The 55887-nt window shown below is 40.4% G+C and overlaps 2 protein-coding genes across 2 annotated transcripts; both read left to right on the top strand.

The window, feature by feature from the left end:
* Positions 1 to 650: 650 nt before the first annotated feature.
* LOC139729068 (mucin-5B-like) lies at positions 651 to 35252 on the top strand. Its single transcript, XM_071639995.1, has 31 exons — positions 651 to 926; positions 2580 to 2635; positions 4346 to 4441; positions 5001 to 5190; positions 5781 to 6130; positions 6921 to 7069; positions 7852 to 8029; positions 8626 to 8872; positions 9994 to 10040; positions 10804 to 11117; positions 11723 to 11867; positions 12490 to 12657; positions 13468 to 13635; positions 14139 to 14382; positions 15154 to 15441; positions 16521 to 16567; positions 17309 to 17509; positions 18087 to 18271; positions 18800 to 18907; positions 19565 to 19850; positions 20180 to 20446; positions 21067 to 21302; positions 22383 to 22587; positions 23370 to 23699; positions 25003 to 25176; positions 26217 to 26255; positions 29733 to 30167; positions 30865 to 31293; positions 31938 to 32372; positions 34378 to 34839; positions 35179 to 35252. The coding sequence occupies exons 1-31, from the start codon at positions 850 to 852 to the stop codon at positions 35250 to 35252; spliced, it is 6630 nt and encodes a 2209-aa protein (XP_071496096.1). The 5' UTR covers positions 651 to 849.
* A 1172-nt stretch (positions 35253 to 36424) lies between these two features.
* On the top strand, positions 36425 to 55404 carry LOC139729100 (uncharacterized). The gene is made up of 18 exons (XM_071640023.1): positions 36425 to 36866; positions 37548 to 37982; positions 38454 to 38888; positions 39572 to 40003; positions 40688 to 41119; positions 41783 to 42214; positions 42878 to 43309; positions 43973 to 44404; positions 45068 to 45499; positions 46163 to 46594; positions 47258 to 47689; positions 48353 to 48784; positions 49448 to 49879; positions 50543 to 50974; positions 51638 to 52069; positions 52733 to 53164; positions 53828 to 54259; positions 54923 to 55404. The coding sequence occupies exons 1-18, from the start codon at positions 36425 to 36427 to the stop codon at positions 55387 to 55389; spliced, it is 7827 nt and encodes a 2608-aa protein (XP_071496124.1). The 3' UTR covers positions 55390 to 55404.
* Positions 55405 to 55887: the final 483 nt, after the last annotated feature.

Genomic DNA, 55887 nt, shown 5'->3' with positions numbered 1-55887 from the left:
TATCACACAGTTATGATAAGATTGATAATCTCCAATTTAACGTCAGCAAGACTTAAAAGAAAAAAAAATTGGACATGTTTATAGCGGTTTGTTTGCATGGGCTTCATTTCAGCTTTCGGCTTGTGACAGTTCAAAGGGGGGTTGATTGATCAAAACTGTTATTTTTCTTTGACTCTGTTTAACTTTGAAAGTGTTTCCATCACGGCTTACATCCATTACTTTTTTGGTTTGTTTTTCTCTCACACTATGCCTACTTTGGTCTGTTTAGGAAATGTATGATCTATTGTGTTTACTCACAAAAGATGCCAAAGCTAAAATCAACTTCGGATCTGTCAAAACTGTCCGATTAATTGATCTATAAAGGACAAAAGGAGCCATTAAACTTTAATTTCTGTGTTTATAATACGGAACTGGATTGATGTTCATTACAATAATCATAATTGCGAGTAATATCTAACAGACTGCACGACCCATATCAATATCTGTCCCTGAGGAATATGATTGGAATATTGTCATCACGCATCCGCTCTGAAGTGATCAATGCATTTATGTTTTGTTTTGTTTTAAAAAGTCGAGTTGACCATTCATCAAATCGCCACAGAACGGGGTGGTATAAAAGTAGAAGGAAAACTATTGTCAGACTGATTCGACCCACACCAATCCTCCTGGATTGGTGGAATTCGCTTAAACAGTTATTCTGCTGCAGAAACGTTGTTGCTAGACTTCAATTTTTGCAGCAAAGTTCTTCTTCCAGCTGAATATCTCAAAACTCCGACGCTCCCGCCTGTTTTTCGTTTCGCTGATACCAAGCCGTCCGCCATAGCTGGACGAGGTTTTAGGCTCTTCACGATGGGGCGCGCAATCTTCCTTCTCCTTGCTCTGTCGCTACTGGATGTCTCCATAGCGCACATCCAGTACAGAAGACGGTAAGTAAATCAGTCGTCTGGTTATAGCCGTTTCGTCTCGTGTTCCTCCACACTTCTACAACATATATGCAACACGTAGAACATAATTATGATTAACAGATAAACATTGGAATGCCCCTTTTTTTCTAGACTGAGCATAACTTGCATGTTTCCTTCCAATGTCTGTAGTTAATCATATTAATATCTTAGCTCTGATTGACAAATGATGTGATTAGCACGATCTTGGTTTGGAAGTACTTTTGTGAGCTTATCCAAGTATTCTGAAGAAAAGTGATAGAAAATGATCTTAAACTGTATGGCACACATTCAGATATTGATTTAGCCACATTAGTGGCGTTGCGAGTATCATGATCTATTATTTGTCAGCTGGTTACAGTGCATAAGCATTGCATTATTCCCTTAAGTCCCTCGTAATGTTTTCGTCTTAGAGTGTTTGGGGTCATCAATCTAAGTCAATACCACCTCGGACCAAAAGAGTTGTTTAATATTATATAACTAGGATTGACTGCTTTACAATCAATCAATGTTGCTTCTATGTTTCTTTATTGGCCTTCTTTTTACTCTAATTATGTATTTTCTTTGGTAAAGTGATAGCATGGGCAAATTGTTGTTGTAGTTAATGTATGTCATTCTGAAATCTGTAGTTCAGTGTTTCCAACACAACCTAGAAATGAAGACAATATTATATATATATATATATATATATATATATATATATATATATTTTTTTTTTTTTTAACTACCAAAGCAACAACACCAAAAAATTCCGCTACGCGTTTTGCCAAATTTAATGACCAGGTGGTATAATGTTTAGATTGGATTGCTTAAAACAAATGAATTGATTAATTAACACATAGGATAAAAGATAAGACATAAAAATGAAAATACATTGCTCACTCGATTATTACGACTGGCTTCAATGAGTAGGTGGAACACCACTGAGGTCATTTTCAGTCTCTTTATCAGAGAATACAACCCGAGCCCCATTAATCGGGATGTAATTTTGCTGAAACATTTAAGTTGTCCCTCATTTTGCCTAGAAATGATAGGTACATCCTCGAAAATAATTATAGAAATTGAATTTTCTCACCGGAACGGATATTTTCCAACCGATCCTGTTAGATCTTGCTGATTGCGCAGTCTAAACATTTTGCCTCTGGACAGCAGGGTATAGTTTGTAGGACTACGTGTTAGAGTGGTACCCTCCCCAACTGCGGTCTGTACTCTCCCTTTACACCTCTGACTTCCATACGTCTAGCGTGTGAGTGTGTGTGTGTGTGTGTGTGTGTGTGTGTGTGTGTGTGTGTGTTTGTGTGTCTGTGTGTGTCCAAACATGTACATCTAGTATTTTTGTGTCGATGTGTGGTTGTGTAAGAGTGAGAGACAAGGAGAGAACCAGGGCTGATAAAAAGGGAATATAAACAAAATTAACTTTTGTCTTGTACATGTTGTTCACTAGAACGTCGTAACGAAAACTCATTCAACTCTTTCCATCCATTGATCCTAGTGTGAACACACAGTGTGAGATAAATAGATCGATAGAATAGAATAGATAGATAGATAGATAGATATAGATAAGGATAGATAGAGAGGTGGCCGGGAGAGAGAGAGAGAGAGTTGAGATAATTTTGTTTGCCTCTGTTTATATTACAGACCACAGTATTCTTTCTTCACGAACAGCGGAGACAAGGTTCCCATTCTCAACAAACGTAAGTGAGATGACATTTCCCCGCCCCTTCAAATTTCATATCGGTCATATTCTGAAAGGCATTTCAATCTTCTCACATCCCACGTTTGAATTGTACTCGATTGCCGATATGTAACACAAACCTCACTCCTATCTGCCTCATTATGTCTGGGACATATTTCGCTTTGACTGCACTAGTTTTGCTGAACACGTTTGTGTCTGGATGTGCGTGTGCGCGAATAAAATAATCACTTTGTTCCGATTTCGGTTACACACAACCCAGATAACTGTTTACGTTTTACCCAATGATAAAAATGAATAGGGAGTTGAACCAACTTCTGGTGATAATTATTCATGAAAAGTCATCCTAAGAACAAACACAGTTTTTTTTTTCTTTTCAGAGCGGATGCTCAATACTATTGATCGATCGTGATCAAATCTTTAAGATCAAACCGGTAGCAACGAGAAAGCATGCGCGAAATGTGATTTAAAAACAGAAGTGCTGCACTTTTTAGTATCAGTAAATAAGATTCTGTTGTTGCTGTTGTTGTTGATGATGTCTGTCTGATGTTTCCTTCATTCTCAATCCTCCCTTTTCCTCTTTGTTTCTTTATGTCCGTATTTGAGTCGGTCGTTTATTTTTATCACCTAAACATTTGCTTCGCTGGCTATTGCAACATTGCCTCCTATGTTGTCTTTATAGATCATAACTCTTGCAATACTATGATTACCGTTTACTGTGATGTGACGTGTCCGGCAAATAATAATAACAGTTGTGCTTCTATGGAGCATAATAATAACAAATCAATGTTCCCTACGCGCTTTACAATAGCTCTTATCCTTTTTACACACACTATTAAGACAAAGGCATATGTATTAACAAATTATATTCAAAATAACAATGAAAACATAACGTATCAAACATACAACACAGAATATAACCTGTATGCATTATTTTTTTTTTCAATTCAGTTCAGTTTATTTTTTTTTCCATCAAGCAACTTCGAAGCGAAACAAAGTATAATAATGAAAGCATTAGTAAAACAATCACGCAGTTTGATTAATTTCAATCGAGGAAAAAGAAATAGAAAGCGAAAAGTGAATCGCATAATATATGATATTAGTAGTATAACTGAAAACACCTAGGCGTGCTTCGAAGGACAAAAAATTAAGTAGGTATGGAAAAAGAGTGGTCCACTAAAAAGCTAAGCCTGATGTAATACATGGATCACTCAAAACATGGTATAAGCATACCTCATCCTTGTTCGACCCGTGATTATTTTTAAGTGCAGAAAATACAATTTAATACGAATCAAAATACGTAAAATACAAATAAATATACGTTAACTTAGAAAAAAAACTTTACAAATAACTAAGTCTTCAAAGAGGATTTGAATGAAATCAATGTAGCCGACTGACGGTTATGCTTTGATAGTGAGTTTCATTATCTTAGGGCAGCAACCGGAAAGGATCTGCCACCATAAAACGTTGTATTAACTGTAGGAAGAAGGAGAAGTGGCTATAATGATGCTGTGATCTACGACTACTAATGAGATCACTACGTAGATCGTAGACTATACATAGAGATTGTTCTGTTGAATGGATAAGTTATCATGCCAAGATATGCTGGCACCTATTGGCTCAGTCATGGAGCTCAAAAGCACGTGGTCAGTTGGTGGTCGTATCTTCTTGACTTTATCTAGTCCCATTTTTGACAAACATGCCTTTTCAGCCGGACACCGTCGTGTGGCTCGTGCAGCCATGCCCGCCCTGCGGCCAGGAAACTCCGGTCAACCTAGCTCCGTTCTGCCTGCTACCCAAGTTCAATGTAAGTTTAGTTAATACAAATCAGAAGGGTCCTGCCAATATCGTAATTCCCCAGCTAAGCCCCAACAAACTTATTTACACCTTGGTTAAAATATTTGGTCCAGGAACATGATATTTGGGTGGGATTTGAACATTGAACCAAACTATATCCAGAGTTCTGATCACTACACTACAGTACGTGCCCTGAAGTCTGCGTTAATCTGTCGTTTATTTCCTATTATGGTTAACGAGATGAAATCCAGTCGCCTTTAACAAAAGTTGAACAATATTCCAGTTTACTGCTTAATTAAAATATGTGTATAATTTTCATCTTGCAAGTCCAGAGGACCGATAGTAACAAGCAAGTAACTTTGCAACTGCACATAGTAAAGACATTAATATGGAATACGCTTTGAATGCAGAAGCTTTTTTCTATGGCAAGCAAGCTTTAATCAAGCCTCGGTAGCTTTGTAATAGTCAGAAACACTCGGGTGTCATAAAGGTATGCATACAATTTGAATTCTTTTATATGTAATGATCTACCCACCTGACATTCCCGGCTTGTTCTTTCTATGGAACAGCCATCGACAAGTCGGGTTACTGTCAGACCTGGTCGCAGCAGCACTACCGCTCGTTCGATGGAAAGCTCTTCGACTTCCACGGGGCCTGCACCTACACCCTGGTCACCGACTGCCTCGATTTCTCCTTCCACGTCTACGTCGAGAACGACCTCAGATGTCAGGAGACGAAGAGCAATAACACGTGTTCAAGGTACAGAGCAAAGCTGACCAAATACTCTTTCTACATGTTATATTCTTCCATAAAGTCGTGCCTTCATACCACTAGATCTACAGTCAGCCAGAGATAATTATTGTTGAATGCCATTATAAAAATTGACCTGTATTTTCGTATACTGTAACGTCAAATAACCCTTGAGAGAGAAGTGGCTGACGTTGCTTTGATCTTGTTCCTCATAACACGAAATAGATTTTCTGTTGTATTCTTTTTAAACCGGATCCCAACATTATACCAAGGCTTGAAGGTAATCATCCTATAACGCAATGTTGCCATATAAGATATATGAGGAACGAGTTTCAATACTGATGGCCTAAAATCATATTCATATTTATTCACATAAATTTTGTCAGGAAAAGAAACTTGCCGACTATTCAGTACTTTATTTCATGTTGATTATCCATCTAAATGCATATGATTGTTTATCACTATGTGCCATGACCCCATAACAAACAATTTTCTTCGTACAGAAAGGGTATTAGTAACTTTTCATTTTTTTAAAAGGAATCTGACCTAGACATGTATTAATGAAAATATCAATGTTCATCCCTAACTTATTATTTCAGATCCGTCCTTATTGACAATGGCAACCCATCATCCATGATCTACCTGCGCCCTGGAGGAAGTGTCTTCTACGAGAATGAGGAGTTGACACTCCCCACGAAGGCAGGTGGACTGGTCCTAGAGCGCATTGCCCACTATGTGCTAGCCACGAGCGGGCTGGGCTTTACCATTCTCTTTGACGGGGTAGAAGCCATTACCGTATACATCACCTCAGAATCGCTGGGCTGCAACACGTGCGGTCTGTGCGGAGTGCATGATAACAACCCGAGCAATGACTTCCGCACGCCCAGTGGCTCCACAGCGGACGACGCTTACACGTTCGGTCTTTCGTGGAAAGGAATGGATCAGCGAGGTAGGCACCACTTCCAATCATGACCCTTTGCGTAACACGGCCTCCTTTCCTTTATTTGCTCTACAGTCTATACGATCGCAACACATGTATGAACGGTCGAAAAAAAAATCGAAATTTGGATCGCGATTGAAATTTCGATTTTCGTTGTTTGTGAACGGGCCTAATGTGCGATGGCAAAAATAAAGCAGTTGTTTTGTCGATGGTATCTTTGTTTATATTATGGTTTTTTGTGTGTGTCGGTCACTTGTACTGCACGGCGATTAGAAAACGATATTGAGTAGGCTTCAAGCAATTTTCGTATGCGTCTGTTAAAAAAAATAATTGCATTTACAATTAGATGAAACTGAAAGTCCGTCGGATGTACAATAGTAAAGTCTAAACAGAACGCGAAATTGATGTCGACGCTTCTGGTTAAGGTGTGTTATTTGAATACCACGTTACTGCTCACAGCAAATCACTACCGGCCCTAAAAAACAAAACAAAACAAAATAAAACAAAACAAAAACCCCTTGTTGAAATTCTACTTGCCTTGATTAGCTATCGTTGTCTTCTTTATGCTTTGGGGCAGGGGTTTTCTATTCGGACTATTAAAAATACCCTTGAAAATAAATTATTTCACTGACCTGGATTAGGTCACAAGAAAAAAAAAACCATTGATCCATCGAATCACATGACTTGTCGACGTTTTCTTCTCTTTATGAAAGAAATTACACTAGAACATGGAGTTACAATTAAGTAGTTCTTCTATCAGCTGTTTATCTCTCATTTATCTCTCACGATCATTTATCAGAACCAGATTTCTGCCCTGACGTTCCGACGGTTCCGCTTCGCTGCACCCAGTACGCCAACTTCGAGACCACCGCTGAGCGCGTGAAGGCTGAGTACACAAAGAGCGCGTGTTCGCAGCTGATGCATAGCACTTTCGTGGCCTGCCATCAGGTAAAACATCCCAAAATCCTTTTTTTTTAATAAATCATCACCCAGAAGATGCTACGATACCCAGTAGATTGCAAAGAACTCGAAATCCCGTTGTTGCAAGACATTAATCTTTTACTTTCTTTGGCCATCATCCATTAGGCGGCACCTTCGACTCGGTACGATTTGGTAGCTCTTTGTTCACTAATTTTTGATATATATATATATATATATATATATATATATATATATATATAGCAATGTTAAAGCTTTCATATTTCTTATCTCCCTCTCTCTCTCTCACTGTACCCATTATGTGTATATATATTATGATGATTGTGTCCAAATTACTTGTTGAATTTGCAGCTGAAGGTTGTGTGTGCTTGTGGTATTATTACAAGTTAATTGGTATCAAATCGTTAATCTACATTACGAGAAAAATAAACTGAGACACAGCTAATCCGAATTAGCAACTTTCTGGAGCGTGATAGGATGAAAGAGATTTTTTTTTAACCAACAGGTACTATCATGACTATAGGCGTAGCCCAAGTACCTGTTATATGTATCCAACGCTTTCTATAAGTTCAGTGTATCAACAGGTGTCGGAACTGTTTGTCAATAGTGACTTATTTTTTTTTTCTAATTGGATGTTTGAACAGTAATTGCTTCTGCTAATGTTATTGTCTGTGCTAACTTCAGAAGGCTATCTGATTAGGATAAGTAGAACGTTATTGAGTCCACCTGCAACATGTGATCATAATAATGGTCTTTTTAATTTATTTTTCTCATGATATTCACAAATCTAGGTCGTGGACCCAGAGCCGTATATAACAGCTTGCGAGCAGGACGTGTGCGCGTGCGAGATGGTAGAACAGTCAGACGGCTCCCTGGGTAATGACTGCAAGTGCGCCGCTTTCACAGCGTACACACAGGAATGCGCCCGCAGGGGTTTCCAAGTGTCGTGGAGATCTGCGGATTTCTGTCGTGAGTATTACGGTTTCGGTCAATTCTTACGATCGTCAGTTATGCTGTAAAATGGATTAAATGCATGGAATTTAGCTCACAAATTCATGTCATTGATACAAGTTTCACTCTAATAACAATAAGGTCTTCTTTACCCAGAGTAGCCTCTCAGTGTTGATACTGCTCTACCAGAGAGCCCTGCCATTATTATCACCATAGCGTTGCCAGGTACCCGTTTATCTACACACCTGGGTCAAGAAGGGCATACAGTACTGAGTGGGTAAAAACATCTTGTGAAAACCATGACGTAAGCACTGGGCAGGGATCGAACCGGGGTCCTCCGAACTGAAGTTGGAAGTCTTATCCACTATGCCACAGCGCCCCACGTTGATTACTTTTTAATTGTACATACACTTAAAAACATTTCCCAAATAATGACCTTGCCCCCGAAGCTTGTTTGTTTGTTTGGTTTTTTTTTACAGGACGAATCAAACATTACCCGTCTGGTTTCTCTTCCATTCAGATTCCTTCACACCTAAGCTTAGATTACTTCACACCTAAGTAGGATTACATCGTATTTGTGTAATCTTCTAGAATGTGTCATTGAATCACAACAGCGTTCCAGTGTCCTCCGGACAAGATATACGACGGCTGCGGGTCCGCCTGCAACCAGAAGGGCTGTAGTACCGCCATAGCGGACTGCGAGACCGACGGAACGGTGGGTTGTATCGAAGGCTGCCATTGTCCGGACGGTACCTACCGGTCCACGTCCGGGGAATGCGTTAATGCGAACCAGTGCTTCTGTGCGTGGCAAGGGAGCGAGTACGAACCGGGGGAGAAAATCTCCGACGGTTGCAATGAATGGTAAGGTTTTGTTTGAATGAAGGCTGACGGTCTTTGTCTGAAAAGAAATCACCTAGTGTTTTTAATTGAAGTGAGAATTGTGTGTTGTTATTCTATCTTCGGCATGCATTCGTGAGGGTGTGTGTGTGTGTGTGTGTGTGTGTGTGTGCGTGTGTGCGCGAGTGTGTGTGTGTGTGTTACGAAATCCACCTGATTCCTTTAATTACCTATGGATCGAACGGGATATACCAATATTGCATCCATTATGGGAAAGAACCAAGTATTTTCTTACTGATATTTCAAACGGGTTATAGACGAGAGTAATTCATTTGGCCAGCTGGTAGTACATGTCCTTCGTAAGCTCTGATAAATCATTTAAAAAAAAATCATGCCTATAGAGCATGAAACAGTCGGCTGTTGACCAATTTGTCAACGCGTTTGCATACATATCAGAATAACGATTTAGCATGTAACTTTGTAAATTAACGTGTTTCTCATTATAGGACTTCTTTTCTTTCCCGTTGTTTTTTTTTTACATATAAATATACACCATGCATATCACCTCCAGGATATTCGCAGGGCACGATAGTTCTGGTAGATATTTAAAAAAAATAATTTAAATATTTTTACAGTTAGTGTCTGGTAAAAGACAATAATCTGCGTTGCTGGGGTGACAAGACCTTGTATCTGCAATTTTGGTGAAAATGACTTTTTTTTTTGAGTAATAGTCAAGTAATGGGTTAAGTGATGTCCTGTCCAAATCCCAGCTGCCTTAGTCCAAAAATGAAGCCACCACGGCATGTCAAAGGAAAGGCTATCCCATTTGCTATAGTGCTTTGGCCGCCATGTTTTTTTGGCTCTCCTGAACATTTGACATTTTGTAGATACGAGGTCTTGTCACCCCAGCGACGTAATACAACTGTAATCTCTTTTCCCCCAAGACATGTATAATTACGTGCATGTTTCCTTGCTCCTTCTCTTTTAGTCGCTTTTTTAAAAATCATCATTCTTAGTTCAGCTCGGGAACGTTTTTTAGTGAAAGATTTGTCGAAACTGTCTAATGCAACCCAAAGTACTCTTCCGTCTGTTACCCTCTTCTTGATGTGCTCTAACAAATCATAATCCCTCGTTTCTAATCACAGTGAATGCACTGACGGGAAATGGCAGTGTACGCAGAATGACTGTGGAGGTGAGATAACGTGACAATTATGTCGATGCCATCGTTTGTTTAGTGTTTTATTGTTGTTTAAACCATATTTTTGTCTTCTCTTGTGCTCAGTTCAATGGCCCTTTTCTGCTCGAGAACGGTAACGCTGTCTTATAATGTCACCCCTGACAGAAAAACACAAATGTCATTTTTTTTGCGCTGTCAATGAGAACAAAAACATTTTTTTTTTTTGGGGGGGGGGATACCAATTTAATCAGGTACAAACGCACTTTGTATAAAGATAGTATTTGATTTGTCACAATGAAAGCAGAATAAGGTTATCGAACACCAATTTCTTCATTTTGCCATTTATTATTTCTTGACGCACTTTCTAGAAATTTTCGATCTGTCGAGCTTTACTTTCGAAAACTTACCACAAAAATCGGAAGAAAGCAAATCACTAGATGAGCACAATTTAAAGGAAAATGAATGTCAAATGTTTCAGGCAGATAAGACATTTAAAGAACCAATGGACCAATTCAAAACCCACAGAAACGTGATCGACCAAAACTGGACGTTTCTCATTTCAAACTCACGCTTTGAAGTTTATAGTAAGTAGTAGAGAGGTAATTGCATTATCAATCTTCTAGATACGTACCCAGTTCCTGTAGGAGAAAGGATAGTTGCAATTGATCCCCACGTGTTTGTTTGGGATGAACGTTACTCTCCTCCAAAATTCTGGCAACGATCAGATTTTACAACCTAAACAGGAGTTTATAAATCATGTTCGTCATTCCGCGTCCAGGTATGTGCCAGGTCAGTGGGTATGGCCACTACCACACGTTCGACAGCTACGACTACGATTTCGCTGGTACCTGCACTTACACGCTGGTGAAGAACTGCTGGCGACGTCTGGAAGGCTACATGGTGAACATCGAAAACGCCGAGTGCGGGAAGGAAGGCTCGTCGTGCGTCAAGGCTGTCGTGCTGCAAGATGGCGCCGACGAGGTTCGGCTGAGACGCGGACACCAGGTGCTGGCTAACGGACAGGAGGTGACGGAATTCCCCGTGACTGTCGGCAACATCTTCGTCAACCAGCCGACTCAACATCAGACAGCTGTGAGTGAATAAGGGTCAATAAGAGAACGCCACGTGTCTGGAATAGCACAGAATTTGTCAAAGAAAAAGATAAAAAAAAAACTAGAAAAGAGACTCCCGCATTTCTGAATTTTCATTTTGTAAAGCAACGCTTACCCACATAACCCATGCGGAATTAAGCAAAGAAGGGCATCTGGAGTTTTTGTTTTTGGCTATTGGAAAATGAGATCATAAAATCAGTTCATGAGTGCTTCACTTGCATTGACCCCCCCCCCCCCCCCCCCCACACACCTTTCGAAAGTTCTCTCCTAGACATTTTGGTAAAGTTTGATGCAAGTATTGGAAAAAATAATGATGAGTCACGTTCATGTGCAGATGTACTTCGACTGATTTTTTAATTGAAAATGTGTTCATTCCAAAGAGATCGACACCAAGAAGTTGAACGAACCTGCCCGAATTCTCTTGGTTTAAGATTTAGCTTGTTGATATTGTAGCTTCGATCAATCGTGCGTAGGTATCGTTTGTTACAAAATATTGCTTAATCTTAGCATGACGTCATTGCTTTAGACGGTAACATCATTTTTTCTGTTCCTTAAACCCATTCTGATGCAATTGCATATTCAAAGGCGGTGATGTCCAATGGGCTTACCATCATATTTGATGGCAACAACCGAGTTGTTGTTATGGCGGATGAGAGACATATCAACTCTACCTGTGGTCTGTGTGGTACCTACAACAACAACCAACGAGATGACTTTTACACGGAGGCTGGTAAGTCTCGTAGCCTCCTTTTACTTTTCAGTCTGTCAGATGTTTTTTGTTTTGTTTTGTTTTTAATCCTACGCCACTAGAAATACAATACCGACAATTCCACCATACACGCAATCTTCTGTTGTTAGTTTTGAAGAATAAGCGTGACTGTTCGTAACGGTGTAAATAATGACATGATCACGGTATGATGATGACGTAAAGTACAATGTATTCATAATCGACAAACAATTAGAATGAATTAATTGTTTGATGGGAGTGGACATTAAATTTAATGAGCGAGAGATGGCAATGGAAAAGCTGTTTGGGCAAATTTTTGGCATCGATAATGAAATCAAAACGTCTACAAAATGTTATTGCTACTTGTCATTTGATTTGACGTTTGTGTAGAGACAGCTTGCTTCTTTCCTTCCCGTATTGGGGCATGCATTTCAACTTTTTTTTTTCTTAATATCGAAAATGGATTAAAAAGGGGCCTGAGATTTCAATTCTGGCAGAATCTTAGCTGGAGGCGAAATGGCAAACTTACACAATTATGTCATTACAGGTAGTCATTTAATCTTGACCACTTAGGTCGAGAGAATGGTCCCCAATCTTATGATGTAACCAAAATCATTGCGTATAGGTGACACCGAATCCAACCCGTCGTCATTCGCCAACAAGTGGAAGATCGGCTCCTCGTGTGCTGATGCCGAAGACGACCAGGCAACGGACCCTTGTGACCTTTACTCACAGAAGTCGCTGACGGCGGAACAAGAGTGTTACAGGCTATACATCGACGACGCGTTTGCCCGTAAGAACATCTTGTATACTCTGTCTCGTTCATTATAATATCCATTACGTCGGCACCGGCTTGATATGGATAGAAGGACTTCGGGATGTACTCTCGCAGATTCATTATGACTTACATTAATTCATTATGTGGCAATGAGTCAATGTGCACAAATTTCACACACATCGATGGACAGGAAATACACGTCACACACAAAGGGTTAAGATATTAATGCTGCTTAATGGCCGTTATATGTTAATATGTTCACTAGTAATTTTCTGCAACACAGGAAATAGCGACTCGTTATTTGATCATAGAGCAGTTCTAGTAGTCCTGCAGTAGATCAGCTTACTAACATCGTCATTGTTAGTTTTTTTCCGTCCTGGCGCATGAACGGGCTATTCTCTTAGTCTGTACCTAAAAAAAACACCTGTCAATACTTTGAATCCAGTTTGCATACATTAGTTGTTGCTACGTAGGGCGAACTACGAGGCTTTCAGGTTGTCATGAAGAACTAATGTCAGGAAGGCGTGCATAAAATTTGAATATATCATCAAACCGGTCTATTTTAAGGACAGGCGATGTTTTGCCAAAGAAGCCTAGAGTGTAATCATGAGGCACGTATGGTGCCACGATCAGTACACATCTTTAGTAAAACTATTTAGGCCTAATGTGCGTGAAAAGTGGGTAGACAAGTGAGCAACATTTCAACTTCTCTTCCAGTCGTTGAACACAAATCCCAGGAAAAAAAAATGAAGAGAGCAAAGGACGACACTCAGACCAGTATGACACCAGCCTGTTAAAATCGAATTCTCCTTCTCCCTCTCGTAGCTTGTCGCCAGTTCGTTGACCCTGAAATCTACTACGAATCTTGCCGACGTGACGTGTGCAACTGCGAGAACGGAGACTCCTGCAAGTGCGATATCTTCGCCATGTATGCAACCCAGTGCTCACTGAAAGGTGTAATCATCAACTGGCGCTCTGAAGTACCCGGCTGCGGTAAGCATCGACTCCAGCTATTTTTTTGCTCGAAGGTTGATTTGATTTGATTTGATTTGATTGTCGACATTATGATTTCAGTAAACTGGAAATCCATCAGCTCGGGAAACGTTCTCAGCAGGGTTCCAATGCACTTTCTGCTTAATGCTTTTCGATTTATTGTTTGTCTTATGTAGGATGAATTCATTGCTCGAAGTTTTCCACGCTTACACGTGACCTTAATAAATTAGATGTTTTGATGAATCATAAAAGAGATCAGGTAAGATGTAAGTACAAAAAAGATTATTAATGCTCCTTTACCATAGAGTCGACGTAGGATTTTGTGTTAACTCCTACGGCGGTTTTTCTAATGTTTGTAGTGATAAGAGAATGGTCATGCATTGTTATACAGTCCTTTATCCGTGAACGCGTGAATCCACGCAACTTGGTCCATGTTAACTCTTATTTGAATTGAACATGAAATTGTTATCGTTATCGTGTTTTGACCACTCTCTTCCCTCCAGGAATCAAATGTGAAAAGGGTCTGGTCTACAGCGCGTGCCACCCCATGTGCTCAACTACATGCAACGCTCTCTCCTCCAACTCCGTCTGCGAGGACGCATGTGTTGAAGGTTGCGCATGCCCAGACGGGTCCCTCATGACTCCCAACGGCGCATGCGTGGCACCGGAGAATTGCGGCTGCGTCGATCCGGACACGGGAAAGAGATTTGGCCCGGGCGAGAGAATCGAGAAGGGATGTGGAGGCTGGTGAGTTCACAGCAGACATAATGCTCTGTTTTAACAGACCTTACCCCGACAACGTCGGGACAATGTCTGGAGAACAAAAATTTTCACCTCGGGCAATAAAACTGCAGAAGAGAGCGAGGGGTACGTTCTTATCATTAATAAACAGACACACATCAAAGACTTTATCAGGGTAGTTTTCCATAAACAACCTACCCCTTCATGAGCGAAGGGGCCTTTGTATCAAAGGAATGTTACCACGAGAGCGTTTTAACAGAAGGGTTGCCGGGGGTAATGTTGGGGTGATACGGGGCAATTACCCTAGCTACCTAGGGTATAATTTGGTAAAAAATTACCGCAACAACGCCGGACGCAGCAACAATATTTTACGGGCACCGTTTCAACAGGCAGGGTTATGAAAAAGAGAGAGATTGTCCGATCATTGTCGCGGTAACTCTGGTTTGAACGGTTCTGTTAAAACAGTGATAAAGAAAGTTTGTACAGATAAAATTAGCTGTCAATGTCATTATAGGAAGCTTACCATCTCAGCCACTACATATTGTCTGTTCTATGTATTATCTATCATAATTATGACATTAGTCGGATTTTTTTCTTTAGAAAATTACTTGCTTATGGTTGGCTTGTAGTTTGTTTGCTTACTGTTGACTCTTCCTTATAAATATAAGGAACACAATATTAGGCCAGTGGAAGCGCTTTGTTTCGTAAAATCGAAAGTTAGTAAATCACGGTGAAAAGTTGGCGATCCTTGATATTTTGATCGTGTTTTCAACACAGTACCTGCAAATTGGGTGCCTGGGTGTGCGAGGAGCTGGATTGTCCGCAGAGCGCATGCGGGATGAACGAAGATTACGTCCGATGCGTCAGTCCCTGCGTCAAGACCTGCGCCAATATGCATGAGTTCGAGGATTGCTCGGCCGCCACCTGCTACGGTGGATGCGCCTGTACCGAGTTCACGGTGTGGAACGGAACCAGCTGCGTGCTGCCGACCAGCTGCCCGTGCCACCACGGCGGACACAGTTACGAGGAGGGTGACGTCATCCAGACGGACGAGTGCCACTCGTGGTGAGTTTGGAAGGCATCTAGCCTGTCTGTGTATGGAACGCCAAATATGGTTGTACGTTCTGAGTAAATACAAATGTGGACGTTGTAAACAGTGCTGTATTCTTAAATGCATTAATGGATGAGTTTTCTTTGTGATATATCGATATCAAACAGCGAATTAGATTTACATATTATAACGGTCATCAAAGGTTATTATTCCAGAATGTGATTTACCAAAGAATGTTTAAAGATGTTTAACCTTGTACAAAGAACATTCCTCAATATTATGGCAAAGACTGTTATTTACGTTGAGGATTCCGTCGTGGAATAACTCAGTGACATTAGATTATGTGCTATCAATGAAAATTTGTCCATGTCTGTGTAATCTTTTCACTAATATGTTTATTGATTGTAGCAGAATAAAAAAAGATGGTTATTGTACTCACAACTGCAGCACTCGGTATGGCCGGTACAAGAGATACGTCATTTCGTCGTTCTCAGAGGCTGTTGTCGTTTGCATATTCATGATGTCTACGAAACACAATGGCCCGAATTCACGAAGGTGGTACAATAAACTATGGTTTAAATCATGGACAATTTGTATGGAGCGCCAAGTGTCGCATGGCCTATTTCGTTACGAAATCAGTCATTTTGTCGACGAAATGACCATTTCGTTGACGAAATGAATGATTCATTAACTAAATAGGCCATGCGACACTTGGCGCTCCATACAAATTGTCCATGGTTTAAACGATAGTTTCAATTGTACCACCTTCGTGAATTTGGGTCAGTGGATTCTTCACCTGTCAAAGGATGTAAGCCAATATACATACTGTAAAACAAGATATTTTTGCTGCATGATATTTTCGCGAATGGGAGCTGACGGCCTTATTCGCAGCATGAAATTTTCGCGAGTTGTGTCTAACATTTAATGTAGACAAGATCTTTACCATGCATTTTAATTTCGTGAAACTCGGCTCTCGCGAAATTCGCGAAATTAATATGTACGTGAACATTCCTCGTTTTGCAGGGTATAATGTCTTGAATGGATGTAAATTGTTCCTATATGGTACGTGTTTGTGGTTTGTTCTTATTTGCAGCACTTGTGAAAACAGCAAGTGGAAATGCAGGGAGAACCATTGTCATGGTATGTTTAATAATAACGAGCTATCCCTCACTGCAGAGGAGGCTAGTTTAGTTTATTCCAACCTTCATCAATGTTCATGTAAATTGATCCTTTTGGGTATATATTGAGTGTGTATATTGTATTACTTAGACGTCAAATGCTGTGTGTCCGAAGAGCGTACACATACCTTTTCTCTCACTTTACTTTCATTGAGAAAAAAAAAAGTTTACATTTTACGCATTTCTGTTTTTGTTTTGATATGATGAAATACATGTATAAAATGTGATCTTGAAGCGAAAGCTGAATTGATTGAGTTTTCACTAGTATTCCTTGGTCAGTTTTCTTTTCTTTTTTATCTGAATATAACTATTCAGTTTAGTGTAAGGAACTCAGAGTTATTAGTATCTTGACCAGTATTTATCTGTTTTATTTTGTGTCATACAGTGGTTAGTCGATTTATAATACTAGGAATAACAGCCATAATACACTCTACGACGGTGTGAACGGAGAACAATATTTCCATGTAGAAAAAGGTGAGGAGAAAAAGAGTCAATGTGCCCTTTACACGAAGCCATTGAGGAAATGGTCATGCGCCCTGCCTGATTATCACGACATTTGAAATTATGCCTACGTGCCCAACAACCATTCAGCGACGTAACTATATCAATAATTATTCAGCAGTGCAAATTTTCAATAAAACCTGCAAAATATCATTCGTCAATGCTTTCATGTGCCTGTTTTCTGAAACGTGATGATTATTAGGCGTGTGCACGGCTTGGGGCGACCCTCACTACAAGACATTCGACGGTAAGCTCTTCGACTTCCAGGGCGACTGCGACTACGTGCTGGTGACCGACAGCGTCAGTCAGGCGTCCGGAATCGCTTTCTTCCACGTCGTCATTGGCAACATCCCGTGTGGAACTAGCGGCGTCACTTGCACCAAGTCTATCACCTTTACTATCGGTGAGGGCGGTCTTTGCAACTGTATGAGACAAGAACACACGAAGCTTTTATGAGTCTGTCGTATGGAGTTAATGAGGATATGTAACCTCATAGCAAACAAAAAAATAATCTTTGAGATCTCTTAAAACTGTGACAATGAAATTTTCCACTTCTTACCAGCTGTTTCTGCGATGGAACTCGACTACAGGTTTTTTTTTTTTTTTTTTCATTCGAATTGTACTTCATGTGGAAGTGATGTCTAGTTGCTTTCTCTATGGCAAATTATAACTTGCATTTCTTAGGTCATTTCAACGTAGACTGATTGAAAATTTAAACGAATTCATAATTTATTTTTTCTCTTTGAAAGAAACTTTGAAAAAGTAATATTTGAACCATTTTTATGTAACAGGAGAAAATAATGTCGACTTCTTTGTATTTTTTCAGCACCATTTCTTTTATCAGGAAACATTTTCCCCACGTCATACTCACCACAATAGTCGCTGAGTTTCGTATTTTCAACAACACGGATTTTCTTTTTCTCAGTCTTTAATTCTTTCATCAAAACCATTTATCCTTACGCATGTGCGTCCTCCTACAGGAACCGGTGAGAATCAAGAAAAGTTGCAGCTGGTCCGAGGCAAGCCCGTTCCGCAGTCAGCCGGTTCATTCCAGATCAGTCTGGTTGGCTCGCACGTCTACGTTCACACCAAAATCGGCGTGACTCTGCTCTGGGATCAGGGCACATGGATTCAGGTCAAGATCGATCCCATGTACAAAGGAAAGGTACGAAGGTTGTCTGGAGGTGCAACCATCTTGATAAGTATCATTACTGCAGTATCCCTCCCCGACATCCTTTTCCTTCTTCTAAATCCCATTACTATTATGATTATGATTACGATTATGATTATGATTATGATTATTGCATTGTTATTACAATGTATTTGTGTGATGTTAATCGTTGTCTTTATCATTTGTAATTTTTTTTGTTATTGCTGCTGGCCATCAGAGTAAAAATGTTCACGTCACCGGAAGTTCAACATCATCGGGAAGTTCAGCTTTCGTTGAAATTTAAAGGCACTTTTCTTGTTAAGACTGTTCTTTAATCTTGAATGACCATCTGACGATACTTATAGGTTGACCAATGAGATTGACCAATATTAGAGATGGGACAAGGAAACATCACGATGAGAATCGTGCGTTTATTCCCTTTATAGATTGTTGATTATTAGTTTGAAATCCAATGTCGCGAAATCACCGCAGGAAATGTCGTTCATTTTGTCCTTGCCTTGTTTTGTATAATCCCGACGTTAGGTTGGCGGTCTCTGCGGAAACTTCAACGACCTGGTCAGTGACGACTTTCTGTCCCCTGCCGGGGGTCTGCCCGAGACTTCGTCCATCGACTTTGGTAACAGCTGGAAGGTAAGGGTATTGTTATTCATTATCATTATTAAAAAAAAACTATCCTTTTTTAACTGAATGATTTGAAAGCACCGACGTTTTCCTTCATATTTCATGTCTGGTGAACACATTATTGTTAGAAAATTAAGCAAAAACAAGAATTAAAGAACAACGATGAAGAAGTACGTAAAAGTTCTTAACTTTCATTATCATCGCTTGCAATGTGGTTCATATTGTCCAAATACTCCCATGGAAGTATTCAGGCAGAGTCCCAAACTTCTTGCATGTTGTCATAGTGTCAAACTTTGAATGCCACAGACTAGTTTTAAGGGCATGGTTTTGAAACACACGTAATAAAACTTCACAAGACATTGAATTCATCTCGGGACATAATACATTCCACGCGTTCCAGATTTACGATGATGCTACAGAGGGTACCATTAGAAAGAACAAGTGATGTTGATGAGCACTTAATTATTCCACGTAGTCTGGATGATTACTTGAGGGAATAAGAGATATCATTGCGTGACTTTCATGTGTCTTTACTGTCCCAGCTAGTTGTCAACCGAATCTCTCCTTGATCGTTTTTAATGTCCCTGGCCCTCTCGGTAGAGAGTGCTGCAACAAGCAGCAAAAAATGCTGCAACAACCCTAATTGGTATGTCTCATTTCCTGCAGGTCCATGAGTACTGCCCTCGCCCGTCGCACCTCCTCCATCCGTGCATCCAAAACCCGTTCCGTCGGGCCTGGGCCATGCGGCAGTGCAGCGTCCTCAAGTCGGAGCTCTTCGCGCCCTGCCACTGCGAGGTGAGCTACCTGCCGTACTACACACGATGCGTTTACGACACGTGCGGCTGTGACTACGGCGGGGACTGCGAATGCCTGTGCACGGCCATCTCGACGTACGCGCAGGAATGTAACGCGCACGGCGTGCCTATCAAATGGCGCTCCAATGACCTCTGCCGTAAGTTGAGTCCAAAGAGCCTTTCCCACGTAAAGTGAGTGTATACTGAGAAAAACGTCTTTGGTTGAGTCCCAGTTGTAAAGAATCGTTGCATTCTACAACTGTCCTAGCTTGTGATCAGAGCGGCAGAAGATGCAATTTCTTTATTACGTCATGTGCTTTAAATTGTACTGAAGAGAGATAGAGAAAATAACATACGCATGTGAATTCATAAATTTGTACCGTTTTCATGCTTGTTGCCGTTTATCTCTACGTCACAATCTAAATTCTCAAGAAAATCATGCTAGATGAATAGACATTATATTTCATAATTTGTCATGTTTCTGCAGCTATCCAGTGCGACGGATGCCGAGAGTACGACCCTTGCATTCCCGTATGCAACGTGTGCGGCCACGAGGACCGTTGGGACGAGAACGGAGAATGCCCAGACACCTGTGTGGAAGGTTGCAGCTGCCCCGACGGTCAGTTCCACCAGGATGGGGAGTGCGTGGAGGAGTGTATCACTACCACTCCGTCGACGACCACGGCTTACATCTCCACGACCCCACCCTGGTCGACAACGCCGGAAACAATCACGACTCCACAGTTCGAGATGTGTGAGTGTCATACGGTTTAAAATTTGTATTTATGAGCGTAATTAAGTTTGTATAAGTATAGTTTGCATGGATGGTGTGAGCGTGTGCGCGTGCGTGGTGTGTCTTTGTATGTGTCAAAATGGATATGTTGCTGCAATAACGACTTTTTTTTTTCAAACGTTATACTATTGAGTTCTTGTCCATACCACTGCTTAGAAATGAAGGGATGAATGATTGGAACAATGAAATGACCCACGGAAAAAAAAAAACATACAAAAATTATGATTTATGAAATAAATCGTGAAATCACAGCAGGACAGGGAATAAACTCTTAGAACGTTTTGCTCCCACTTATTGAAGTTATACTTTTTGCGCTACGAAATTTTGTATTTAAAGAGGACTAGAAATGAAGCTTGTCTGGTGTCTAGTCGGCAGTACGCATTCGCTTCATAACCAAGCGGTTGCAAAAATTCAATCTTCACTAATACTTGTTACAATAGCTTTTATGGTTGTTCTTTACATAATACATTCAGATTAGTTATCCTCAATTTAAATGCTCGAAAACTAACATACATTTGATGAATTTTCGAGGATAAAACAATTATAATGCCTGCTAAAAATGAATGAACGTGTCACTCTAGGCATTTGCACCGGCTACGGCGATCCGCACTACGTGGACTTCAACGGTAACCACTTCGATCACCAGGGCATCTGCACGTACATTCTTAGTGAGGAGGCGGCCGATTCACCCGTCTACTCTGTCTATGTTCACAACGTGGAGTGCGCTGAACTCCCGGGAACGTCTTGCACCAAAGACATTGAAATTGTCTATGATGGCTACAGTGTCAAGCTACTTTCCAGCTTCTCTGCGGACGGGGTAAGGATATGAAGCTCTGAAAGTTTGGTGTAATGCAGAGGCGGATCCAGAGGGGGCGCACCGGGGGCACGCCCCCTTTACTTTTCGTTAAAAGCAAAAGAAATCAAAAGAAAAAAAAATGAAAATAAATCCGGCAGTGGCACCAAAAATATTAGTTGCCCCCCCCCCCCCTTTTACAGAATTCCTGGATCCGCCCCTGTAATGGAACGTAAAATGAACTCGTCATCTTGAAATTCCCAAAGATGTTTTTTTTTTTCTTAAAGGGTTATCACTTTCCAATAGGCAATGTGATCAAAATTCTAGTGGTTGCAAGCTATACCTGGTAATAAAACGAAACGATAACGATAACGATAGCCATATAGGAGCTGAAGAGATAGATTGAGCTAGCGTTATGTAAACTCGAGTCGTTCAGTGTAAAAGTGCCATAACATGCATGATATTTGCAGATTGACAGCAATAGGTCATAGCCTTTGTAAAAATCTTCACAATGAGGCGACATGTCTTATTTCTAGTGTCTTCACAATGAGAAGACACTAAAAATAAGAGTTTGACTGGCGACAGTTCTTTGGTATTGTAGAATGTGTGTTGACATTAACCAATCGAGATCATGATAAAAAAGAGACAGTAGAAAGACATGTTCCTTTCGTCGTGTTGTTCATGCACGAGTCACGCACACGAACTATGGACACCAAGTAAAACAGGCCCACGAGCTAAACACTAGGCAAAATATGCCTGGGGTAATTTAGCCCGTGAACCGTGTAAGTCGCGGGCCTATTTTGACTCGATGTCGTCACTGTAGTCATGCGCCTGAATCGTTTACATACAGTAATACTAGTAGTGCATAGCTCGTGGGCTGTATGACTCGTGGGTGTCTAACTCGTGACGTATACCATTTTCAGCACCCAGGTTTACAACGCTTTGATCAATTAAACTCGCTTTTGTTTTCTCTTGCTTTCCCTGCTACTTCAAACACAATACGCGCGCGCCCACTCACAAACACACACACACACACACACACACACACACACACACATATATACACACACACACACATATACGCACACACAATGCTGACTACAGGCTCCTCTAGTTGTTGTGGATGATATTCCGTACAAGGCACCAGTGGACTTTCTCCCGTCTTTCCAAGTCATTTGCGTGGGTCTTGACATCATCTACCAGGCTCCTGAAATTGGCCTGGAGGTTCGATTTGTGCCCTGGACGAATTACTATTTCAGCGTAGAAGTGCCAAAGGCGCGATTCTACGACAGCACCTTTGGGCTTTGCGGTAAGCAGATTGTATCTTTTGATAGTGGAAGCTGGGTTGGACCTTTCCTTGTTTTTCTCTCAGACTGTATGTTTGTGTTCATGTTTAACATTGTCTTTAGAGAGAAGAAGGGGCGGGAACTGTTATGTTGGGCTGATCGTTTAAGATTGATTTTATGCAGTTTTGTGTGTGTCGTAGTTTGAATTCAGTTGTCTCAAGACGCTTAATTGTTTTTTTTTTTTTGCTGTGTTTTGTTTTGGTCTATTGTTTTTGTTTTGACCAGGGGGTGGATTTTGCATCCACGTTCATGTAACACATAGAAATAAACATGATGATACAGGTTTCTATATCTGAAAGGTTCTGAGTAATCGCTCTGTAGACTTGTAACAGTAAGGCGACATTTGTCGAATACACTCAGTTTTTTACAGTTTTCCATCATGGCCAGAAGAGATTCAGTTTTCTTGTCACGTTAATACCTGCAGTCTCTCTACAATTTCAACGTTATTTCAATAACATTTATTTTAAAGATGAATTGTTAAACTTAACTTGGGGTGACTCCGTGTGACATTCTCTCTGTAAATTTTGAAAACAAAACAATTTGGTTTCACCTTTAAGGCAATGACCCCCCCCCCCCCAAAAAAAAAAAAAAAAAAAAACAACAACCTAGAAGAACGAGGGAATGGAGTCAAATGTAAAGAAAGTGATGGTTTTTGTTATCGTGTTTTGTTTCGTTATTCAACGCACTCAACAATTTACAATATCGATCGAATGTCTGAACGATGTGCGATACCATTCGACTACAGGAAACTGCGGGAAAAACGAAACCACGTGCGAAACTGACGACAACTGTTGCGACCACGTGTACCCACCCGAGGACAGGGACAAGTGTGGCTGCGATGAAACCGTCACTCCCTGCCCGCCCGACGAGGAAACCTGGGACTGGTGCCGAGCTATCTACACGGGGCCCGGGTTCAAGAGATGCCACGACGTGGTCGACCCAGCCCCGTACTTCATCAACTGTCTCTACGACAACTGTTTCGCCGACAACCCCAACTGCTGGTCGTTCGAGGCCTACGCCACGGAGTGTGCCAACCAGGGGGTGTGTTTGGACTGGAGGCAGGATGACTTTTGTCGTAAGTAACCAATAAAAACAATAAACAAAAATAATCTCACAAACTGAAGCACCTTATCTCATCCATGCCCTCTATACCGTAGTGCGCGCAAGTAGCGTGTAGGCCTACCAGCGAATTCTACATAATTTTCCAAAGTTTCTGTAAAATCATTCAGTTGGCCTCAACAAAATCAGTGTGGGTGATTATGTCAAAGTTGTTACGTAATAGATAAGATTTATTCGCGATAACCCTATCATTTTGGTGTCAGTATCTTTGCATTTTATATCGACTCTCAAACGTAGAAGATTTTTTTTTAATTACTTTTATCATTTTAGATATCGTTAAGATAACCAAAAGGATACTGTTATATATTTAAAAAAATACTAAAGCTTTTTTTCATTTTGTGCCATTTCGCTCTACTTTTTTTGTTTCACTGAGAAGTCAGTGTTTCACAGACTAATATTTTGTACCCAGGAACCAGAATTGTCCTTTGTGATGCGCTTCTATGTTGTCAAACAAGCTGTTTGGAATTCACACTTTTTTTTTTTGCATTTGTAAAAGAAAATGAGAGGAAAAGGAAAAAACCCACAGAAATAAATAAAATACGGCTTCAAGTAGACGCTGATTGACGGAGACAATCAAAAGTTAAATATTTTAGTCCTATTTATATTTTGTCGTCCACTTTATTTCACACCCCCGCCGAACTAAGTTATATGGGGTACATAGACGCGAGAGGTCGTATGGGCGGTCGGTCTGATGCAAATGCTGCATATCAAAGTTTTTTCTCCAGTGTTCAACCGCTTGAAGAGAAATTCGGCAATGTGTTGAGCTCCATGTAAAATTATGCACACAAATTTGTAGAGAATACTGGAAAGTGTGTTGCCATGGTAACAGCGCATCATGTCCCAAAACGAGGACAAAAAATCTTGAAGATGGAACTTCTCTATGTGCTAAGCAATTTAGATCCAGTTAAGCACACTTGTTGGACTTGACGCAAAGTTGTGTAGGATTAATTTGTAAGAGGATCAAAAAGTGTGTTGCCATGGTAATAGTGCTTTATGGTCCCAAAGTCAGAAAAAAAGCCTTGCAGACTGAAATTCTTAACTTTGTAAGCGATTAAAATGAAAAAGTTTGGCACACCTGGTGATTTTGAAGTAAAGTTGTGCAGACAAACATTTCAATAGTGGCGGGAAGTGTGTTGCCATGGTAACAGCAAATTAATTACTGTTATCATTTATCATTCAAGGAATAATACCAGTAAAGCAGGGTTAGTCATTTTTCAATGAGTATTCATCTACGTTGTCATTTGTCCTAATCTGTACAGCGATGGACTGCGAGGAACCCTTTGAGTACCGCCAGTGCGTGTGCCCTGCATTCCCATATGGCTGCGACCCACTCGATCCGATACACGGCGAAAGGCGCTGCCCGACGGAGCCAGTCAGCGGTTGCTTCTGTCCCGTAGGAACAAGGCCTGTGGGTGACACATGTGTACCTTGCTGTAAGTCCATCCCTCTTACTGAATGAAACAACCACACGGTACTAACACATAAAAGACCAATTTAATGTATACATCTTGATGAGAACAAATAGTGTCCTTTATTCTTTTGCTGTGTTTCTCCAGTCCGTCTTGTTTTCATTTAATTGCGATTTTTTCTGAGTAGAGCGAAAGTGCATTTTCATGGTTTTTTTTGACGATATCAAAGGAAAATTGTGAGGACATTAACTTATCAAATCACCCTTTTAAAAAATTCATACAATCAACCGCTCGAGAATTGTTTGGCAAAGATTGCCAAAAAATCACCATTTATAACTCTTCTAAAAACTGTCTTAATTTGATCATATTTCTACCGTTATGATAAATAAAATTGTACTTTTTTTTTTGCAGACAAAAATAGTAATCGGTTATTGCCCTTAGCATTCCTGTCATGACCACCTGTATCTACCCCCGTTATATCCAATGTCAGTGGCAAAGAGTACCAAATTGATGATGTCGCTGTGTTTGGTTATAGCTTGGGTTGCAGGAACCAGGGGCGAGAATAACCATTCAGGCCAGGTGAGGTTGATTAGAACCAGTTCCCATGGCGATGAGTGGCTATTACATCACACTAGTACGCTACTTTGCAGTGGTGTACCCCAGAGGTTAAAGGCATAATTTGCCATTTGCAGATGAAACAAAAACCCAACATTAGTGCTTTAGAATAGTCTTTAAATTTGAGTTAGGAATATAAACAACACTGTAAAAATTTGAATCGGTGAAATCGATGTTAAATATGGTTAAACATACAAAGTGTGAACAATTTATGATAAGAATGTTTCAAATCTAAACTGTCACAGTTACGGTTTGTTGAGAAAATACAAATATCGCCCTTACATTTTAGGCTCTGTCGCGAAGATTTTATATGATAGAATGTTTTGTGGCACAACAAGCCAACACATGTGCATTAAATGTCATATCTTAATTTTTTTAAATCACTTTGTCCAATGATAAACATGACCTTTAATGCGTTTCTTTACTTTTCTTTATTTCCAATGTCACAGCGACACCAACTGTACCCACAACAACTCCGCCAAGAGATCGTAAGTTGAAGCATTTAGATGATTCCCTCATCCCATCTCATTTCTCGTTTTATGTTATTTTGTGTTTAACGGCATGTCAAACAAATAATATATCGTATATATATATATATATATATGTATATATATATATATATATATTATATATACATTGTATTTATATCTTTCATTAATGAAGATGATCCTGTTCACTGATTGGTTTATACATACATGTGACTAAGAATAACAATGCTCTGTTAAAGACAAATGTGGCTGACGTCAAAATGCATTGCATAGTTATGTATACACTGTGCTATTAAATTATTCAAGTGACGTCATATGCCACAGTTATCGATAGCGTGTGCAAAGTCGTATTGGTATCGGTATCATCTACGAGGTATTAAGCGAGACCATTGTGTAAAATATCGTCCACTGCCAGCGGTACTCTAATCATCCTTCCTACTGCGAAGTTATGTGTGTACAAAAACAAACAAACACAACAACCCAATGAGAGATATCTATTGTAAGTTATAACATTATGTAATATTTTTCTAAAGATTCGTTTAAGGATATAAAACAAATATATCGTGCATTATTTCAATCCTATAGTAAAATTATGGATCCTCGGTGACAAGAAGAGCATCCATTTTCTATTATATCCCTCATGTAAAGCTTCTTGCCATAGGATTGTACAGAGCACGAACATGGTGTAGTTTTACTAGCTAGCTACGAGCAGCTGGATGCGGTGCAATTGGTTACTAGCCAGCGTGATATAGTACTTTTGGGAATCCACGATTTGCACCCATCGTGATCGTGTGATCGATATCTACATTTCTCACTTAAGAATGTACGCAGTGCGCGTAGTAGCGATACTTTTGAGCGACAGTCCTGTGGCTTGTAGCTAGCTAGCTAGCGATAAGAGAGCGCGCGGTGTGATGTGCGACAGCATTACAGAAATCTGTGTGGTGCGATGGCGTGGCCGGTCGGTGTGTAACGTGTGGACGTGTGATACGTGGCTTGCTATGCATTCAGCTCAATTGACAAAGTGACTGCTTCCAGTAACGGAAGAATGATCGCAGGAGGACACCATATCAGGTACGAATTAGGAATAAACTAAAACCAATTTTGAAGATGACCTGGGTAACGAAGCCGCTTTAGGCCTACTTCTAACGTAGTCCTGGACCTCGATCTTTCGGAGTTTTGCACGCTGTAGTGTAGCTCGTGTGTAGGAATCAACAACAGCGCAGCGGTGTCGTTCGCTGTCGTGCTGCTGCACTGCTACAGCCTAACGTTAGATTTATCGTTCACGAAACCTGCACACTTTTCCAAAAGGGAACCGTCATTACTCTAGTAAAATGCTCGAGAGGGATATAAAACAAATATCGACTGCTTTCTTTCGGGCCATGGTAAAACTATTTGACCTCGGTGATGTCTCAACAGTGCCATGTCCCTCGACTTCGTCTCGGGACATAGCACTGTTGAGACATCACCTCGGTGCAAATAGTTTTACCATCTCCCTCTGCAGCAGTCGATATTTGTATACTATTGTACGCACCTAAAAAAAAAAATAGTGCTAATCTTAACATCACCTTGGAATCAATCAGTTTACTAGAGGCTCACAGTGCATGGTATATTTCTTTATCTGTTTATCATACTTATAGGAGAATAAATCCAGTACGTGTGATAATCCCAAAATATGTTGACACACACGCATACAATATAGCAGACGGTGATAAACCTCTCACGAATACGATCTCTAAGAACTCGCCTGACTTTATGAACACAGTCCGTATATTATTGTTTCAAAAGCCTTCCCCTCGACAGAATTATAAATTCTTCAAGAAGATTCCACCAGCATCTAAACTTACATTGTATTTGATAATCAATAGTGACTCATCTACTGGTCAACACGCTTTGTCCATACAGCTTTGGACTCCTCTATATTGCCAACTTACACACAAACATTTTATGCAATCAGGAGGAAATTACCTTTATACATGCTTTATGGGTATCCTCGAAAACGTAAACGTCTAGCGTGTTGTTTCCTATGTTCCCATATTTGATGTATTTTACATCATTAGGGCATGACAGATCAATTCAATGATGGTGCCCCTCCGTTTGTTCCTGATTTGGAATACAGTTGAACCTCTCGTATCCGGACAAGTCGGGACCGGGGCTCATCCGGATAAGGGATTTGGCCGGATTTGGGAGACTCAATGCTTCATACATGTACATAATACACATGTACTGATGTAGCCCATTGTAGTACCACATGTAGTAATGTGTATACTGCAACCTTTTCATTGTTACACTCAGTAACAGACCCCAAAATAGAGGTTCGTGTTTGCAAGAATGAAATCATTTTCTTTTATAAATACTTGGGATGATTTACCTAAATAATTACTAAGAAATGTATCAAGTAGATCTTGAAAATAAACAGTACGAGTCGACGAAACTACGCTTCAAAATTTCGAGTGTTCAATATCATTCGTTGCTCAGCAAATGACTCAAAACAATGCATGTCTATCTAGTCATTATCGACGGCTGTGTATGGACCTATAAAGTGGCAATGCGATATGAGAGGACTCGAGCGCATAATCTGTCCATGTTCTTGCGATGATTTGGGGATGTTTGGGGATGTTAAAATGTCTTGTTTGGAAGGTAAGCAATTTGGAAGGAAATTTGATGTAATGTATGTTAATCACGTTGGAAGTAATTCATGTGTGTTTGTGTAGAAGTTCTCAAGGAGTTAGGAAACCCCCTTTCCTCCCGTAATTATTAAAAATATAATATAAAAAAAAATCACGGCGAGATTGCGTCCGTATAATAGAGAGATCCGGATAAAGGGAGGCCGGATAAGAGAGGTTCAACTGTAGTTGTATTCGATTGCGAGTTTGGCCATTATAGAAATGAATCGGCTTCAGTAACATTAATAGAACCGTGCACTTATTTCAGTGTCTAATTTCCATCAAAATTGATTACTCCTAAAATACTAAATGAAGGAAACTATTTTGGAACTGGATTCACATGTCTAACCCCATTGTTACAGATAAGCCATGAACGTTGACTTTCATGAAGTTAAGCAAATTATGTCTTTACGGCCAGTTTCCTAACTATAAATTATGTTAGAATATGCTATCACGAATACATCATACTCATGATGTATTCAACATCTGTAAATATGGGTATTCTTTCTTTTGGATTCTTTTCTCAACCACCAATTTACGAGAGCTTGATTGTCAACATTGTAAGTTTATTTTTTTTAAATTCACACAAGATATATTCCGATTTCACTTCGTTTGCATTAATCGTAACATGCGCTTTCTAATTTGTTATGCATCGTCGGTATCTTGAATTCAATCCCTGAAACCTTTAATGAAATGGCAATTATAAAACTTGCAGCAAGTTAAAAAAAAACACTCGGTAACTTGCTTCAATAAGAGGCAATTTCATATGTTCAGAGTGTACTTTAGTTCTTCACAAATTCATTTTATACAACAGCTTGCGAGAAATGTCTGAATTTCTGCGTCTGGACACCTTGGTGCAACGATGAGGCCCCTGGTAGGTTGGCAAGCGATGCTCTTGTGGAAGAGGAACTTCTTTCGGACGTTCAGCACTATCCCGGATTCCCAGCCATCTGCATCATCCGCAGAGACGTGGAATGCCGAACTGTCGACACACATATGTACGCCAACGAGACCGACGACGCAGCAACGTGTGACCCTGACATTGGTCTACAGTGTAGAAATGGTCCTCTGCGTCCCCCTTGTAGGGATTACGAAATAAGGTTCCTCTGTTGTGGTACCACGTGTCCTCCTGCTTGTTGGCCAAAACTAACAACGCCTGAGACTACAACACCACATTCTCCACCACCTACAATTACGTTACCCGAAACAACGACAACAGGAAAACCTCCAACGACAAAGCGACCGCCGGGTAAGGCAATATCATATTGTCCTCAGCTTGACTGATATCAGGAAAAAATTAGAATTCATAGAATACTTTGACATCATTGCATCGCATCCGAATATGAAATGAATTATTAAGCGTGACATACTGAGAGCATATGCAAGTTTTAACCCGGAAATTCAAATCTTTGGTTTTTTTTAAATTCTTTCGAGGCAACACTAAAAGATATCATACTAGTCGAAATGCGATTGTAGGCTTTCCACCAGACCCTCACACAATGTGGTCACTTATCCTAAAGAAAAAATAAAGAAGCCTTTCTTTATGTCCAGGTATTGAAAGAATCCTAAGTGATTTGTTGAATTTGACAAAAACGACATATTGCTTGGTAACCGATTACTTCTCTAAAGATTGAAGGCTTGATTGTAATCAAACATGAAGGACTCATCTATGTCTAAAATAGAAGGTAAAACGATACTTTTGATACAACGTTAACATGTTGCATGAAATTGAAACAAAAAACGTGTAGAATTAGCTATCGATTATCATGTGATATCAGCTGCTGAACTTGAAATTCAGAAAGGAATTCAAGATTAACAGCTGACGACAAAAGAGTGAGGAATGACGACAAAAGGTAATTCTTTTGTCGTCAATGGCCTCCGCCGAGAATTCAAGTCTTTGTTATTTGTTGACAGTCCCATATATAAAACGTACCTTGATTTGACAGATTGCCACAAATGTTTGAATTTCTGCGTCTGGACACCTTGGTGCAACGATGAGGCCCCTGGTAGGTTGGCAAGCGATGCTCTTGTGGAAGAGGAACTTCTTTCGGACGTTCAGCACCATCCCGGATTCCCAGCCTTTTGCATCATCCGCAGAGACGTGGAATGCCGAACTGTCGACACTCATATATACGCCAACGAGACCAACGACGCTGCAACGTGTGACCCTGACATTGGTCTGCAGTGCAGAAATGGTCCTCTGCGTCCCCCTTGTAGGGATTACGAAATAAGGTTCCTCTGTTGTGGTACCACATGTCCTCCTGCTTGTTGGCCTAAACTAACAACGCCCGAAACTACAACGCAACATTCTCCACCAACTAAAACTACCCCCGAAACAACGACAACAGAAAAACCTCCGACAAAGCGACCACCAGGTAATGCAATATCATATTGTCTTCACCGTGACTGATCTCAGGAAGATGTCATTTTCATCGAATACCTTTGTATCGCATCCGAATATTGAATGACTTATTAAAGTTTACTAACTGAGAGCATTTGCATATTTTAAAACCGGAAAATCAATTTTGTATTTTTTTGTTTGTTTTTCTTCCGAGCAACACTGAAAACAATCATAACATTTGAAATGGCGATCGTACTTTCCTCCGGACCTCCACACAATTTGGTTACCCATCCTTAAGAAAAAGTCAAGAAACCTTTCTTCATGTCTAGGTATTAAAGGAATTCTAAGTGAGTTGATGAATTTGACAAAAACGGAATATCGCTTGGTAAACGATTACTTCTTTGTTGATTGAAGGCTTGATTGTAATGAAATATGAAAGACTCATCTATGTCCAAAATAGAAGGTAAAAAGACACATTTGATACAAGGTTAACATGTTGCTTGAAATTGAAACATAAAAAGTGTAGAATTAGCTATCGATTATCATGTGATGTCAGCTGTTGAACTTGAGTTTCAGGAAGATTTGAGTATCCTTTTGTCATGAATGGCCTCAGCCGAGGATTCAAGTCTTTGTTATTTGTTGACAGTCCGATATATAAAACCTACCTTGATTTGACAGATTGCCACATATGTCTGAATTTCTGCGTCTGGACACCTTGGTGCAACGATGAGGCCCCTGGTAGGTTGGCAAGCGATGCTCTTGTGGAAGAGGAACTTCTTTCGGACGTTCAGCACTATCCCGGATTCCCAGCCTTCTGCATCATCCGCAGAGACGTGGAATGCCGAACTGTCGACACTCATATGTACGCCAACGAGACCGACGACGCTGCAACGTGTGACCCTGACATTGGTCTGCAGTGCAGAAATGGTCCTCTGCGTCCCCCTTGTAGGGATTACGAAATAAGGTTCCTCTGTTGTGGTACCACGTGTCCTCCTGCTTGTTGGCCAGAACCTACAACTAAACGAACACCACCACCTCCGACAACTGTAACATTCATCACGGACAAAACTACGTCTAGACCTCCGACACCACCGCCACCTCCTCCACCACCAGGTAATGCAATGGTCTCCTGTCTCTGTCGTCACTTATGTGAGGAACAAAAACGCAAATTCATGTAATTTGCTGACATAATTTGCCGCCAAAATGATATTATCCAAAGCCATATCTAGACACTCAAAAAATTGTCTTTCTTCTACCGAGTGACATTCCCGTAATACATTCGTAACGGTGAAAAGGGCAAAGTGTAAAAAGGGAAGGAGGTTTTATACACTCAAGTATTGCATGAACTTGGAATAGAAGTTCCTATAACCAGCTCTTTTTTACTGGAGGTAAAGGAGGCCCTTTTTTCAAGGGGCGGGGGCTGTGCGAAGGCCAAGAATTTGAGCCTTTGATCAGTGTCGCCCGATCTGAAGGGGAGGGGGGGGGGGGGGGGGGGAGGGGAGGCCAAGGGCCGAGGGAGATGGTGTTGTGTTAAGGGTAAGTTGGGTCCCCCACCTTCGGTGGAATATTTACGTAATTTTAAAGGGCACAATTCTTAGCAATGAATAATCACATTCGATGTTCTTATGGATATTCAGGAAGAGCTGACACAGGAAGATCTATGGATTGAGATAAAAGACTTGATAATTAGTTCAGCTAAGAAACACCTTCCTGTGAAACGTTGTAAAAAGACGACACTCTGGTTATCTCTAGATATGATTGATCTAGCTGATGAAAGTCGAAAACATCAAGAGGCTGGTCTGCAGAACAGTGTGTTGTATCGCAAACTCACTGTAATGAAATCCAGCTGGTGTCAAGAAGAGACAATGATAACCATTTGAATGAGCTTTGTAAAAACATTGAAGATCACAGTGCTCCTAACAACAGTAGAAGCCTGTTCAGGGGGGTTAAAAAACTTACTGGTTGGAAATCAGCCCGGTTGGCAGTCATCAATGATGAGAACGGGAATGTGTAGACCGAGAGTGAAGATATCTAAGAAAGATGGAAGAACGACTGTGAGGTTCTCTTTACATCCCAAGAGGTTGACTCAACTGTTACAATTGATGTCGATGAAGATGAACCAAATGTTATGCAGAAATTATAGAAGTAATGCAGAAATTAAGGAAGAATAAATCTCCTGCCATAGATGATATTCAAGGTGAATTGCTTAAGTGTACTGATGACCAGGGTAGCAAAATTATATGAAAACTATGCAATAGGATCTGGCACACAAAATCCTGGCTAGAGGACCTCAAACGATCCATCTTCCTCACACTTTCAAAGAAGGGGGACATTACAAAGCAGGTGCAAAAACAACCTCACCATACCTCTGATATTCAATGCTACCAAAATCCTCTTGCCTATCCTGAATGAACGTCGCGGACAGTACTATAAAAGAGAGTCCCCCCCCCCCCCCCGAATAGACTGGTTTCAGGAGAGGAAGGGGCACCAGAGATCTTATTCTTGCTAGTATTCCGTAGATTGTAGGAGAGTGCAAAGGACATCAAAGGAAGACATGCCTCTTTCTTTTTTATTATGCCAAAACATTTTTTTTTCCACAAAGAAAATTTATTCATATAAACATTCAGGTACAAAATAAAATGATGTCACATGCAGTACATAAAGACAAATGATCGAAAATTGACAGGTAACTGCGAAACAGTTAATTAATGTAGATACGATTCCAATTAATATTAGATACAAAACCTTTGGTTTTCTAAGATATTTATATTCGTCTACTTTCTTTGCTTGTTTTAAGAATTGACAAACTTGGCTAAAATGCCAAAACATTTGACTATGTCCAGCATGGAGCTTCGCGGAACTTGCTTCTTGCACTTGGAGTTCCATCTCATATGCCAGAGTTAATTAAGAACTTGTATGATGGCCAGCTTTCATATGTACGCACAGATAAAAGAAAACAGTGATTATGTTTTTGCTTCGACAAGGCGTCAGCTTGGGCTGTATTCTCTCGCCGAGACTTTTCAAGATATATGCAGATTTATTCATGCGTAAAGCCCTTGATGAATAGGATAGAGGTATGCCATGAGCTTGACTCATTATTACTTCTTTGATTTAACAGAGTGCGGAAAATGTTTGAATTTCTGCGTCTGGACACCTTGGTGCAACGATGAGGCCCCTGGTAGGTTGGCAAGCGATGCTCTTGTGGAAGAGGAACTTCTTTCGGACGTTCAGCACTATCCCGGATTCCCAGCCTTCTGCATCATCCGCAGAGACGTGGAATGCCGAACTGTCGACACTCATATGTACGCCAACGAGACCGACGACGCTGCAACGTGTGACCCTGACATTGGTCTGCAGTGCAGAAATGGTCCTCTGCGTCCCCCTTGTAGGGATTACGAAATAAGGTTCCTCTGTTGTGGTACCACGTGTCCTCCTAAATGTCGGCCAACACCACCACCTCCTCCTCCTCCTACAACTACACCACCAGTCATCATTGAAACAACTACGCCTAAAACGCGACCTCCGCCAACACCGAAACCACCGACACCACCAGGTAACGGAATGGCAGAACGTCTTTATTGTGATTGTTTTCAAACAAATACAATTTTATATTACTAGTCAATGTACCCGTGGAGTGCCAGAAATCCTCTATTGGGATTACCCCCCCCCCCCCCTAGAAAAGGTCAAGTTCACTGGTTCAACGGAGTTGAAATAACTGTTTTGCGCTACTCCTTGGTCCGATCTTGGCCAAACTTGCTTGACGCGTAAGTATGCCTTCTTCTAACGTTGTTATGATGTAAGTTAATTTATGCACGCTTTCGGGCAGGGTATGTTCGGGGCAACCCGGTGGCTTTCTAGGAGCCTACCTGGGTGTGGCGTGTGTAATGTAAATGTATACACTGTACATACTTTCGGGCAGGGTGCATCCTTGGCGTTCCAATGGCTTGCCGGAAGTCCGCTGGGGGCCTGCCTGAGCGTGGGGACGGCGGGTGAATGTGTTTTGTTAATTTCTAGATTTTCTGTCCTTGGGGCCTATTAGTATTTACGAATTTCCTTTTATTAGTTGTACATTACAATGTGGCTGTGCGCGGCCCTGTCGCTGTGCTCAATTGTTACACTTGTGTACGGCGGCGGGGCTGTGTGTAGTCAATTGCAATGGTCCTGTGGAAGTTATTCAATGTGCACTCATCGTCGCCATGTCGGGCGGGCCTGGGCGGGCTTTCGGACTGCCAAAAGTTATTTTATCCTATTTTCGCATTCTCGTTTGTACGACCCTTTATAGTATGGTTTTTAGTAAGAAGTTATTTAAATATTTGAAAAAAAGCATAAAAAACACAGATATGTGTTTAAATTGTTTGTATCAAAGAAATGTTTTTGTGTTGAAGTAATAACTTTGTAATTCATTTATCCTCTGTAAAATTATGTTGCTTCGAGAAATCAATAAATTCTATTATTTGAAAAGAAAAAGTATGCCTATACCTGGGAAAGCCCCATTGAGGATATTTCTGGGGGAATCCCCATATAACTAGGTCTACACCTGGGAAATCCCCATTGATGACATTTCTGGGGAAAATATGTCATACCTAGGTGCCATTGCATCTCCCAATGCAGCCAAGGTAGGAAAAGTAAGAAATCAATAAAGCGCCCTCTATCGGGTGTCTGATTATTGTAGCTGAAGAAGATTAAAAGCTATTTGACCTTTGACCCAGTGACCTTGACCCTTCCAAAAAGGAACCCCTCAAGGGCAATTTCGCGGTGAACTTGCATCCACCCACTAAGTTTGAATGAAATCGGACCAAGGACCTGGGAGGACTAGAGGAACAGACAGACAGACAGACAGACAGACAAACAGACAGACAAACAAACGTTGCTCGAATTATAGTATGATTTAATGATATAATTTGTCATCAACATCACTCTAGTCAGTGTTATATCTACCATGGAAGTAAACTCTGCATCAATACTGAACTGAAAAGATTTGCCGTTATAGATGTGAAACAGGACAAATGGAAAAGTGTAAAAGGTTTACCAGTATTTGTACACTAAAGTGTTATTTTACAATGTATACAATTGGAATAGAAATTTGTACGACTAGGTCTCTTTTTTAGTGTCCGTAGAGAAATTTGTTTCCTCTGAACAGCTTGACTCATGATATTTTCTTTGATATGACAGAGTGCGGAAAATGTTTGAATTTCTGCGTCTGGACACCTTGGTGCAACGATGAGGCCCCTGGTAGGTTGGCAAGCGATGCTCTTGTGGAAGAGGAACTTCTTTCGGACGTTCAGCACTATCCCGGATTCCCAGCCTTCTGCATCATACGCAGAGACGTGGAATGCCGAACTGTCGACACTCATATGTACGCCAACGAGACCGACGACGCTGCAACGTGTGACCCTGACATTGGTCTGCAGTGCAGAAATGGTCCTCTGCGTCCCCCTTGTAGGGATTACGAAATAAGGTTCCTCTGTTGTGGTACCACGTGTCCTCCTAAATGTCGGCCAACACCACCACCTCCTCCTCCTCCTACAACTACACCACCAGTCATCATTGAAACAACTACGCCTAAAACGCGACCTCCGCCAACACCGAAACCACCGACACCACCAGGTAACGGAATGGCAGCTCGTCTTAATTGTGATTTATTTTGCAAACAAATACAACATTTTTACTTAATTTGATGATATAATTTGCCATCAACATAACTCTACTCATTGTTATATCTACCCCGGAAGAAAAAATCCACCTCATTACTAAACTGAGAAGATTTGTCGTTATAGATGTGAAACAGGACAAATGTTAAAGTGCAAAGGGTTTACCAGTATTTATCTAGATTTTTTTTAGTAAGAAGATGTTTTTTAGTAAGAAGATATTTAAATATTTGAAAAAAGTATAAAAAACACAGATATGTGTTTAAATTGTTTGTATCAAAGAAATGTTTTTGTGTTGAAGTAATAACTTTGTAATTCATTTATCCTCTGTAATATTATGTTGCTTCGAGAAATCAATAAATTCTATCCTTTGAAAAAAAAAAGTATTTATCCAGATTTACAATGCATACACTTGGAATAGAAAGTCTTTTGACTAGCTCTCGTTTTTAGTGTTGATAAATAAGTCTCTAGCATGAATACTCAGAGATGGCCGTAGAGAAATTTGTTTCCTACGAGTAGCTTGACTCATAATATTTTTTTTTTCAAATGATAGAATTTATTGATTTCTCGAAGATACATAATTTTACAAAGGATAAATGAATTACAAAGTTATTTTATGATATTTTCTTTGATTTGACAGAGTGCGGAAAATGTTTGAATTTCTGCGTCTGGACACCTTGGTGCAACGATGAGGCCCCTGGTAGGTTGGCAAGCGATGCTCTTGTGGAAGAGGAACTTCTTTCGGACGTTCAGCACTATCCCGGATTCCCAGCCTTCTGCATCATCCGCAGAGACGTGGAATGCCGAACTGTCGACACTCATATGTACGCCAACGAGACCGACGACGCTGCAACGTGTGACCCTGACATTGGTCTGCAGTGCAGAAATGGTCCTCTGCGTCCCCCTTGTAGGGATTACGAAATAAGGTTCCTCTGTTGTGGTACCACGTGTCCTCCTAAATGTCGGCCAACACCACCACCTCCTCCTCCTCCTACAACTACACCACCAGTCATCATTGAAACAACTACGCCTAAAACGCGACCTCCGCCAACACCGAAACCACCGACACCACCAGGTAACGGAATGGCACAGCGTCTTTATTGTGATTTATTTCAAAAGCAAATACAACATTTTTACTTAATTTGATGATATAATTTGCCATCAACATAACTCTACTCATTGTTATATCTACCCCGGAAGAAAAAAATCCACCTCATTACTAAACTGAGAAGATTTGTCGTTGTAGATGTGAAACAGGAGAAATGTTAAAGTGTAAAGGGTTTACCAGTATTTTTCCAGATTTACAATGCATACACTTGGAATAGAAAATCTTATGACTAGCTCTCTTTTTTAGTGTTGATAAATAAGTCCCTAGCATGAATACTCAGAGATGGCCGTAGAGAAATTTGTTTCCTACGAGTAGCTTGACTCATGATATTTTTTTTTTTTCAAATGATAGAATTTATTGATTTCTCGAAGCAACATAATTTTACAGAGGATAAATGAATTACAAAGTTATTTTATGATATTTTCTTTGATTCGACAGAGTGCGGAAAATGTTTGAATTTCTGCGTCTGGACACCTTGGTGCAACGATGAGGCCCCTGGTAGGTTGGCAAGCGATGCTCTTGTGGAAGAGGAACTTCTTTCGGACGTTCAGCACTATCCCGGATTCCCAGCCTTCTGCATCATCCGCAGAGACGTGGAATGCCGAACTGTCGACACTCATATGTACGCCAACGAGACCGACGACGCTGCAACGTGTGACCCTGACATTGGTCTGCAGTGCAGAAATGGTCCTCTGCGTCCCCCTTGTAGGGATTACGAAATAAGGTTCCTCTGTTGTGGTACCACGTGTCCTCCTAAATGTCGGCCAACACCACCACCTCCTCCTCCTCCTACAACTACACCACCAGTCATCATTGAAACAACTACGCCTAAAACGCGACCTCCGCCAACACCGAAACCACCGACACCACCAGGTAACGGAATGGCAGCTCGTCTTAATTGTGATTTATTTTGCAAACAAATACAACATTTTTACTTAATTTGATGATATAATTTGCCATCAACATAACTCTACTCATTGTTATATCTACCCCGGAAGAAAAAATCCACCTCATTACTAAACTGAGAAGATTTGTCGTTATAGATGTGAAACAGGACAAATGTTAAAGTGCAAAGGGTTTACCAGTATTTATCTAGATTTTTTTTTAGTAAGAAGATGTTTTTTAGTAAGAAGATATTTAAATATTTGAAAAAAAGTATAAAAAACACAGATATGTGTTTAAATTGTTTGTATCAAAGAAATGTTTTTGTGTTGAAGTAATAACTTTGTAATTCATTTATCCTCTATAAAATTATGTTGCTTCGAGAAATCAATAAATTCTATCCTTTGAAAAAAAGAAGTATGTATCCAGATTTACAATGCATACACTTGGAATAGAAAGTCTTATGACTAGCTCTCGTTTTTAGTGTTGATAAATAAGTCTCTAGCATGAATACTCAGAGATGGCCGTAGAGAAATTTGTTTCCTACGAGTAGCTTGACTCATGATATTTTTTTTTTCAAATGATAGAATTTATTGATTTCTCGAAGCAACATAATTTTACAGAGGATAAATGAATTACAAAGTTATTTTATGATATTTTCTTTGATTTGACAGAGTGCGGAAAATGTTTGAATTTCTGCGTCTGGACACCTTGGTGCAACGATGAGGCCCCTGGTAGGTTGGCAAGCGATGCTCTTGTGGAAGAGGAACTTCTTTCGGACGTTCAGCACTATCCCGGATTCCCAGCCTTCTGCATCATCCGCAGAGACGTGGAATGCCGAACTGTCGACACTCATATGTACGCCAACGAGACCGACGACGCTGCAACGTGTGACCCTGACATTGGTCTGCAGTGCAGAAATGGTCCTCTGCGTCCCCCTTGTAGGGATTACGAAATAAGGTTCCTCTGTTGTGGTACCACGTGTCCTCCTAAATGTCGGCCAACACCACCACCTCCTCCTCCTCCTACAACTACACCAATCATCATTGAAACAACTACGCCTAAAACGCGACCTCCGCCAACACCGAAACCACCGACACCACCAGGTAACGGAATGGCAGAGCGTCTTTATTGTGATTTATTTTGCAAACAAATACAACATTTTTACTTAATTTGATGATATAATTTGCCATCAACATAACTCTACTCATTGTTATATCAACCCCGGAAGAAAAAAATCCACCTCATTACTAAACTGAGAAGATTTGTCGTTGTAGATGTGAAACAGGAGAAATGTTAAAGTGTAAAGGGTTTACCAGTATTTATCCAGATTTTTTTTAGTAAGAAGATGTTTTTTAGTAAGAAGATATTTAAATACTTGAAAAAAAAGTATAAAAAACACAGATATGTGTTTAAATTGTTTGTATCAAAGAAATGTTTTTGTGTTGAAGTAATAACTTTGTAATTCATTTATCCTCTATAAAATTATGTTGCTTCGAGAAATCAATAAATTCTATCATTTGAAAAAAAAAAGTATTTATCCAGATTTACAATGCATACACTTGGAATAGAAAATCTTATGACCAGCTCTCGTTTTTAGTGTTGATAAATAAGTCTCTAGCATAAATACTCAGAGGTGGCCGTAGAGAAATTTGTTTCCTACGAGTAGCTTGACTCATGATATTTTTTTTTTCAAATGATAGAATTTATTGATTTCTCGAAGCAACATAATTTTACAGAGGATAAATGAATTACAAAGTTATTTTATGATATTTTCTTTGATTTGACAGATTGCCACATATGTCTGAATTTCTGCGTCTGGACACCTTGGTGCAACGATGAGGCCCCTGGTAGGTTGGCAAGCGATGCTCTTGTGGAAGAGGAACTTCTTTCGGATGTTCAGCACTATCCCGGATTCCCAGCCATGTGCATCATCCGCAGAGACGTGGAATGCCGAACTGTCGACACTCATATGTACGCCAACGAGACCAACGACGCTGCAACGTGTGACCCTGACATTGGTCTGCAGTGCAGAAATGGTCCTCTGCGTCCCCCTTGTAGGGATTACGAAATAAGGTTCCTCTGTTGTGGTACCACGTGTCCTCCTAAATGTTGGCCAAAACCAACAACGCCCGAAATTACAACAACACAACCTCCACCATCTACAACACCTCCCCCCGAAACAACGACACCAGAAACAACCCCGACAAAGCCACCGCCAGGTAATGCAATATCATATTGTCTTTATCGTGACTGATCTCAGGAAAATGTCATATTCATAGAATACCATGATGTAATTGCATGGCATCCGAATATTAAATGAATGATCAAAGTTTACTATAAACTGAGAGCATTTGCATGTTTTAAAACCTAAAAATCAATTTTGTATTTCTTTGTTTCTTTGTTTGTTTTTCTTTCGAGCAACACTGAAAAGAATCATAACAGTTGAAATGGCGATCGTACTTTAAACCGGACCTGCACACAATTTGGTTACCCATCCCAAAGAAAAAATAAAGAAACCTTTCTTCATGTCTAGGTATTAAAAGAATTCTAAGTGAGTTGATGAATTTGACAATAACGGAATATCACTTGGTAAACGATTACGTCTTTGTTGATTAAAGGCTTGATTGTAATCAAATATGAAAGACTCAGCTATGTCCAAAATAGAAGGTAAAAAGATAATTTTGATACGAGGTTAACATGTTGCTTGAAATTGAAACATAAAAGGTGTAGAATTAGCTATCGATTATCATGTGATATCAGCTGTTGAACTTGAGTTTCAGGAAGATTTCAGTATCCTTTTGTCATCAATGGCCTCAGCCGAGGATTCTAGTCTTTGTTATTTGTTGACAGTCCGATATATAAAACGTACCTTGATTTGACAGATTGCCGCAAATGTCTGAATTTCTGCGTCTGGACACCTTGGTGCAACGATGAGGCCCCTGGTAGGTTGGCAAGCGATGCTCTTGTGGAAGAGGAACTTCTTTCGGATGTTCAGCACTATCCCGGATTCCCAGCCATGTGCATCATCCGCAGAGACGTGGAATGCCGAACTGTCGACACTCATATGTACGCCAACGAGACCAACGACGCTGCAACGTGTGACCCTGACATTGGTCTGCAGTGCAGAAATGGTCCTCTGCGTCCCCCTTGTAGGGATTACGAAATAAGGTTCCTCTGTTGTGGTACCACGTGTCCTCCTAAATGTTGGCCAAAACCAACAACGCCCGAAATTACAACAACACAACCTCCACCATCTACAACACCTCCCCCCGAAACAACGACACCAGAAACAACCCCGACAAAGCCACCGCCAGGTAATGAAATATCATACTGTCTTTATCGTGACTGATCTCAGGAAAATGTCATATTCATAGAATACCATGATGTAATTGCATGGCATCCGAATATTAAATGAATGATCAAAGTTTACTATAAACTGAGAGCATTTGCATGTTTTAAAACCTAAAAATCAATTGTGTATTTCTTTGTTTCTTTGTTTGTTTTTCTTTCGAGCAACACTGAAAAGAATCATAACAGTTGAAATGGCGATCGTACTTTAAACCGGACCTGCACACAATTTGGTTACCCATCCCAAAGAAAAAGTCAAGAAACCTTTCTTCATGTCTAGGTATTAAAAGAATTCTAAGTGAGTTGATGAATTTGACAATAACGGAATATCGCTTGGTAAACGATTACGTCTTTGTAGATTAAAGGCTTGATTGTAATCAAATATGAAAGACTCAGCTATGTCCAAAATAGAAGGTAAAAAGATACTTTTGATACGAGGTTAACATGTTGCTTGAAATTGAAACATAAAAGGTGTAGAATTAGCTATCGATTATCATGTGATATCAGCTGTTGAACTTGAGTTTCAGGAAGATTTCAGTATCCTTTTGTCATCAATGGCCTCAGCCGAGGATTCTAGTCTTTGTTATTTGTTGACAGTCCGATATATAAAACGTACCTTGATTTGACAGATTGCCGCAAATGTCTGAATTTCTGCGTCTGGACACCTTGGTGCAACGATGAGGCCCCTGGTAGGTTGGCAAGCGATGCTCTTGTGGAAGAGGAACTTCTTTCGGATGTTCAGCACTATCCCGGATTCCCAGCCATGTGCATCATCCGCAGAGACGTGGAATGCCGAACTGTCGACACTCATATGTACGCCAACGAGACCAACGACGCTGCAACGTGTGACCCTGACATTGGTCTGCAGTGCAGAAATGGTCCTCTGCGTCCCCCTTGTAGGGATTACGAAATAAGGTTCCTCTGTTGTGGTACCACGTGTCCTCCTAAATGTTGGCCAAAACCAACAACGCCCGAAATTACAACAACACAACCTCCACCATCTACAACACCTCCCCCCGAAACAACGACACCAGAAACAACAACGACAAAGCCACCGCCAGGTAATGCAATATCATATTGTCTTTATCGTGACTGATCTCAGGAAAATGTCATATTCATAGAATACCATGATGTAATTGCATGGCATCCGAATATTAAATGAATGATCAAAGTTTACTATAAACTGAGAGCATTTGCATGTTTTAAAACCTAAAAATCAATTTTGTATTTCTTTGTTTCTTTGTTTGTTTTTCTTTCGAGCAGCACTGAAAAGAATCATAACAGTTGAAATGGCGATCGTACTTTAAACCGGACCTGCACACAATTTGGTTACCCATCCCAAAGAAAAAATAAAGAAACCTTTCTTCATGTCCAGGTATTAAAGGAATTCTAAATGAGTTGATGAATTTGACAATAACGGAATATCGCTTGGTAAACGATTACTTCTTTGTTGATTAAAGACTTGATTGTAATCAAATATGAAAGACTCAGCTATGTCCAAAATAGAAGGTAAAAAGATACTTTTGATACGAGGTTAACATGTTGCTTGAAATTGAAACATAAAAGGTGTAGAATTAGCTATCGATTATCATGTGATATCAGCTGTTGAACTTGAGTTTCAGGAAGATTTCAGTATCCTTTTGTCATCAATGGCCTCAGCCGAGGATTCTAGTCTTTGTTATTTGTTGACAGTCCGATATATAAAACGTACCTTGATTTGACAGATTGCCGCAAATGTCTGAATTTCTGCGTCTGGACACCTTGGTGCAACGATGAGGCCCCTGGTAGGTTGGCAAGCGATGCTCTTGTGGAAGAGGAACTTCTTTCGGATGTTCAGCACTATCCCGGATTCCCAGCCATGTGCATCATCCGCAGAGACGTGGAATGCCGAACTGTCGACACTCATATGTACGCCAACGAGACCAACGACGCTGCAACGTGTGACCCTGACATTGGTCTGCAGTGCAGAAATGGTCCTCTGCGTCCCCCTTGTAGGGATTACGAAATAAGGTTCCTCTGTTGTGGTACCACGTGTCCTCCTAAATGTTGGCCAAAACCAACAACGCCCGAAATTACAACAACACAACCTCCACCATCTACAACACCTCCCCCCGAAACAACGACACCAGAAACAACAACGACAAAGCCACCGCCAGGTAATGCAATATCATATTGTCTTTATCGTGACTGATCTCAGGAAAATGTCATATTCATAGAATACCATGATGTAATTGCATGGCATCCGAATATTAAATGAATGATCAAAGTTTACTATAAACTGAGAGCATTTGCATGTTTTAAAACCTAAAAATCAATTTTGTATTTCTTTGTTTCTTTGTTTGTTTTTCTTTCGAGCAACACTGAAAAGAATCATAACAGTTGAAATGGCGATCGTACTTTAAACCGGACCTGCACACAATTTGGTTACCCATCCCAAAGAAAAAATAAAGAAACCTTTCTTCATGTCCAGGTATTAAAGGAATTCTAAATGAGTTGATGAATTTGACAATAACGGAATATCGCTTGGTAAACGATTACTTCTTTGTTGATTAAAGACTTGATTGTAATCAAATATGAAAGACTCAGCTATGTCCAAAATAGAAGGTAAAAAGATACTTTTGATACGAGGTTAACATGTTGCTTGAAATTGAAACATAAAAGGTGTAGAATTAGCTATCGATTATCATGTGATATCAGCTGTTGAACTTGAGTTTCAGGAAGATTTCAGTATCCTTTTGTCATCAATGGCCTCAGCCGAGGATTCTAGTCTTTGTTATTTGTTGACAGTCCGATATATAAAACGTACCTTGATTTGACAGATTGCCGCAAATGTCTGAATTTCTGCGTCTGGACACCTTGGTGCAACGATGAGGCCCCTGGTAGGTTGGCAAGCGATGCTCTTGTGGAAGAGGAACTTCTTTCGGATGTTCAGCACTATCCCGGATTCCCAGCCATGTGCATCATCCGCAGAGACGTGGAATGCCGAACTGTCGACACTCATATGTACGCCAACGAGACCAACGACGCTGCAACGTGTGACCCTGACATTGGTCTGCAGTGCAGAAATGGTCCTCTGCGTCCCCCTTGTAGGGATTACGAAATAAGGTTCCTCTGTTGTGGTACCACGTGTCCTCCTAAATGTTGGCCAAAACCAACAACGCCCGAAATTACAACAACACAACCTCCACCATCTACAACACCTCCCCCCGAAACAACGACACCAGAAACAACAACGACAAAGCCACCGCCAGGTAATGCAATATCATATTGTCTTTATCGTGACTGATCTCAGGAAAATGTCATATTCATAGAATACCATGATGTAATTGCATGGCATCCGAATATTAAATGAATGATCAAAGTTTACTATAAACTGAGAGCATTTGCATGTTTTAAAACCTAAAAATCAATTTTGTATTTCTTTGTTTCTTTGTTTGTTTTTCTTTCGAGCAGCACTGAAAAGAATCATAACAGTTGAAATGGCGATCGTACTTTAAACCGGACCTGCACACAATTTGGTTACCCATCCCAAAGAAAAAATAAAGAAACCTTTCTTCATGTCCAGGTATTAAAGGAATTCTAAATGAGTTGATGAATTTGACAATAACGGAATATCGCTTGGTAAACGATTACTTCTTTGTTGATTAAAGACTTGATTGTAATCAAATATGAAAGACTCAGCTATGTCCAAAATAGAAGGTAAAAAGATACTTTTGATACGAGGTTAACATGTTGCTTGAAATTGAAACATAAAAGGTGTAGAATTAGCTATCGATTATCATGTGATATCAGCTGTTGAACTTGAGTTTCAGGAAGATTTCAGTATCCTTTTGTCATCAATGGCCTCAGCCGAGGATTCTAGTCTTTGTTATTTGTTGACAGTCCGATATATAAAACGTACCTTGATTTGACAGATTGCCGCAAATGTCTGAATTTCTGCGTCTGGACACCTTGGTGCAACGATGAGGCCCCTGGTAGGTTGGCAAGCGATGCTCTTGTGGAAGAGGAACTTCTTTCGGATGTTCAGCACTATCCCGGATTCCCAGCCATGTGCATCATCCGCAGAGACGTGGAATGCCGAACTGTCGACACTCATATGTACGCCAACGAGACCAACGACGCTGCAACGTGTGACCCTGACATTGGTCTGCAGTGCAGAAATGGTCCTCTGCGTCCCCCTTGTAGGGATTACGAAATAAGGTTCCTCTGTTGTGGTACCACGTGTCCTCCTAAATGTTGGCCAAAGCCAACAACGCCCGAAATTACAACAACACAACCTCCACCATCTACAACACCTCCCCCCGAAACAACGACACCAGAAACAACAACGACAAAGCCACCGCCAGGTAATGCAATATCATATTGTCTTTATCGTGACTGATCTCAGGAAAATGTCATATTCATAGAATACCATGATGTAATTGCATGGCATCCGAATATTAAATGAATGATCAAAGTTTACTATAAACTGAGAGCATTTGCATGTTTTAAAACCTAAAAATCAATTTTGTATTTCTTTGTTTCTTTGTTTGTTTTTCTTTCGAGCAACACTGAAAAGAATCATAACAGTTGAAATGGCGATCGTACTTTAAACCGGACCTGCACACAATTTGGTTACCCATCCCAAAGAAAAAATAAAGAAACCTTTCTTCATGTCCAGGTATTAAAGGAATTCTAAATGAGTTGATGAATTTGACAATAACGGAATATCGCTTGGTAAACGATTACTTCTTTGTTGATTAAAGACTTGATTGTAATCAAATATGAAAGACTCAGCTATGTCCAAAATAGAAGGTAAAAAGATACTTTTGATACGAGGTTAACATGTTGCTTGAAATTGAAACATAAAAGGTGTAGAATTAGCTATCGATTATCATGTGATATCAGCTGTTGAACTTGAGTTTCAGGAAGATTTCAGTATCCTTTTGTCATCAATGGCCTCAGCCGAGGATTCTAGTCTTTGTTATTTGTTGACAGTCCGATATATAAAACGTACCTTGATTTGACAGATTGCCGCAAATGTCTGAATTTCTGCGTCTGGACACCTTGGTGCAACGATGAGGCCCCTGGTAGGTTGGCAAGCGATGCTCTTGTGGAAGAGGAACTTCTTTCGGATGTTCAGCACTATCCCGGATTCCCAGCCATGTGCATCATCCGCAGAGACGTGGAATGCCGAACTGTCGACACTCATATGTACGCCAACGAGACCAACGACGCTGCAACGTGTGACCCTGACATTGGTCTGCAGTGCAGAAATGGTCCTCTGCGTCCCCCTTGTAGGGATTACGAAATAAGGTTCCTCTGTTGTGGTACCACGTGTCCTCCTAAATGTTGGCCAAAACCAACAACGCCCGAAATTACAACAACACAACCTCCACCATCTACAACACCTCCCCCCGAAACAACGACACCAGAAACAACAACGACAAAGCCACCGCCAGGTAATGCAATATCATATTGTCTTTATCGTGACTGATCTCAGGAAAATGTCATATTCATAGAATACCATGATGTAATTGCATGGCATCCGAATATTAAATGAATGATCAAAGTTTACTATAAACTGAGAGCATTTGCATGTTTTAAAACCTAAAAATCAATTTTGTATTTCTTTGTTTCTTTGTTTGTTTTTCTTTCGAGCAGCACTGAAAAGAATCATAACAGTTGAAATGGCGATCGTACTTTAAACCGGACCTGCACACAATTTGGTTACCCATCCCAAAGAAAAAATAAAGAAACCTTTCTTCATGTCCAGGTATTAAAGGAATTCTAAATGAGTTGATGAATTTGACAATAACGGAATATCGCTTGGTAAACGATTACTTCTTTGTTGATTAAAGACTTGATTGTAATCAAATATGAAAGACTCAGCTATGTCCAAAATAGAAGGTAAAAAGATACTTTTGATACGAGGTTAACATGTTGCTTGAAATTGAAACATAAAAGGTGTAGAATTAGCTATCGATTATCATGTGATATCAGCTGTTGAACTTGAGTTTCAGGAAGATTTCAGTATCCTTTTGTCATCAATGGCCTCAGCCGAGGATTCTAGTCTTTGTTATTTGTTGACAGTCCGATATATAAAACGTACCTTGATTTGACAGATTGCCGCAAATGTCTGAATTTCTGCGTCTGGACACCTTGGTGCAACGATGAGGCCCCTGGTAGGTTGGCAAGCGATGCTCTTGTGGAAGAGGAACTTCTTTCGGATGTTCAGCACTATCCCGGATTCCCAGCCATGTGCATCATCCGCAGAGACGTGGAATGCCGAACTGTCGACACTCATATGTACGCCAACGAGACCAACGACGCTGCAACGTGTGACCCTGACATTGGTCTGCAGTGCAGAAATGGTCCTCTGCGTCCCCCTTGTAGGGATTACGAAATAAGGTTCCTCTGTTGTGGTACCACGTGTCCTCCTAAATGTTGGCCAAAACCAACAACGCCCGAAATTACAACAACACAACCTCCACCATCTACAACACCTCCCCCCGAAACAACGACACCAGAAACAACAACGACAAAGCCACCGCCAGGTAATGCAATATCATATTGTCTTTATCGTGACTGATCTCAGGAAAATGTCATATTCATAGAATACCATGATGTAATTGCATGGCATCCGAATATTAAATGAATGATCAAAGTTTACTATAAACTGAGAGCATTTGCATGTTTTAAAACCTAAAAATCAATTTTGTATTTCTTTGTTTCTTTGTTTGTTTTTCTTTCGAGCAGCACTGAAAAGAATCATAACAGTTGAAATGGCGATCGTACTTTAAACCGGACCTGCACACAATTTGGTTACCCATCCCAAAGAAAAAATAAAGAAACCTTTCTTCATGTCCAGGTATTAAAGGAATTCTAAATGAGTTGATGAATTTGACAATAACGGAATATCGCTTGGTAAACGATTACTTCTTTGTTGATTAAAGACTTGATTGTAATCAAATATGAAAGACTCAGCTATGTCCAAAATAGAAGGTAAAAAGATACTTTTGATACGAGGTTAACATGTTGCTTGAAATTGAAACATAAAAGGTGTAGAATTAGCTATCGATTATCATGTGATATCAGCTGTTGAACTTGAGTTTCAGGAAGATTTCAGTATCCTTTTGTCATCAATGGCCTCAGCCGAGGATTCTAGTCTTTGTTATTTGTTGACAGTCCGATATATAAAACGTACCTTGATTTGACAGATTGCCGCAAATGTCTGAATTTCTGCGTCTGGACACCTTGGTGCAACGATGAGGCCCCTGGTAGGTTGGCAAGCGATGCTCTTGTGGAAGAGGAACTTCTTTCGGATGTTCAGCACTATCCCGGATTCCCAGCCATGTGCATCATCCGCAGAGACGTGGAATGCCGAACTGTCGACACTCATATGTACGCCAACGAGACCAACGACGCTGCAACGTGTGACCCTGACATTGGTCTGCAGTGCAGAAATGGTCCTCTGCGTCCCCCTTGTAGGGATTACGAAATAAGGTTCCTCTGTTGTGGTACCACGTGTCCTCCTAAATGTTGGCCAAAACCAACAACGCCCGAAATTACAACAACACAACCTCCACCATCTACAACACCTCCCCCCGAAACAACGACACCAGAAACAACAACGACAAAGCCACCGCCAGGTAATGCAATATCATATTGTCTTTATCGTGACTGATCTCAGGAAAATGTCATATTCATAGAATACCATGATGTAATTGCATGGCATCCGAATATTAAATGAATGATCAAAGTTTACTATAAACTGAGAGCATTTGCATGTTTTAAAACCTAAAAATCAATTTTGTATTTCTTTGTTTCTTTGTTTGTTTTTCTTTCGAGCAACACTGAAAAGAATCATAACAGTTGAAATGGCGATCGTACTTTAAACCGGACCTGCACACAATTTGGTTACCCATCCCAAAGAAAAAATAAAGAAACCTTTCTTCATGTCCAGGTATTAAAGGAATTCTAAATGAGTTGATGAATTTGACAATAACGGAATATCGCTTGGTAAACGATTACTTCTTTGTTGATTAAAGACTTGATTGTAATCAAATATGAAAGACTCAGCTATGTCCAAAATAGAAGGTAAAAAGATACTTTTGATACGAGGTTAACATGTTGCTTGAAATTGAAACATAAAAGGTGTAGAATTAGCTATCGATTATCATGTGATATCAGCTGTTGAACTTGAGTTTCAGGAAGATTTCAGTATCCTTTTGTCATCAATGGCCTCAGCCGAGGATTCTAGTCTTTGTTATTTGTTGACAGTCCGATATATAAAACGTACCTTGATTTGACAGATTGCCGCAAATGTCTGAATTTCTGCGTCTGGACACCTTGGTGCAACGATGAGGCCCCTGGTAGGTTGGCAAGCGATGCTCTTGTGGAAGAGGAACTTCTTTCGGATGTTCAGCACTATCCCGGATTCCCAGCCATGTGCATCATCCGCAGAGACGTGGAATGCCGAACTGTCGACACTCATATGTACGCCAACGAGACCAACGACGCTGCAACGTGTGACCCTGACATTGGTCTGCAGTGCAGAAATGGTCCTCTGCGTCCCCCTTGTAGGGATTACGAAATAAGGTTCCTCTGTTGTGGTACCACGTGTCCTCCTAAATGTTGGCCAAAACCAACAACGCCCGAAATTACAACAACACAACCTCCACCATCTACAACACCTCCCCCCGAAACAACGACACCAGAAACAACAACGACAAAGCCACCGCCAGGTAATGCAATATCATATTGTCTTTATCGTGACTGATCTCAGGAAAATGTCATATTCATAGAATACCATGATGTAATTGCATGGCATCCGAATATTAAATGAATGATCAAAGTTTACTATAAACTGAGAGCATTTGCATGTTTTAAAACCTAAAAATCAATTTTGTATTTCTTTGTTTCTTTGTTTGTTTTTCTTTCGAGCAACACTGAAAAGAATCATAACAGTTGAAATGGCGATCGTACTTTAAACCGGACCTGCACACAATTTGGTTACCCATCCCAAAGAAAAAATAAAGAAACCTTTCTTCATGTCCAGGTATTAAAGGAATTCTAAATGAGTTGATGAATTTGACAATAACGGAATATCGCTTGGTAAACGATTACTTCTTTGTTGATTAAAGACTTGATTGTAATCAAATATGAAAGACTCAGCTATGTCCAAAATAGAAGGTAAAAAGATACTTTTGATACGAGGTTAACATGTTGCTTGAAATTGAAACATAAAAGGTGTAGAATTAGCTATCGATTATCATGTGATATCAGCTGTTGAACTTGAGTTTCAGGAAGATTTCAGTATCCTTTTGTCATCAATGGCCTCAGCCGAGGATTCTAGTCTTTGTTATTTGTTGACAGTCCGATATATAAAACGTACCTTGATTTGACAGATTGCCGCAAATGTCTGAATTTCTGCGTCTGGACACCTTGGTGCAACGATGAGGCCCCTGGTAGGTTGGCAAGCGATGCTCTTGTGGAAGAGGAACTTCTTTCGGATGTTCAGCACTATCCCGGATTCCCAGCCATGTGCATCATCCGCAGAGACGTGGAATGCCGAACTGTCGACACTCATATGTACGCCAACGAGACCAACGACGCTGCAACGTGTGACCCTGACATTGGTCTGCAGTGCAGAAATGGTCCTCTGCGTCCCCCTTGTAGGGATTACGAAATAAGGTTCCTCTGTTGTGGTACCACGTGTCCTCCTAAATGTTGGCCAAAACCAACAACGCCCGAAATTACAACAACACAACCTCCACCATCTACAACACCTCCCCCCGAAACAACGACACCAGAAACAACAACGACAAAGCCACCGCCAGGTAATGCAATATCATATTGTCTTTATCGTGACTGATCTCAGGAAAATGTCATATTCATAGAATACCATGATGTAATTGCATGGCATCCGAATATCAAATGAATGATCAAAGTTTACTATAAACTGAGAGCATTTGCATGTTTTAAAACCTAAAAATCAATTTTGTATTTCTTTGTTTCTTTGTTTGTTTTTCTTTCGAGCAACACTGAAAAGAATCATAACAGTTGAAATGGCGATCGTACTTTAAACCGGACCTGCACACAATTTGGTTACCCATCCCAAAGAAAAAATAAAGAAACCTTTCTTCATGTCCAGGTATTAAAGGAATTCTAAATGAGTTGATGAATTTGACAATAACGGAATATCGCTTGGTAAACGATTACTTCTTTGTTGATTAAAGACTTGATTGTAATCAAATATGAAAGACTCAGCTATGTCCAAAATAGAAGGTAAAAAGATACTTTTGATACGAGGTTAACATGTTGCTTGAAATTGAAACATAAAAGGTGTAGAATTAGCTATCGATTATCATGTGATATCAGCTGTTGAACTTGAGTTTCAGGAAGATTTCAGTATCCTTTTGTCATCAATGGCCTCAGCCGAGGATTCTAGTCTTTGTTATTTGTTGACAGTCCGATATATAAAACGTACCTTGATTTGACAGATTGCCGCAAATGTCTGAATTTCTGCGTCTGGACACCTTGGTGCAACGATGAGGCCCCTGGTAGGTTGGCAAGCGATGCTCTTGTGGAAGAGGAACTTCTTTCGGATGTTCAGCACTATCCCGGATTCCCAGCCATGTGCATCATCCGCAGAGACGTGGAATGCCGAACTGTCGACACTCATATGTACGCCAACGAGACCAACGACGCTGCAACGTGTGACCCTGACATTGGTCTGCAGTGCAGAAATGGTCCTCTGCGTCCCCCTTGTAGGGATTACGAAATAAGGTTCCTCTGTTGTGGTACCACGTGTCCTCCTAAATGTTGGCCAAAACCAACAACGCCCGAAATTACAACAACACAACCTCCACCATCTACAACACCTCCCCCCGAAACAACGACACCAGAAACAACAACGACAAAGCCACCGCCAGGTAATGCAATATCATATTGTCTTTATCGTGACTGATCTCAGGAAAATGTCATATTCATAGAATACCATGATGTAATTGCATGGCATCCGAATATTAAATGAATGATCAAAGTTTACTATAAACTGAGAGCATTTGCATGTTTTAAAACCTAAAAATCAATTTTGTATTTCTTTGTTTCTTTGTTTGTTTTTCTTTCGAGCAGCACTGAAAAGAATCATAACAGTTGAAATGGCGATCGTACTTTAAACCGGACCTGCACACAATTTGGTTACCCATCCCAAAGAAAAAATAAAGAAACCTTTCTTCATGTCCAGGTATTAAAGGAATTCTAAATGAGTTGATGAATTTGACAATAACGGAATATCGCTTGGTAAACGATTACTTCTTTGTTGATTAAAGACTTGATTGTAATCAAATATGAAAGACTCAGCTATGTCCAAAATAGAAGGTAAAAAGATACTTTTGATACGAGGTTAACATGTTGCTTGAAATTGAAACATAAAAGGTGTAGAATTAGCTATCGATTATCATGTGATATCAGCTGTTGAACTTGAGTTTCAGGAAGATTTCAGTATCCTTTTGTCATCAATGGCCTCAGCCGAGGATTCTAGTCTTTGTTATTTGTTGACAGTCCGATATATAAAACGTACCTTGATTTGACAGATTGCCGCAAATGTCTGAATTTCTGCGTCTGGACACCTTGGTGCAACGATGAGGCCCCTGGTAGGTTGGCAAGCGATGCTCTTGTGGAAGAGGAACTTCTTTCGGATGTTCAGCACTATCCCGGATTCCCAGCCATGTGCATCATCCGCAGAGACGTGGAATGCCGAACTGTCGACACTCATATGTACGCCAACGAGACCAACGACGCTGCAACGTGTGACCCTGACATTGGTCTGCAGTGCAGAAATGGTCCTCTGCGTCCCCCTTGTAGGGATTACGAAATAAGGTTCCTCTGTTGTGGTACCACGTGTCCTCCTAAATGTTGGCCAAAACCAACAACGCCCGAAATTACAACAACACAACCTCCACCATCTACAACACCTCCCCCCGAAACAACGACACCAGAAACAACAACGACAAAGCCACCGCCAGGTAATGCAATATCATATTGTCTTTATCGTGACTGATCTCAGGAAAATGTCATATTCATAGAATACCATGATGTAATTGCATGGCATCCGAATATTAAATGAATGATCAAAGTTTACTATAAACTGAGAGCATTTGCATGTTTTAAAACCTAAAAATCAATTTTGTATTTCTTTGTTTCTTTGTTTGTTTTTCTTTCGAGCAACACTGAAAAGAATCATAACAGTTGAAATGGCGATCGTACTTTAAACCGGACCTGCACACAATTTGGTTACCCATCCCAAAGAAAAAATAAAGAAACCTTTCTTCATGTCCAGGTATTAAAGGAATTCTAAATGAGTTGATGAATTTGACAATAACGGAATATCGCTTGGTAAACGATTACTTCTTTGTTGATTAAAGACTTGATTGTAATCAAATATGAAAGACTCAGCTATGTCCAAAATAGAAGGTAAAAAGATACTTTTGATACGAGGTTAACATGTTGCTTGAAATTGAAACATAAAAGGTGTAGAATTAGCTATCGATTATCATGTGATATCAGCTGTTGAACTTGAGTTTCAGGAAGATTTCAGTATCCTTTTGTCATCAATGGCCTCAGCCGAGGATTCTAGTCTTTGTTATTTGTTGACAGTCCGATATATAAAACGTACCTTGATTTGACAGATTGCCGCAAATGTCTGAATTTCTGCGTCTGGACACCTTGGTGCAACGATGAGGCCCCTGGTAGGTTGGCAAGCGATGCTCTTGTGGAAGAGGAACTTCTTTCGGATGTTCAGCACTATCCCGGATTCCCAGCCATGTGCATCATCCGCAGAGACGTGGAATGCCGAACTGTCGACACTCATATGTACGCCAACGAGACCAACGACGCTGCAACGTGTGACCCTGACATTGGTCTGCAGTGCAGAAATGGTCCTCTGCGTCCCCCTTGTAGGGATTACGAAATAAGGTTCCTCTGTTGTGGTACCACGTGTCCTCCTAAATGTTGGCCAAAACCAACAACGCCCGAAATTACAACAACACAACCTCCACCATCTACAACACCTCCCCCCGAAACAACGACACCAGAAACAACAACGACAAAGCCACCGCCAGGTAATGCAATATCATATTGTCTTTATCGTGACTGATCTCAGGAAAATGTCATATTCATAGAATACCATGATGTAATTGCATGGCATCCGAATATTAAATGAATGATCAAAGTTTACTATAAACTGAGAGCATTTGCATGTTTTAAAACCTAAAAATCAATTTTGTATTTCTTTGTTTCTTTGTTTGTTTTTCTTTCGAGCAGCACTGAAAAGAATCATAACAGTTGAAATGGCGATCGTACTTTAAACCGGACCTGCACACAATTTGGTTACCCATCCCAAAGAAAAAATAAAGAAACCTTTCTTCATGTCCAGGTATTAAAGGAATTCTAAATGAGTTGATGAATTTGACAATAACGGAATATCGCTTGGTAAACGATTACTTCTTTGTTGATTAAAGACTTGATTGTAATCAAATATGAAAGACTCAGCTATGTCCAAAATAGAAGGTAAAAAGATACTTTTGATACGAGGTTAACATGTTGCTTGAAATTGAAACATAAAAGGTGTAGAATTAGCTATCGATTATCATGT

Source organism: Diadema antillarum, unplaced genomic scaffold (assembly GCF_040938485.1).
Source record: "Diadema antillarum isolate AM-2024a unplaced genomic scaffold, OU_Dant_1.0 seq00000217_RagTag, whole genome shotgun sequence".
NCBI lineage: Eukaryota > Metazoa > Echinodermata > Echinoidea > Diadematoida > Diadematidae > Diadema > Diadema antillarum.
Note: the sequence above shows the minus strand (reverse complement) of the source record. Positions and strands in the feature narration are given on the sequence as shown.

Excerpts from the sequence above, each read along its gene's own strand:
- LOC139729068 (XM_071639995.1), top strand. The coding sequence starts at position 850 with ATGGGGCGCGCAATCTTCCTTCTCCTTGCTCTGTCGCTACTGGATGTC. Across the intron at positions 8,030-8,625 it reads GAGATCTGCGGATTTCTGTC|CGTTCCAGTGTCCTCCGGAC; the intron begins GTGAGTATTACG and ends GAATCACAACAG. Across the intron at positions 12,658-13,467 it reads CATCGACGACGCGTTTGCCC|CTTGTCGCCAGTTCGTTGAC; the intron begins GTAAGAACATCT and ends TCCCTCTCGTAG.
- LOC139729100 (XM_071640023.1), top strand. The coding sequence starts at position 36,425 with ATGACAGAGTGCGGAAAATGTTTGAATTTCTGCGTCTGGACACCTTGG. Across the intron at positions 46,595-47,257 it reads AACGACAAAGCCACCGCCAG|ATTGCCGCAAATGTCTGAAT; the intron begins GTAATGCAATAT and ends TTGATTTGACAG. Across the intron at positions 48,785-49,447 it reads AACGACAAAGCCACCGCCAG|ATTGCCGCAAATGTCTGAAT; the intron begins GTAATGCAATAT and ends TTGATTTGACAG.